Raw genomic sequence first — 72,089 nt, 5'->3', positions numbered from 1 at the left:
AATTGTATGTTCAGAGACTCCACTGAGTTTTATGCTACTTCACTGTAGATGCACCTATGTACTGTCACAGTACTTGGAGGACCCATTACCAAGTCTTTCTCAGCAACATCACTAGCTCCTTGTCTACTGTATCATAGCAGGAGTGATTCATTTCCGCAGCCTGCTTTTCACTGAACCTGGCATACAGCTCTAGAGATATGAGCTGATTCCAAGTGAGCCTTGTGTAGCCCATAACTCTGAATCAAGTGTTACCCTAAACGACTACGGCCTAATTTACAGTCGTCTTGTAAAGTCACATGTTCCTGACTTATAGCTTGGAACTAACATGCTGTAACTCAACAAGACGTATCCAATGCAGAACTTCACCTTTCACTAGTGTAAAAATAGAGTTTAAAATGCTGAAAGTGTATTTTTTGGTGCTTGCAACTAGAAGATTTCATGCTCCACATCATCCAAATAAGTGAGTCCACTTCCCAGTTCTAAAATAGAGTTATGCCTGAGGGATCAAGACGAGTTTTAACATTTTTATTTCTACATGTCTCACCTGCTTTCTGAAACACACAATTTCAGTATAGACTTTATTACAAAATTGTAAAGTTTTAGAAAAATATACTTTCTCATCCAGTCAATACCTTATCTGTCCAGTACATCTATTGAGAATAATCTAATCTAGTGTTTCCCCAACCCAGTCCTCGGGGTCCCACAGACGATCCATGTTTTTGCTCCCTCCCACCTCCATCCATCCATCCATCCATCCATACTTAAGAAGCAGCTGTGTACATTTGTACAAGTACTGGCCAGAAAGGAATGCTCAGTTCTCAACTTTGCATTTGGGAGAGATGCAGCTGTCATCTCTGTTATGACACTGCTGAAAAGATCTTTATTGTCCATTATGGATGACAGTTTGGACATCACCCTTCTCTCCACAACTGCCTGGGCCTAACTGCAGAGGTGTCCCTCTTAATCTGCCTGTTTAGCACTGCAGAGGTGGCCCTCTTAATGTGCCTGTTTAGCACTGCAGAGGTGGCCCTCTTAATCTGCCTGTTTAGCACTGCAGAGGTGGCCCTCTTAATCTGCCTGTTTAGCACTGCAGAGGTGGCCCTCTTAATCTGCCTGTTTAGCACTGCAGAGGTTGCCCTCTTAATCTGCCTGTTTAGCACTGCAGAGGTGGCCCTCTTAATCTGCCTGTTTAGCACTGCAGAGGTGGCCCTCTTAATCTGCCTGTTTAGCACTGCAGAGGTGGCCCTCTTAATCTGCCTGTTTAGCACTGCAGAGGTGGCCCTCTTAATCTGCCTGTTTAGCACTGCAGAGGTGGCCCTCTTAATCTGCCTGTTTAGCACTGCAGAGGTGGCCCTCTTAATCTGCCTGTTTAGCACTGCAGCCGCCTTTTTCTTAGTGTTACACTGCCAACAGACAGCGGCTAAGAGCAAGATACTGTCAATAGTTGACTGGTAAATTATATTTAACTGTTTGCTGCACACACCAAGGAACTTCCCATGAAAAAATATCTGCTTTGTCTTTTCCTGTGGAGTGTGTTGTCACTCCAGTCCAGTCTGTTGTTGACGCCGGACCTAATCTTTTCACTTCAGTACTCTAGACTTGGGCATTTGTTCATTGAAGACTGCTGCTGTTGGCTACCATGTGGAAAGGATCAATCTGTAAAATGCTGTGATTGTGATTGTGATTGTAAAGGGGTGGAACATTTCTGGTAAATTTCCAAGATTTGTAATGTACTGCCAGCTGTTTTTTTTTTTCTCATGGCGCTCATGGCGTTTTTTGTGTGTTTTTTTTTATTCTTTTTGTACTGGACAAGTGTTGTGCACTGCTAGCTTATAGCAGACAGGCACTACTGGACATCGGCAACTCACACAATCTTTTGGACTTTACTTTATACCACCGGAGCTTCAAGTCATTGTTCGCCCCAGCAGCCACAGCCACAGCCACCGCCACCACTCCCAGGTAGGCCCCGAAGCACCGAGCCCGAGTGAGCCAGCTGACCCCTGGAGAGCGCTCCGGAGACGGCGACACAAGCGAGGCAAGAGGGGGGGACTCCATGCTAGGCTAAAGGCTCTAGCTAGCTGACCACTGCTACCCAGTCTCTTACTAGCCAACGTGCGGTCCCTGGAAAACAAACTGGACGAACTATGAGCCAGGATCAGAACACAGCAACCTGGCTTTCGGACAAAGTTCTGGAATGCACCGTTCAGCTACAGACTCTCTCCGTACACCGTGGAGACCGGAACGCAGCCTCTGGTAAGGCTAACAGGGGAGGTGTGTGTGCAATTATCAACATCTTGTGGTGCGGAGATGTACAGACTGTCTATAAGTACTGTTCAGCAGATGTGGATTTTTTACTGCTGAAATGCCGCCCCTACTATCTGCCGAGGGAATTCTCTGCTGTGTTTTTGGCCGCTGCTTACATCCTGCCGCAAGCTAAGTCCACAGCAGCGCTCGGCAAACTGCACGACGTCATCAGCGCATTAGAGATGACTCATCCCGATGCTGTTTTCATCGTCACTGGTGACTTCATCCAGTGCAACTTACAGACTGTACTTCCAAAATATTACCAACACGTGGACATTCCCACCCGTGACAAGAACATCTTGGACCATGTTTACAGTAACATACACGGCGCATAAAGGGCTGCACCCCGCCCCCACTTTGGACAGTCAGACCACATTTCTCTGTTCATGTATCCGGCTTACAGACAGAGACTGAAACAATCAAACCTTGTCAACCAAACTTGTGAAACTACGGACCCCAGAGACTGAGCATCCTGCAGGACTGTTTTGCTCAGACAGACTGGGATGTGTTCACAGCTGCAGCCACTATGGAGGACTATTCTGTCAGCATACAGGACTATGCTGAGTACGTGACTGGCTACATTAGCACTTGTGTTGACAATATCGTGCCCACCACACAATTCAGGAAGTTCCCACACCAGAAGCCCTGGATTAACAGTCAGGTACGATACATGCTGCGTTCTGGCTCTCTTGCATTTAGATCAGGCAATGAGATGGAGTACAAGGCTGCAAAGCACGGACTGAGGAAAGTCATCACAGCGGCCAAGAGGCAGTACAGAGAGAAGCTGGATGGCTTCTATTCTTCTGCCGACCTTGGACGGATGTGGCAAGGCCTGCAGCACATCACAGAGTACAGGGCCACCACCGGCACCATCAGCTTTGCAGGCAGCCTGCTGGATGATCTCAACACCTTCTACACCTGCTTTGAGACCCCCAGCCACAGCACAGAGAGGAGGCATGCATACACCCAGCTCTCCCAGACCACCCGACCCCCTCCCCCCCACCAACAGTCCCAACAGACCAGGTACAAAAGGCAATGAGGAAGATCAATCCCCGCAAGGCAGCAGGACCAGACAACATACCTGGGCGGGTCCTCAAAGCATGTGCTAACGAGCTGGCTGATGTTCTCACCTCAACCTTCAACTTTTCCCGCAGCCAGAGCACCGTTCCCACCTGCTTCAAGAGCACAACCCTTTTCCCTCTCCCCAAGAAAAGCACAGCCACCTGCATGAACGACTACAGACCAGTAGCACTCACTCCAATCATCGCAAAGTGTTTTGAGCGAGTGGTGCTGGCCCACATCCAGAGCGACATCCCAGACACTCTGGACCCCCTGCAGTATGTCTACCGGCCCAACAGGTCCACATCAGACGCCATTCCTGCTGCCCTTCACTATTCCCTCTCCCACCTGGAAAACAAAGGCTCATACATCAGGATGCTCTTTGTTGATTAAAGCTCCACCTTCAACACGGTCATCCCCCACAAACTGACCACATCCACAAACTGACCTGCACCCTACCCTCTGTGACTGGCTCCTGGACTTCTTGACTGCCAGACCTCAGTCTGTCAGGATCAGTAACAGGACTTCAGCCAGCATCACCACAAACACTGGCATCCCACAGGGTTGTGTCCTCAGCCCCATCCTCTACATCCTGTTCACCCACGACAGTGTCGCCTCCCACAAAGACAGCATCATCCTGAAGTTCGCGGATGACACCGCAGTGATTGGTCACATCACTGGAGGGGACGGAGCGGCCTACAGGAGAGAGATGGCCGGTCTGGTGTCATGGTGTGAGGACAACAACCTCACTGAAAAGGAGGCAGGATTGGGTATGCTGGCCTCTGCTAACTGAACCTAACTTCTGTTGCTGGAATGGGAAAGATTAGCCCATCACAGGTGATCTGTCAGAATCACGGGGTCCCAGGGTCTGATTTAAACTCTTTATTGAAGAATGGGCATTTCCATACAATCTTCCAGTTACTGGGTTAATACTCCTATGTACAGGCTTGACTATGGGTGTGTGGTTTTCTACATGCAATAAACAACAGAAACATAAATAAATCAAAGTAATTGCGCACTTATATTCAACATATTATAATATGACTTACAAACAGAGGCATGTCATTTCTCAACATTCACTTAACATATTTTTTAGGCAAAACAAACCCCTGCACATTAGGCATCTGTACCCTTATAACTAACCATGTGGTGACCCTAACTGCTAACTACTTCACATGTCCATAATCCAGTAAATAATAATATACCAAATTAAACAACTAAGTTATATGGAGGGTTTAGATAACTTAGGTGTAAACAGACTAGCATTCTTATATACATGTGCCTCTTGTTTGCAATAAACGTAGGTAGAAAGCTTACAGTACTTATTTTAATGGTGCTGAATGATTGAAGTTATCTGACTAGTGCGACTACCTTGCTTAAGAACTTCATTAATTATCTCCTTTTGGACCACTATCATCCTGACCGTTAAGATAGCGGAATTAGCAGGGTAACCACCAGGAAGTATAGATTCTCTAAAATTAACTTAACTAACCTTTGCAAGGCAAATAACCTATTCAAAAATTAAAGGGAGTGATATCCATAATAGCTCATAGGCTACATTATGAAGTACTTACATTATATGTACGCACACCAAAGGTGAGGGACAGACTATGATCTTGGAAGCACCAGCTCCAGGCACAATGCAACAGGGAAGTTTGCCCAAGTTATGTTGTACGTACGCTGCTCAAATGGACTTTACTTTGTAGCACTTTGAGATAAAAAATAAAGTGCAATACAAATAAAATTCATTATTATTATTATTAAACCATTGCATAAATGAAAAAGGGGATAGCCTTTTGAACACTCACCCTCAACACAGACAAGACAAAGGAGATGATAGTGTACATGATGAAGAGGAGGAGGCCTCATCAGCCGCTGTTCATCCAGGGGCTTGAAGTGGAGAGGATGAGAAGCTTTAAGTACCTGGGCGTCCACATCAGTGAGGACCTCACCTGGACACTGAGCACCACACAGCTGGTCAAGAAGGCTCAACAGCGGCTGTACTTCCTGAGGAGGCTGAGGAAGTTTGGTATGTCAACCAAGATCCTCAGGAACTTCTACAGCTGCATTGTGGAGAGCACATTGACCAGCTTCATCACCGCGTGATATGGCAGCACTACAGCTACGGACTGCAAACGCCTGCAGAGAGTGGTGAAGACTGTGGAGAAGATCATCAGGACTCCACTGCCCTCTTTGCAGAGCATCTACCACCGCAGAGTCCAAAGGAGAGCTGCCTCCATTTTCAAAGACCCCACACTCCCCCAACACGGACTGTTCACACTTCTGCCCCGAGGACGGGGGTCCAGAAGGGTGAAATCTAGAACCTCCCAACTTAACAACTCCTTCCCCACTGCCACCAGACTCCTTAACAGCCAACAGGAGTATGATTAATGGACATCATCACCTACCTCATACTGTAATTTTTGCACATTAGACTGTTTTGCACATCTCCTTCATTTGCACAAATACACAGTTAATATTTCACGACATTCTGCCTCGTACTGTAATTTTTGCACATCAAGCTCTTTTGCACATCTTCAATTTGCACAAATGCATTTCTCGACATCTGCACATTACATTTCAAAGTATTTATTTACTATTTTTTATATTATATTGTACCTCGGCATTTTGTGTGGACAGCAAAGAAAGAATTTCATTGTACAGAGAAATGCAAATGTACAGGTGGAGAAACTGATGGCAAATAGGGGCAAACCAGGGGCTTGTTGAGCCAGACCCCCTCCCATCCAACACCTCAGCTGAAGCAAACAGTGACTACAACTGGGCATATTCTAACTCTGTTTGCCTGAGTATTTGTAACTGAGCAGATTATCCAGATTCTGACTTTCATCATTAAGCTTCACGCCACACGCGATGAGTGTGTGTTCAGTAATATTAGGAAGGGGTACTTGTGTTAAAGTATCACTTTACTTAAGGCTATAATATCAGTAATTTATAAACACATTCATAATGCATTATAATGCATTCATAAAGTTTCATAAACATGGCTATAAATATTTATCAAAAGACATAACACATCATAGACATATTTATTATGCATTATGACTTCCTTATGAAGTTCTCATCTATAATACCTATATAATGCAGTACAGAGCATCCTTAATGTTTATACTGACCATTATAAATGTATCCATAGTGCATACTTAGTTACCAGATTCATAGGATCCATTGGAGCTCCTAAGATACTTTGCTTACACTCTAAGGCAGGGGTGGGCAATCTTATCCTGAAAGGGCCGGTGTTTATGCAGGTTTTTGGAATAACCTTTAGGTCATCTGTTCAATTAATTAATATGGGAGTTGCACACACTGTGGCCCTTACTGCATAAGACTGGCAACTCCTGCTCTAAAGACAGCTTTCCTTTGAGTGCATCATTTATGGCATTAAAAAGCATTATATTACTGATAATCATGCATGGGAGTACAGTATTGTTAGGTTTATTGTATTCCCAAATTTAGCAGGAGGATCTGGTTGTCGTTATCACTAGTGCCACAACCTAAAAAAAACATTTAATTTGCCTGGTCTATAATTCCTGAGGATTCAGGAATTGTGTTTTTGCACATGTGTGTGCAAACAGCGAGGTAAGAAGCAATAAATCAGAACAAACAACCTCGTACCTCACGTCTCTCAATCTCTGCTAGCTTGTTCACATGAGCTTAGATCCCTCCTAGGCATGTCTGACCATGATTTATGGCAGTGGTGGGACAGGGGAAGTAACCTGAGATGAAAACATAGAGTACAGTATGTGAGACCTTTCCACAAGAGGATCCAAAATGGCAGAGTGGAATTGTGGGTAATATCCGACACCATCGGTTCTAAGTGAAAGGCTCGCCCATCATTTTTTTCATCATCTTCATTGTCAGAAATCACCTAAAGTAAACCAGGAGTCCCATTTTCAAAACACTTTTCCTGGTTGGGGGTGATGGAGTGAGGCTGGGGTACACCCTGCATGGGATACCAGTACAACACGGGACACATGCACAATCATATTCTATGGGCTACTGAGAGACACCAGTTAGCCTAGCTGCATGTCACACAAACAGGGTGTCCATATCGATTACTTATTTATTGTTTACATATTCATATGTGTCACTGTGTCCTGCACTTTCTGTTTGCCCTTTCCCCGATGCACCTGTGGCATAAGCATTCCACGGCATTCCTCCAAACACACATGACAGTGTACCGTGAAAGTTGAATTTCAGCCCGCAGTTCTCGAGGTTTCTGCTGAGGCACCAAGCCACCCCACAACCAGGACAAGCCATGAAAAACAGTGGAGTGCCAGAACAAATAAGTTTCATGAAAAAATTAGAAAACAATGTTATAAGAGACCTGAATGAACTCATATGGCTCCTTTTGTAATTATCACAGCTGCTTAGTATTATTATTTTTTTCAAATGAAGCCATTACACTGCTTTTATACATGCAAATACAAGGCATTTCCAATTCAAGCACTTAAGACAAGAATGGTTTCAAAGTCATAGCCTAATGGATATTTAGCTCTTGAAGTGACAACCCATTTACAAGCCGATGGTCTCCCATAGTTAAAGTGGGCTTTTAAAACCACTCTTACATGATGACTGTGTTTTCTGTGGCCACTTGGATTAAACTTGCTTTCATGGACTTTCTGAATCAATGTAATACGCGCTCACTATCAGGCAGCCTCATTAATGGGGACGTTATTTGTAAGATGCCCCTAAGTAAATGCCTTCAATCTGGTTTTTGTTCAGTCAATGGCATAGAAATTAAATATAAGCAAGGTGTGGAAACTGACAAAAACAATGCATTGTAAACTTCAGTATCACATTGCTGCCTATTTTAGTAAGAAGAAAAATGTCTAAACCTGAGAGATTCTGTGAGATACTGGACTGACACAGGAGGCAGACCCTGAAGTGCAGTAGCCAAAGGGTTTATTGAAAGATCCGAGAACAGCCAAAACCAGAAGGGGAATCCAAGAGAATAGTCGAGGTACCGGCAGAAGTTGGGCACCGGGAAGGTCAATACTACACGTAGGGACGAGACGTGGGGACGACGAGGGAGAAGGAGCAGGATCGTCAGGGCAGGACGGAGCAGGAGGGCAGGTCAGGAGGGATCAGGCAGGTTGGAGAAGGGCGAGGACCAGGCAGTGTAGATGGAACAGCAGGGCAAGACACAGCAGGCAGGACAAGCAGGGGACAGACACAGGCAAAACGCTCAGTACGGCTCATTCGGAAACGGCAACAATACTTCGCACTGGCATCTGGAATATGCCGGTTTAAATAGAAGCGCTACTAGCTGCCGATTGTCTACCGGCGCTCGGGCCCGCCCTTGTGGGGGTGACCGCCTCCGGGCGCCCCCGCGAACGGGGACCTGGCTTTGATGGATTAGCGGCGTGGAAGTCTGTCACCAGCCTGGGATCCAGAATGTCAGTAGCCGGAACCCACGATCGTTCCTTGGGACCGAAGCCCTCCCAGTCCACCAAGTACTGGAGGCGCCTCGCCCGGCGTCAGGAGTCCAGGAGCGGCATCACCCGGAATACCGTGGAGCCGTCCTGTAGGGGACTCGGAGGAGGGGTTGCGACGTTTGCGGGAGGATGCATTGCAATATAGCGAACCGGTTTCAACAGGGAAGCATGAGACGTAGGGCAAATCCGATAAACGCTTGGCAACTGTAGCCGGAAAGACGCAGAACCTACCCGTTTAGCAATTTTAAAGGGGCCGATGTAGCGTGCCGCCAGCTTTCGGCAGGTAGGCAATTTGAGATTACAAGTCGAAAGCCAAACTCGCTGACCCACCACGCCTGCGTCTGTCAGCTTGTACCTTCACTCTGGAAGATTGTTTGGACAGGGCGAGCTGAGTCCGACGCCACACCTCCCGGGCCCCATGGAACCAGGTTTCCACCTGTGGTACATCGCCGGCGGTCGCATCTCAGGGAAATAGAGGTACCCCGGGTTTCGGTTACCGGGTTCACTCGGGAGTTGATGGCATACTCAGCCCACACCAAATGTGTGGCCCATTCGGTGTGTTTATCTTTACACAACAACCATTAGGCTTTGGCCACCTCCTGGTTAACACGTAGTGCTAGTCCGTTAGATTGAGGGTGGTAAGCTGAAGTGAGGCATAAAGAGATGTTTAATTTGGAACAAAAGGAGCGAAACACTTGAGAAGAAAACTGGGGACCACGATCAGAAACCACCTCGTCGGGAATACCGTAATACCTGAAGACCCAGGTAATGAGTAACTCCGCTAGCTCTCCAGATGTCTGGACTTTGGGCAGAGCAAGAAGACGACACATCCTTGAGAAGCGATCGACAATAGTTAATATTACGGTGTTCCCTTTGGACAGCGGTAAATCTGTTATAAAATCCATCGCGAGATGTGGCCATGGACGGGATGGAATAGGTAGGGGATGAAGCAGACCAGCCAGGGCTTGGTGTCGAAGCCCTGAGCTGAGCGCACTCGCGACAGGAGGCCACATATTGTTCTACCTCCGTTCTCCATCCAGGCCACCAATACCTTCGGGATACAAGTTGTAGTGTGGCAGCCGTCCCCGGATGTCCGGCGCAACGAGAGGAATGGACCCACCTTATAACAGCGGACCAGAGTGAGGCAGGCACATATAGTCGCCCTGGGAGGCATCCACGGGCCGGTGTTGAGCGGTCATTAGCCGCTCGTAGGGTTTCCTCCAAGGTCCAGGAGATGGTGGAAACGAAGCAGGAGTGATTCAGGACCAGAGCTGTCCGATCGGCAGCCGCAGGAGGGTCGAATTGACGGGAGAGTGCGTCTGCCTTAACATTCTTCGAACCCGGAAGGTAAGTCACTGTGAAATTAAAACGTGCAAAGAACATAGTCCAGCGGGCTTGTCTGGGATTAAGCTGTTTCGTGTCTTGCAGATACCTTAGATTCCGGTGATCAGTGAGGACTTGGAAGGGGTGTTGGGCCCCCTCTAACTAATGTCTCCATTCTTCCAGAGCCAACTTAATTGCCAGGAGCTCTCGATCCCCTACATCGTAATTCCGCTCGGCAGGGGTGAGTTTTCTAGAAAAGTAGGCGCACGGATGTCAGCGTCCGGTTACCGGATCTTGTTGAATGAGAATTCTGCCCTCTCTGGCCTCAGACGCGTCTACCTCCACCTTGAAGGGGTTCTCTGGGCATGGCTGGTGTAGAACAGGTGCTGAACAGAAAGCAGTCTTCAACTTCTGAAACGCATCGTCAGCCTCCGGGGTCCATTGGAGACAGCAACCTTTTCCTCGAACGAGAGAGGTAAGCGGAGCAGCGACTCGAATGAAATTTCTAATAAATCGGCTATAGAAATTAGAGGAACCAAGAAACCTCTGCAGCTCCTTCACGGTCTGGGGGCGTGGCCAGTCCTGAATGGCGGCCACCTTCCGTTCATCCATCGCTACAGCCCCTGGGCGGATTACATACCCCAGGAACTGCGCTTGCGTTTGGTGGAACTCACACTTCTCTCCTTTTGCAAACAGTTGATACTCACATAGTCTCTGGAGGACTTGCCGCACATGTACGATGTGTTATGAAAGAGAGGGAAAGTAGATCAGTGTATCATCAATGTATACAATAACGAATTGATTGATCATGTCCCAAAACACAGAATACATGAAGGACTGGAAAATAGACGGGCTGTTAGCAAGACCATAAGGCACCACGAGGTATTCGTATTGACTGGTGTGTGTGATGAAGGAGGTCTTCCACTCATCCACATTACGAATGCATATAAGGTTGTAAACACTGCGAATATCGAGCTTGGTACATACCTTTGCCTCCCGAAGCTGTTCCAAAGCGGAGGGTATCAAAGGTAACGGTTCCCGGCGCTTTATAGTGATGGCATTGAGTGCACAGTAGTCAATACACAGCCGTAAACCCCGTCTTTCTTTTTAACGAAAAAGAAACCTGCAGTAATGGGAGAGGTAGATGGACGGATTATTCCTAGCTTTCCCGTATGTAATCTTCCATGGCTGCCTCCTCGGTGGTAGAGAGGGGGTAGAGTCTTCCCTTGGGAAGAGGTACCCCCTCGAGGAGGTCGATCGAGCAGTCGCACTCTCGATGAGGTGGGAGCTGACTAGCTAGTGACTTACTGATCACATCTCAAAATCCTGCATACTCTACGGGGATGATGGAGAGGTCCTCCGGTTCTGGGCTTTCGATTTGTGAGGCGCAACAGGGTAGAGCTAAACAGTTGGAAAAACATCGAGGAGACTAGGCCACGATCTCCCCGGAGGACCAGAGAATCTGTGGATCATGTTCCTGTAGCCACGGAAGGCCCAGGGTCACGATATCTTTAGTGCTGGGGAGAATTAAGAAGGTTAGTTTTTCAACATGCAAAGCCCCGACTCGGAGGGTTATCAAGTCTGTCCGGTGGGTGATTTTCACCCCTTGTACGGATTCCCCACTAACACCCAGAATCAAAATGGGAGTCGTGAGGGTACGCAACAGGATGTGCAGACACCGAGCGAGGGCTAACTCCATAAAATTGCCTGCTGCTCCAGAATCTATTAGAGCTCAAGCACAGATGGGCTCTCCCACATTACCTATTTTACCCCTTCTGGGGTGTGCTCCCTGGAGCACAATGTCATTGAAGAATTTATGCCTCTGCTGCCTGCAAGACAACTACCTCCACCTCCGGCAACTACCCTCCAACCTGCCTGCCCTTGGCTCAACACGATGCCTCGCCATCCTTCCCTGCGGCTGTGCCTCTATTAATCCTGCCATCGTGCATCAAGCACCCCGTGCCTGCACCGGTCGGCCGCTGCATTGGGACATATATTTCAACCCCTGTATTAGCTAAGTCATATCATCTTCTTTGTTTGACTCATCTGCCGGCCCCTGGAGGATGGGCTCCCCCTTTGGGTCTGGTTCCTCCCAAGGTTTCTTCCTCTTAGGGAGTTTTTCCTTGCCACCGTTGCCTTTGGCTTACTCAATAGGGGGTCCTTACGAGGCAGAAATGTAAAGCGCATTGAGACAATGTAATGTTGTGATAATGCGCTATATAAATAAAATTGAATTGAACCTATTGCAATAGGAACCATTAATTGAGCCTGAGAAACCCCCAGAAAAATTGAGTGGTCTACCTTAAGAGAGGGTTCTGAGCGAGGGGGACGAATTGGGCAGGAGCGGAGTGTGTGCCCGGCCTCTCCACAGAAAAGACACAGACCCTAGGCTGTTCGACGTCTTCTCTCAGCTGACGTCAGAGGGCTTCGTCCAAGTTGCATGGGCTCCAGGCGATCTTCAGGGACAGGAATAGGAGGGACTTGAGGACGGGCTTGTCGGCGGCGCCGCTCCCTAATGCTGTTATCCAGCGTAACCGAAAGTCCTATAAAGTCCTCAAATGACAGGGAGGAACCCCGTGACATCAGCTCATCTTGAAGTTCGGGGTTAAGAGCTCGCCGATAGAGGATGCGTAGACAGTCCTCCGGCCAATGAAGTCCTGCCGCGATGGTGCGGAATTCCAATGAGAATTCCGCCACGGTCCGGGATCCCTGGCGTAGATCCACGAGTCGCTCCCCTAGACTGCGTCCCACCGTGGGGTGATCAAAGATCTCCTTAAAGATGGCCTGGAAGTCACGAGCCGAATCCAGTAACGGCCTGTTATCAGTCCACAGAGCTGTCGCCCAGTTGCGGGCTCGCCCTGTCAGGAGCGAGATCACGAAGCGAACCCAGGCGGTATCCTCCACAAACCGCTCAGGGTGCTCCTCTATGTAAAGACCACACTGCATGAGAAAAGCATTGCAGTGATCTGGATTGCCGTCATACTTCTTGGGCATAGCAACGGGTACGGGAGCAGAAACCCGTGGTGGGGAGAAGCTTGTCTCTCAAGGAGTTGAGACACCACAGTGGTGAGCTGATCCACCTGCTGCTGGAGATGATGGCTCTCTGCAGGGTCCATGCTTCGGAGGCGAAGTATTCTGTGAGATACTGGACTGACACAGGAGGCAGACCCCGAAGTGCAGTAGCCAAAGGGTTTATTGAAAGATCCGACAACAGCCAAAACCTAGAAGGGGAATCCAAAAGAATAGTCGAGGTACGGGCAGAAGTCGGGAACCGGGAAGGTCAATGCTACACGTAGGGACGAGACGTGAGGATGACGAGGGAGAAGGAGCAGAATTGTCAGGGCAGCAGGGCAGGACGGAACAGGAGGGCAGGTCAGGTGGGATCAGGCAGGTCGGAGAAGGGCGAGGACCAGGCAGGGTAGATGGAACAGCAGGGCAGGACACAGCAGGCAGGACAAGCAGGGGAGACAAGACACAGGCAAAACGCTCAGTACGGCTCATTCGGAAACGGCAACAATACTTCGCACTGGCTTCTGGAATATGCCGGTTTAAAAAGAAGCACTGCTAGCTGCCGATTGTCTACCGGCGCTCGGCCCCGCCCTTGTGGGGGTGACAGATTCACAGACTAACATTTGAAGTTCAATTTGAATTTCTAATTCCTGGATGTGCAGAAATGTTTCATTTCCTATACTTTGTCACAAGAAGAAATCATTTTCTTTCACGGCAGACTAATCACCTCTGATCACTCACATAAGAGTCTATATAAAAACATATTTATATTTCAGGAAGAACTACTCCACATACTGCCTTCTTCAGCCTACTTGTCATGCCTCAACAAGTGTCCAGGAAGCATTTTTACAAAGAGCGGGAGGAACAAAGGAATTGTTTGCTTTTCCTTTTTTGCAAAGAGCTTTTTGTGGACCCATCAACAAACTCAGGTACCCACTCTCTTAATAAAATCATATGGTAGAGCTGCTGGAGAAAAATGCTTGTAAGTTCCTGTTTGTTAAATAACCTTCTGTCAAATATATAGACAGCCTCTGCTTATCCAATAGAAGGCTGCGGAGATTCTGTCTCGGGAATTACAGGGCACAAGGTGGGGGCGGGTGGGGGAGCGCCATGAAGAGACACACAAACATGTCATGTCACATTATGGTTTTACAGAAAGTATTTGAATGAACGCACAATTTTCCAGTTCTTATAAATCTGATAGCAGAATGTTCATGGTTCCATTGTCAACCCATCCTTCTTGTGTTGAAAGAAACATCCCAGTGTAACTATTGTAAAACAATATTTCACCTATTGACAAAGTCAAGTCTCAAGACTTTAACGCATACATAGGATTCTTTTCTTAGAATGGGGTCCAGGAAACACAACAACAGCGTAAAAGAATAGCACCCGATAATGAGCATCTCTGTTGTTATGTTTTGTCAAATCCTAAACTGGATCTCCATAGAGAGCATACCCATTAGAGAAGACAAGCTATTAAGAAATTCCTTCTATCTTTTGTTACTAACTAAATGGAAAATACAGTTCAGCCAGTGTTCAAAAACAACTCATGTCCTATGTCCTCAAGCTATAATTTATATTGTACCATTAGAGCATTACAGGATTTGTGTGATAGAAGGTAGGTGGTACATTGAAACCCAAAGATTCTTCCAAAATATAGGACAACAGTGATTCTGGCTTGTAAACAGACATTGAACATGCCCACTGAAATTATGGCTCATTATTTACACACCAAACCACACAATGATACAAATCGTGTGAGTGTGGGAAACTAAAATATCATGGGTATATTTTCTATTAGTCACTGAAGAGGAGAGCATGGATATTTCAAAGTATTCAGGCTCTATATCTATTTAAAACTTTTGATATTTTTCAATCTGACAGGAATATAGACCATAATAAGTTCTGACAGATTTGATGGCACTTGTTCATTTACAGTTTTCTGTGTGAGGAATATGATTTTGCAGCATCTAATATGAAGCCAAAGGAGATAAGCAAAGAATGAACAAATTGACTGAGAGGAACGGACTTGAGACAAGTGTTGCTGTTGTTTGTTCTTTAGAATCTTGGGGTTGTGTGGGTTTATGGGTGGCTTTGTATTACTGTAATTCAGCCTTTGGGGCAGATAAACATAAAGAAGTTTTCTGCACTGAAGCATAAAAGGCAAAGAGGAGTGCAGGAGTGATCTGTGATTGGCCTGCCAGGATTCCTATAGGTGTTATTTAAAATATGAAAGACAAACAGTCAAAATCTCATAAAGTTTATATGATGTTTCATGTGGTTTATGTAAGAAAAACACATTAGATTAGCAAGTAAAAATTGTATATTATATAACTTTTACATAAAAAGTTTTAAGAGTAATATTAATTGCATTTTTAACATGTATTGTCATTGTTCCCTAGTATATCAAATAAGGTGCGGGTGGTAGTTTGAATAATGGATATGCTTACGCCGTATCTACGTGTCAGGAACGTGTTAGGAATGCTTCAAAGCTCAGGTTTACCTTACAAAGCACAGGCTCAAAGTTGCAAGGGAGAGAGGTGTGCCCAGGTCAGTCTGAGCTGCCCAGTGAAAGTGAGGCCCTTTCCTTCAGCCTCGGGGTATAAAGGTCATGTGACTCAAAAGCTGGTCTGCAGCTTCCTCTGGTTAGTTCTTGCCTACTGGGGAAGTAGCTGCCCAGATCAGTAAGTAAGTAAGTAAAATGTATTTATAAAGCACTTTTCACAGACACAAGTCACAAAGTGCTGTACAAAAAATGTAACAATAAAAATAAATGTTGGCGGGCAAAGGTGGACACACAACCAACAAATACAATTTTGGGGTCTTTTTCTGATTGAATCCACAAAGGGATTTTTACATTTTATTTACATAAAAGAAAATTAACACAAAATATCCATAGCTAGTGCTCTCTGTTATACCCAAAATTGTGGAGGTATAAGGCTAACGGAAACATAAATTTTCCATCCAAATAAAATCAAATGTATGACCGTACAGACTACAGGTCAAACACACATACCCGGTCCAGTATTCACATTAACTGGAAATGGTAACCAAAACCCATAAAACCAACAAAAACAGTGGTGGTGGTACTGAAAAAATAGAAAACCAAAAAAACACATTACATCACCACCGTACACTTATGCATACATCCATACAATTTGTATACATTCTCAATTACCCATTTAAAACTTTTCCTCCACTTACCCACAAATCACATCTGTTACAGCTCTGGCACGAGTCCTCTGCACCAGGCCTCTACTCGTGGCCGAGGATTAAATCCGATTCCTGTAGACACCTGCCTCAGGTCGCCCGCAGTCTCACCGTTAGCCTCAATATGCCCAGAATGCAGTACGGTTTGCAACTACCGATCACCAAACAGTATCGCGGTAGTTCGCGGGCTCTTAAAGGAGACACCACCCGTTAATGCTACCACTTAACCATGCAGCATTACTATGACCCGGTTACATAAACATACCAACGCAATATGAAAAAACATGAGTAATAGAAACCCTTGAAAAATATATTAGAGAATAAAGCCCATGCAGCGTTAACTCAGCTCTATTCAAAGGCCTCCTTAAATAAGAAAGTCTTAAGATGTATTTTAAGAGTCAACTGACTCAGCAGAGCGCAAAGCTAGAGGCAGAGCGTCCCAGAGTCTAGGTGAAGCTGACTGAAAAGCACGATCCCCACGTGTCTTAAGTCGCGTGTGGGGGACGACTAGAAGGTCTTGTTGACTAGATCTAAGAGCCCGGCTGGCTGCGTAGTGTTGGAGTAGACTAGCAATATACTTAGGAGCTTGACCATGCAGTGCTCTATGAGTGAGAACCAGGATTTTAAAATAAACTCTAAAAAGAACTGGCAAACAATGCAGAGAATACATGACTGGAGTAATAGGTGCTCTCTGGTCAGACTTGATGAGAAGCCAAGCAGCAGCGTTTTGAACTAACTGTAGCTGAGGAAGGAGAAATTTGTTCAGACCTGAATACAGAACATTACAATAATCTAGACATGAAGAAATAAAAGCATGGACTAGTATCTAAATGTCACTAGCTGCCCAGATCAGCACTGGACAGTTCCCACATCTACATTTGTAGTAGGTCCAGAATGTACAAATCCAGACTAAGGTTTTATTTCAACCAACCGGTTGAGATTTCTGTGACTGTGACACTTTATGTGCAACTGGTTGGTTGAAACAAAACCTTGGTCTGGATATATACTTTCTGCACCTGAACTTTCCACCTCTGGTTTCTAGGGAAAGATCATTCTGCTCTGTTCCTTATTCACTGCTATGTCACAAGCACATTGCATTGTCATTAATGGGTTTCATATAATTTGAGGGACACATATCTAATTATCTATTAGGGCAGACATATGAGGGTGGCCAAATCAATTTGAGGTGTCCATATCCATATAGTTTAAAATGGTCATTAAAGAAGCAAGGCAGCCTGGCATTTCGCTCAGTCACAAATGTCACATGCAGCATTCCTCCCCAGTACCCATATCTCCTTAGGTGTTGCAAGACATCATGTTGAAACTTAATCAAATGGAAGATGGTGTTTAAATGAAGGCTTGTCAATAAAAGGTTTCATCCTGCTTTCATGTAAACAGAAGGATCCATTTTGTTTTGATGCAAAGATTTTCAAATCATCCCTGAAGCTGTAATTAGTTAATGGCACTAGTTAAATGCAAACATTTCCCCTCTCATTACTGATACAGACTAGTATTTATTTTTTTACAAAAATACACATTATATTATGTAATCTTGAGTTACATAATCAGGCGTAATTGATACAATTGTGTGATCCTAGTACAATTGCAAAATTCGCCTATCGTTGATGTCTGGTCCTGAATAAATTTCAGTGTTTGTGCATGAAAAACTGACAAAGTCCTTGGGAATTGTGTTTGAATGCTGCCATTTCCAGGCATTTTAAGCATGAAAATAAAGGAAAACCGAACATTTAATGTACCATCCTTGATGCAAACAAAATCAGAGCAGTAGAGCATCTTGGTAAACGAGGGTCACACCAGCACCTAGCCAAGCATCCATTCAACCCCACCCAGTCAGTTCCTGCTATGTCTCCACTAAATACTCAGGCAAACCAGTAACTTATCAACTAACTCAAATAGCACAGCATAAGCACCTGATTTCAGTGATTTTTTTGTGAAATACTTTGGGCCTTTTCCAAACAAACTCCTATAGCTGCTTCCTATCCACTTCCACTCCATTTGCATGTTCACATGGAGGGTCCACCTCATCAAGTGCCGTCCCAAACCAATGAGGGCAGAGTGAACGTGGGCCATAGAACCCTCCAACACTGATCAGCCTCGAAAGCTGACTTAATAACAACATAAAACGATGTTATGATTATTCAATAAATTATATGAGATATTCAACACTTTACTAGGAAATAGGCTTTGTGTTAATGATGTTGCCCGACCCTAGGCTAATGTACATATTCAATGCATGTTTAACCTTGCTATCGTGTTGGGGTCAGCACTGACCCCTTTGTAAGTTTAAAATGCATAAAAGCACCACATAAATTTGTGTACTGCATCAAGGCTTTTTGACTTTGTCAGGAACCTCTATTTAAAGGAAATAAAATTTCACTAAATTATAAATGCTCTGGTCAAGATTATATCAGCTCTGGTGTTGGGGTCAGCACCGACCCGTTTTTAAGTTTAAAATGCACAAGAGCACCACATAGATTTGTGTACTGCATCAACGCTTTTTCACTTTGTCAGGAATCTAAATAAATACTAATTAAAACAAAATCAAGGCAAGGCATGTCTATACATGTAAGGCAAGATAAGACCAATTCAGTTTATTTATATAATTCTCTTGAAGTTTATTTTACCATTATTTTTTTATTGATAATGAGAGTAATGCTGTCAAAAGAAAGGTCCAGGAAGCCACACCAAACATATTAAAACCAATCTTTTCATGGAAAAGGAAGCCTAACAAGGTAACCAGGAGGTAAGAAACAAATTAGATGATAAATAATTGTTTTGAGGGTTTTATGGCTGATTTAAGACACAGGTCGGCACCGACTATAAGAGATAGGAACAGAAAGCTAACATAGGACAAAGGTTAAGGTAGGCTAGGCTAGACTGTGGTATTTATTAGGTTACGTGTATTGTATTTAAATGCATTTTTGCCTTATGATAGGTTACCCAGAACATAACCCCATCGTAAGCCAGGCAGTGTCTGTGTACCTTTTCTAGTTTAGAAAACAATAGTCGTTTTCAGTTGATTATAGTGTTATATTTATAGGAACCGTGGGAAAAACAAAACAACTGATGAAACATGACCATATAAAAATCTAACGTCTGTGCCTTCTGTAGGATCAACTCCTCTCATTGTTCAGTAGCTTGTGGATCATAGCAACAGGTGCCGTTTCCAAAATGTTGATAGGAAGCCATGGTTGCAGCAGTTACGACGGTTCCTATTTCAGCCAAAGAGGAGGAAGTTCGACCCGAAGCTTGTCGGCATATTCATACCATACACCTTAAGGAAGGGGACTTAGTTCAGCTGTGGGTGTGACTACAAATGGAGTGTACTCTCTCGACCCAAGGACCGAGTTGAGAAACACTGATGTGCTTTATGTGGACAATTCCTGCTCCTTTCCTGCCCTCTGTTCCTCCGACTACCCTGTGCCCCCACTGGGACTGCGTCTTTGAATCACAATTTGGATTTATTTGCCTTAATTTGTTTCATGGATTGCAACCCATTTCCTGTCTAGGGATTATGACTCTGAAAGGTTGCATTTGGATCTGTTCCCTATCCAGTCATAACAAAAGGAAATAACAACTGAAGGACATCAACTTGAAAGTAAGGTGGATTTGTACCTTCTGCAACCAAAAAGGATGTTCCACATCTTATATAAAAATGTTGTTGCATGGTATAATTGCTGTACCAATACTCTACCGGTTTCATTCCATTTGAGGCATGGAATTAGTTACTCTTTTCTGAAAAGCCATGTACATACACTTTAAAACTGCACTGGTTATTTTATTTGTATGGATATATACTTCCTTAGAAAACCATAGCCAAACAACTCGCATTAGCATTAAAATTACTGTCTTTAATCAATGAAATAATAAAAAAATTAAAGGATATAATGAAAACTCATAGAACTGTTCATAGCTTAGCCCGCCTCAGTCTCCAGGACCACTCTACAGAGCTTTTAGAAAACACATTGTAATTAATGATCATTCTGCCATAGAACCATCACAATTGTAATACAAAAACCAGCAGTCTGAATCATAGTTCATTTGCATTAAAAAAGAATGGAACTGGACACCATATGATTTATCCATCCATCTTCCAACTATATAAACTGGACAGGGCCACAGGAGATCTGGATCCGGTCCCAGGCAGCACAGAGCACAAGGCAGAAGAACACCTGGGTGGATGCCAATCCATTGGGGAGCACACACACATTATGAGCAATTTGGAGATACCGATTACCCTGACTGCATGTCTGTCGACTACAGGACGAAACCAAAGAGACTGGAGGAGGGAGGGGCATGGAAACTCCGTCCATCCGTCCATCCATCCATTTGCTATTCCTGCTTCACATTCTGCCCTGGTTTCTTTGTCTAGTTCTGGTTTTTGCAATTCTGATTTTGTTTGGTTTTGGTTACTATTTGATAGGGGCGGGCTAACTTCTCTGGGGGCTGACCCGGGTAGGGGGGGCCCTAAGGTGACCATTTCAGCTAATGTTCTGAAGCATATAGAGAAAGAAAGGGGAATTAAAAATTATAGAACATCAATAATATGCTATTCAAAATGTGGGGTGCCAGCGCTACAACTTACCAACCAGGGTGGGGGCAGGAATGCTGCCGGTAAAATCCACTGATCAGGGATAGGGGGGTATCGCACCGGCGGATCGATCGGCCAGATTTAACTGTTCCCTCTTACTCCCTCCTGAGGCTAAGGTTAGTCTTTTTAACATATGTTCATTTAATTGTGTTGTCTATTCACAATGTCTCTACCGCTCTGGCAGGATAGTATCAAAGACAGAGGAGATGTGATGTTAGTCTTGTATCTTTGTGCCATTTTCTTCTTATTACGTTGAGCCAGTTCACTTGGGAGGTACCACTAGACTCCAGTGTGAAAAGAAATCTGGGTGGCATTAAATCTCAAAGTAGGAATAGTCCATTATAGCAGGGATAGGGGGAAACTTTGTCTGTCCTGAAAACTGTTGCTGCGATTGCAAAAAACAGACAAGTCTCTATAGTATAAATGATCATTTATTTTGCATAACTAAATGTAATATCTGGAAATCCTGTTTTGATGTGGCCCCTAGTTCTTGGGGGCCTCTGACAGCTGCATACTCTTGCCAAATGACTACTTCAATATTAGTTTAAGTGCTAGAACTCGTGGCCATAAGTGGAAATTAGCGGGAGAACATTTTAAAATGAATTTGAGGAAGCACTTCTTTACACAGCGTGTAGTTAGAGTAGTGCAAGCCAAAACCCTGGGTTCCTTTAAATCAGAGCTAGATAAGATTTTAACAACTCTGAGCTATTAGTTAAGTTCTCCCCAAACGAGCTTGATGGGCCGAATGGCCTCCTCTCGTTTGTAAATTTCTTATGTTTTTATGTTAAGTCCACCCCTGCTGATTGGACTGTTTTGGATTTTTTAGCCTGCCCCCTCTGTTTGTTCGCCTTGAGTTTCCGGAATCTATCTTAGCATGGACTTCAACAACAACCATGGTTTAGCCTCCCCTATGAATATTTATCAGCTTTTGCTTCCATTTGCCACTTTGTGACACTCTTCAGGGTCACAGGGATCTAGAGCCTATCCTGGAAACTACAGGCACGAGGCAGGAAATAGCCTAGGCTGGATCACCAACCCATTGCAGGACACACTCATACTATTCACACACACACATTCTACACTACCGATGGTAGCTCCGATTCACCTTGCCATGTATTTGGACTGTGAGGAGAAACCCAAGGACACCCCACAATGACACAGGGAGAACATGCAAACTCTACCTTCAGAGCTGGGGCAGAGACTCGAACCCTGGTCTACAGGCATCAGTGATGTTTACTGTAAAACCCACGCAAAGAAAACAATATAATGTAGCCTATGTATTTTTTCTTCAATTCCTTATTCAACTAGTAACTGCTTTACATAACCAATTAACAGTGGTAATGGAATCTGTAATCTTGGAGACTCCTGTGTCATTCTCCTCAGGCATTTCAAAGCAGAACACTTAAAGGCTGTCTTTGTAATAAGCTTGACAATGATGCCTGATTATCATGTCCGCTTTCTTTAAGTGCATGCACAGTAAAGTAAACAATTCTATAAATCATATAAGGATATAATGACTATCCTTGTAGTACGACACCTCCTGTGGGCAGGATGCCCATCCATGCTTCTGGGTGAGGAAATTACATGTTTTTCCCTCTCCAAGGTCTCCATGCCTCCCAGAGCATGAATAGATGAGCTCTTGTAATAGTTAATTTTTAAATATAGATACACCTATTGCATGACTGTTAAACCACTGAGTCTTTGACTTATATGGCAAGATACACGATGAACAACACATCAGCTGGTCAGGATTCTGTCAAAGACTGCTGAAGCTTGAAATTGCATGGTAATATTACATAGTTTTAAAATTAAAACTATTAATAGTATAAATACATACATCACAATGAAAAACAAGCTAATCAAACCAGTGCTAAAATGCTAAATAATGCTACATCTGTGAAAGTCCATAATATTCTTCCTAATCTTGTCCAAGGTCTCAAGAGGGCTAAAGCGTGTCCCCAAATGTCAAGGTACAAGGCTCCACAATATCTCTTCCAAACCCTACTAGGTATGATGCTTGAAATTTAAATATGATTATCTTAGTCCAGCATGTCTTGCACTCCTAAATTAAACTTAAAATGCAATGCAATCTTTACTGCTACCATTATACAAACGAAATGTATATAAAATAAGCACCACTTCTTACAAAATGTGCTTTTATCGAGCTCATATTGCTAGTATTTTCAAAGGAATTCTTAAAGTGTTCTGTTTTTGATCTTTTAACTACTTTGATCTCTTATTTTCTGACACTAACTGAAAAGATAGCGCTCATTCATTTGATATGCATGTAAACACTTTCCGTGTCATTGACTGAAATGATGATGCGTGCTAAGAAGTGAGCCTGCTTATGCTTACTGATTTACCATGTTACCAACTGAGGAGACACCAGAAATTACAAAATTGCAAATATATCTTTCTTTAATATAAATAGATTGTTTTTTCTCAAAATTAAAGGAGAATTGCATGATCCCATAACCAGACATTTATAGTGATACTCTTGTGATATTCAAACATTTGTCACGCATAAATGATCAAACCATTGTTGCCATTCAGCATATTTGCTGTTCCATTTCAATAAAGGTTATAATGAATTATTTTCTCCTAATTCTCTGTTGAAATCACATCTGTACATTAAAAGTTAAGAGCTGGATTACCCTCTTGCTAGATTTATATCTTTGCACAGTGTAAAAGTTACATTTTAAAGGTATATTGAATATTTTATAATAGAACAACACATGAAAACAGATGAGCCAGCAATAAATGTGATTGGCTACTTGGCCGCTAAATGTGAGCTGTGATGGGATCATCATATACTGAAAGGTTATAAATTTGTTTCCAGGTACAGTTCTGCTTATACCTATAGACTGGACGAGCCAATGGGAAACATGAGTGCACATGTGCCCTGTTTGACAGACAGGCCGTCGTTTGCCATCTGGATGCATGCAGTACACCACTGGTCTGTTAATGGGGACACTCCAAAGGCCATCTGGACAGGCTTCGCAGATCAACTGACTGCTCCCTGACTGGAGATCAATGCTCTTAAGCTGCTTTGCAAGCAAGGGCAGTAAAAACACACAGACAGAAAAACCAGTCCGGTAAATATTTGAATTATTTACCACTAACTTGTAACAAAATGATTATTGTAGAACTGAATCACCTGGTCCTTTCCTCCAAATCTGTTGTCATGTATAAGCCAAACTCCCTCTGCTGCAGAGCTGCAGGTGTCCTACCTATTAAAGGATAACATCAAAAACACCTTTGTTCCACCTGATCATTAAATCATGATTCAAAGAGCCTTCCGGCACTTCATTAAAACTGAACATCAAACCTAAATTGTTCTTAGTAACAGTTTGTAGGTTGTAGGTATCTGGTTCTCTATTTAGGACTTTCACAATCATCTCTACCCCCATTTTACTTATTTTAATACTTATTCTAACTTCCTTAGATACATACCTAATTACTGCCTATAACTAAAATATTTATGTGAAGTCAGGCTCTAGTCCTCCAGAGGAATGTATCTACATGCATCTCACCACTGTGGCCCACAGGTCAGCCTTGCACAGACCATTATAAGAACCTTTTAGGGTGAACATTATGGGGACGTGATCGTCTCCTGCACAGCCTCGGGGCATGACTATTTGCAAATTACAGATTTGCAAAAAAGAAGTCAAGATTTTAGCACAAAGAATGGGGTGTAAATCAAATATTTACTTTAAAAATTGCAAATGAAAGTGTTGGTGTCAGTAATAATGCAGCACTGACAATTTGTGTTATACAGTCAACTCTAGCATCACTGGCAACATTCATGTGTATAAGATGTGATCTACACATGCAGTGAGTGACATTTTCGACTTAAACAATAGTGCAAGTCTTATGTTTTGTTTTAACCTAACTTTAACATAAGGTTTTTGTTTTCTGCTTTTTTTTTTGGTAACACTTTTAAAGGACACTATTGAAAAAAAAAAAATGTCTCACAAATATTGGCAACCCAGTGCCTCATATTTAGTCAGGTCTCCCCCGGCAAGAAGAGCAGCACTGAACCTCTTTCTGTTACAGTGTTGGGGAGCAGCACTAAACCTCTTTCTGTTACAGTGTTGGGGAGCAGCACTGAACCTCTTTCTGTTACAGTGTTGGGGAGCAGCACTGAAACTCTTTCTGTTGCAGTGTTGGGGAGCAGCAATGAACCTCTTTCTGTTACAGTGTTGGGGAGCAGCACTGAAACTCTTTCTGTTACAGTGTTGGAGAGCAGCAATGAACCTCTTTCTGTTACAGCGTTGGGGAGCAGCACTGAAACTCTTTCTGTTACAGTGTTGGAGAGCACTTGCAAAGGGATCTTGGGCCTCTCCTCCATACAGTATAATTCCAGTTCCTTAATATTCTTGGGTTTACACTGGTGGACTGCCCTCTGCAACTCAGACCATGGGTTCTCAATTGAATTCAAATCTGGAGACTGAAATGGCCATTGCAAATACTTGATTTTGTATTCCCTCCACCAGGTCTGCTTGATTTATACCTCTTTTCACACTAGTGACATGCAGGGACCAGTGCTGACAGGGAGACAGTTCTCAGGTGGGGCTGGAGTGGCACAACCTGGGAATTTACCCGCATTTCCATCAGTTAAAAACAGCACATATAAGAGACGGCAAGTACACAAACAATGACAGGCATTTGACATTTTTGAGTTTGTTAATGTTTTTTTATGACGGAGAATGTTTAGGCTAACTGTAACTTAAGCTCTGGTTCTTAAGTTAGCATTAGGTGAAACATTAATTTTTATGAAGTGTTAGCTAGATATGAATGAATATTTAATCAATATTTATAAAAAATGATTACCTGCATTCTTGCTGTGTAGATTTTGCAGTTATACAGAAGACGGACATCAGCCCTTGTTTGGGCATATCCATGAACAAGCCATTAAAACGGCTGCAGTTAATCCAGATTTCAGTTGCACCAGAGTCATTTGATTACATATCACTGTCTCAAACACATACTTGGGAGAGCACAAGCACTTTTCGCTGTGTGTACCCATAAGGAAATATGCTGCTGTTACACTTTAGAGGCTGACTACCAACAACGAATACAGAACAGTGGGGCACTTTAAAACTTTTTCCATCCCATGCTGGTATGTGAGAGTTCTTTTTTGTAGTCTTGGTAGTGTTTTTGTAGTTAATGTCTTCATAATTTTCTCCGTACCACGAATGTGGCCTGCTTTCTTCAGCTGTACACTGCAGCTGTTGAGAAAAACTCTCCATAAACTATTTTCTAACTAATATTGACCTTCTGGTGATGAACAAATTTCCAATAAAGCATTTGTCTCATCAGTCGACCACTGCTTTCATTTTTCCCCACTAGCGTCAATGTTTGCCATCATCTTTTCAGCAAATGCGGCACTGCTGAAGTTTAAAGGTCCTCCCTGAACACTGATGTAACAGGTTCCTATTTTGGAGCGAACCACTCTTCCTTAAGGCATACCTCAGAGATATTCACCCTGACCTACAGCCCGAAATAGCACGTCAGTGTGAAGGTTTAGGGTTTGAGGTGTATATTCAGCCTGGATAACCAGCTCCGGGATCCTCGCCGGCCTCAACCCTCCAGGTACAGCCCACCTTGTTCTCCAGTGATTCCACTTCAGGCACTTATCTCCTCTCCACACCTGCAGTAAGAACTGCACCCATACAGCTGGGATGAGTTCCTCCCCTCAGTTCTACCACCTGCACGGCAGCCTCACCTTCTCTGCTAGTCGCTCTGCCTGGAATCTTATTCACCTAATGACCTATAGCTATAACCAGTTTAACCAGCGCAAGGAATTATACACAGTTCCCAAGTGCTAAGCTGTGTTTGAAATGTCCACTTGTTTCACTCACTGACTCACTAAATAGTGTTCACTACATAGAACACTCATTAGGGGATAAGGGCAGACAGTGGTTGAAACATTTCGGACATTAGGCGGTTCTTATGTTGCTACATAATTACGTGCTGGATATTCGTAATTGTTATCATTGCTGCATAATCAAACACCATTACATTTGCAACAGCGTTGCTGTCTTCGGATATGTGCATGTTGCAATTGACGTATGTCTTCACTACATTGAAATAAAAATAAAACAAATCTTTACAACACAAAGGTCACATGTCCACAATCTGTGGACATGTGACTTTATTTACAACATACCTGACTGCATAATATCCACTTGCGCAAACATGATGGGGTCTGCATACCCATGTAAATCAGTCAGATACATTAAAATAACTGTTCGTCTTTAAAGCAGTGGCACTGTTGTTATAGCTCACATGTAAATATTTCATAAGTGACCAACTCATAACGGTTACAATTCAGACTGAGCAAAGTTTCTGGAATATGTTTCTGACACTCGCATGACTACCTGCAATGCATGATAGTCTAAGTCGACTGATGTAGGGTGCGACTTCTGTACACTACATTTTGGTGTGCCGTGTGCTGGTTTTGTAGTGCACTGTGTAGTGAATGAATCTTACGGTTGAAATTTCGAACATCACTAAAAAAAGGGTCAACTCACTGAATAGTGGACTATATATAGGGCGAGCGGACAGTTAACTCACTGAATAGTGTAGTATATAGAGGGCGAGCGGACAGATAACTCACTGAAGAGTGGACTATATAGCGGGTGAGCGAACAGTTAACTCACTGAAGAGTGGACTATATAGAGGGCGAGCGGACAGATAACTCACTGAAGAGTGGACTATATAGAGGGCGAGCGGACAGATAACTCACTGAAGACTGGACTATATAGAGGGCGAGCGGACAGTTAACTCACTGAAGAGTGGACTATATAGAGGGCGAGCGGACAGATAACTCACTGAAGAGTGGACTATATAGAGGGCGAGCGGACAGTTAACTCACTGAAGAGTGGACTATATAGAGGGCGAGCGGACAGTTAAATCACTGAAGAGTGGACTATATAGAGCACGATCGGACAGTTAACTCACTGAATAGTGGACTATATAGAGGGCGAGCGGACAGTTAACTCACTGAATAGTGTAGTATATAGAGGGCGAGCGGACAGTTAACTCACTGAATAGTGGACTATATAGAGGGCGAGCGGACAGTTAACTCACTGAATAGTGTAGTATATAGAGGCCGAGCGGACAGATAACTCACTGAAGAGTGGACTATATAGAGGGCGAGCGGACAGTTAACACATTGAAGAGTGGACTATATAGCGGGCGAGCGGACAGTTAACTCACTGAATAGTGTAGTATATAGAGGGCGAGCGGACAGTTAACTCACTGAAGAGTGGACTATATAGAGGGCGAGTGGACAGTTAACTCACTGAATAGTAGACTATATAGAGGGCGAGCGGACAGTTAACTCACTGAATATTGGACTATATAGATGGCGAGTGGACAGTTAACTCACTGAATAGTGGACTATATAGAGGGCGAGTGGACAGTTAACTCACTGAATAGTAGACTATATAGAGGGCGAGCGGACAATTAACTCACTGAATATTGGACTATATAGATGGCGAGTGGAGAGTTCATGCATCCACTTCCAGGCAAATTTTCAACTGTTCCAGGCTTATTAATTAAAAAAAAGAAATTCCTTGATTGTGCTCAATGGTATTTTATTTGCTATAGCTGTTATTTAATTTGTAAAGGTTAACAACCTCATTTGAGAAGAACGTTTTACTCATGCTGATGAATAACAAAGAGATTTGGCCTGTATGCTACATCACGTATTTACCCCAGAGAAACAGGAAATGGATGTAAAAATGGGAGAAGTAAAAGACATTTTTTCACATAGGATGCACATTTCTTTGGTCTTATTTGAGATATGCTTCAGCAGAGCCATGATTTGTAGTCCATACATTTGTTTTTGGTAGCACTATAGTGCATTATCTATAGTGCACTGTAGAGACCAATGCATTATAACGGTTGATATAAGAGTTAATAAAGGCATCTTCTGTTGACAGTCATAGGGCATTATAGTGTTGATTGTAATACTTCATAAGCTCAAATGCAGGTCACGCAAATAATTCACTATAGAAACCTTCATAAAGCATTATAATGGTCAGTATAACAATTAAGGATGCTACTGCATTTGTACTGCATTTTGAAGGTACTGTAACTGTAGTGCATCATAGCAGAGAGCTGCGTAGAGCATTTATAATACATAACACACATGACTATAATGTGTTATGCCTTTTTATAAATATTTATTGGCATGTTTACAATTCTTTATGAATGCATTATAATGTGTTATGAGTGTGTTCAAAGATTCTTATAGACATGGCATTCAAAGAAAGTGTTTCAGATCTTTTACTTCGCAATATAATGAAATATTCTTGAAGGAAAGACTTTTATTAGATAAATGGTAAATTTTTCCACACATTTTGAGGGAAATTTTGATTCTTATATGCATTGTTTATTTTATGTTTTATGTCCCCTTTCTTTAGGGTTGCCAGTAATTATGGAATTTACTGTAAAAGTACATTCTGTCTGTGAGTCTCTACTCGTCATAATTAGCTGTACCCTACTGGTGATATACTAACTGTTGAAAATAAGCATTTTATTGTGCAATGTTAATCACTGAAAGATTTGGCAGTGAGTTCTTTTCCTAACCCCATTTCCTGACCATTGGCCTGCTTCAGTCGTGCTGTTTCTAAGGACTGAGGCCTCTCTCTGGTGTCCTGTGAGGTTCTTTGTTGACAGAACAGTCCTGACAGCATCGATTCTCAGGGACCCAGCTACTGCTGTAAAGATTTTGGTTTTGTGTTCAAAGAAAAGTATAAAAAATAATTAGTAAGTTTCCTCTGATTAATGGAGGCAGGGGTATAACCAGAAATTCTGAGTCCCCTGACAAAATGTCACCTTGCTACTTTCAGTCTGAAGAAATATATATTATTTACGGAACGGTGGGGTCTCCCATGGTAAAATTTGCAAACAAATGTTTTTTTTTATTATTTACAAAGTGCCGGGCCCCCTGAACCTACCATGGTACCCATGCCCCTATGGCGCCCCTCACCGGAAGTATATTAGGTTTATGCAGATGTGACTTGTGTCAGACTTGTATGCAAAGTCAGTAACAGCACTTTATCAGACACATAAAGAATACAAATTCAACTGAGCACACAAATTATTCTGGTTCTTATACCAAATTGTTACTTCAATTCCTTCACCTGTTTTATATTCATGAAAGTCCTTCGGTGCTATAGGTATAAGCTGTCACTTCACACTCTCTTGACCCATGGAACTAGGTTTATTCTCTAATAAAAGGACAGCTTGACATAACACGCAGTTTGAGGGACATCTAGGCTGTCTGGAACTGGGTAGGTCAGCAGCCCGAATCCTTATAGTAACTTGTGATAACATCATGAATAAGGTAGCGCCCGAGAATCTAGCCTGGCCATCAAAGGCAACGGGGAGTGAGTGACCTTATCCTGTCATATGAGACAGCAGGATGAGAAATTCTAGCACACAAAAGAATTCATGGTGGACTTTTTAAAAGAAGCTTGGTACTTCTATGCTACATAAAATAAAAACCCTATAGTTTGGTGGGCAGCACATAGCCCCCCACCTGGATAACTAACCATGTTCTGTGTGTCTATAGGATCTTCTCATGTATCTATGTGGATGGACTCACTCAGCCAAAAAGCAAGTGTTTTGGATGAATCGATGCCCTAACATTGCCTATAGTGTGTCATTGTGTGACAGAATGGCATCCTATCCAAGGTGTCCTGTGCCCTGTAGTGCTTGGGTAGGAGTCACTCCAGAGTCACTGTTACCCTACACCAGAGATTCTCAGTGCAGCTCTTGGGGACCCCTAGGCAGTTCATGTTTCTACTCCCTCCCTGGGTGTGGACTGTGTGGCTAGGAGGGGGCAAAAACATGGACTGTTTAGAGGTCCCGGAGGGCTGCATTGGGAAACTCTGCCATACACCGAATAAGTAACTCAAACAACTGCTTAACATAAGTTCACAATGACCAATTTAAGAAAAGACTTAAATGTTGAGATAAATCAGCTCTGTGAGAAAGAACAAGCCATGTTCCCTGAAGAGAGACCGATGCAGTAAATGTTTAATTCAACCTACTATCATTAATGGTGATGAAAGTTGCAGATATTTTTTGACAAAAAGGCGTTGAATTTTATCTGATTTAAAAAAATAATAATTAAAAGATAGCTTTTGTGTGATCTGTGAGATCTGGTTAGTTTTATCTACTTTTAGTAAGTAAGGAGTATAATATTAAAAATGCCTAAAACCATTAAGCCTGCTCTCTTTTTAAACACAGTATGTTTTGCATATTCTATTACTTATACTTATGCAAAACATGAACGTGATGTTCGTAAAATGCCGCTAAAATAGACTATTTTGCTTTTGATTATTCATAGGGTGGCTTATATGGGCAGTGATTTGTTTCCCATATCCAAAGCAGAAAGCCTGGGGTTAGCGTTTAACACATTTTAATGAGACCATTTCCAGTGTAAAAATAACTCTGGTCTTGAGTGAGTCACAGTGGATGAGTAGTGGCCAGGTGTGGTGGCCATGTAGTGATTTTTGGGAGCGGAAATGAAGAGAAACGAGGGCCGTGTGACGCTCAGCTGCCGGCGATTAGGCGTCATGGAGTGGAGTCAGGAGAAGAGGCCATGTTTCTGACAGAAGAGAACCAGGGTGCAAAGATGTCAGCTCTCGTCATGACGGTGAGCAGCGCTGGGCTCTTTGCTGTCTCTCCGCTAATGCAGTCAGACAGCATGACAGCCCGACGGAGAGAAACACAACAGTTACATCATCTCACTCTGTCCAATGACACCACCCATGAAAAGGGAACAGATCCTTTTCTATCTAAATAGGCTTTCGAGGGAAATTTTCATTATGGTGGTGCATCCTTAAGGCGTCGTAGAAAACATTTGTTGAATTCTAGTCGGTTGCATTTGCTCAGCGAGGCAGTTTCACTTGTGAATATCTTAGTTTGTTTAAGACAGATTTTAGGGAAACGTGTTTGAATGTGCAGTGCAGCACTGTGACTGTGACTGAGCAGGTAAGCGTTTAGATAACGGATGCAGATTGTGCGTGTGTGTGAGTGAATGCAGTGCATCGCTGTGTGAGCTAGGCGCCAGTGAATGTTTGTGTGTGAATGGTAACAGTAGCCACTGATGATAGCCAGCTTGGCTCTTTGACAATCCATAGTTGTCTTTCATTATCTGTACTCACAGTCCATTTCCCTTGCTGAACGATGGCTGATGTAAACCCTATCAACACAGAGTACCAGGTCATAAATAAACACATCATCAGCTAACACTAGGCATGCATTAAAATCAGAGAGCATAGCTGCTTTGCAGTATCTTTGCTTTCTCTGATTTGTATATTTTGCTGACAGAGATACTGCCAAGTTTGCATTAAGTTAGACAGTCACTGAAGTCAGTATGTATTTTTCCATTCTATCTAACACACCCCAGGTCAAATTGGCCTTAATTGGACAGTCACTATCTTCTGATATAATTTTTCATTACCAGTCTTCCATTATTTTCACCCTTAACTTGCATGATTACTGCCCTCGCTCACATTAGTTGGATGTGGGTATGAATGAATTGGTCAAGTTGTCTGACCTGTGTTAAAGACAGCTTTAAAACCAAGCATCAGCCAATCAGTATTCACTGTTTGGAGACAGCAACAATTATTATACTGTATAACATTCTGAAATTTTTCCTGACTGCAGCTTCTGTCACAAATATAAAGTTTATTTTGCGTGAATCAGCTTTCAATCTATAAATCGTGTTCCATCAGAAAACCAAAGCCCTCACATCCCTGAGATTTGCACAGGTGGAGGAGCCGGACAGTGAATTCACTTTCAGTTTATATAACTAATTCAATAGCTTCACTCCCCTGTCCTGCGGTCTCACATTTTGCTGGATGCCAACTCAATACACGCACTTAACTATTGTGCCGAGTGAATCACTCAGCCGACTCCACTTGTTCTCTGAAGAGATGCTTAGAAAGAACAATTTATTTCACCCGCACACCTCTGCGTGATCCTTTTCCCTTTCTGCCTCACGTCTGTCAAACTTAACACATCGGGAATTTTCTTAAAGTAGTAACAGATGCTGGAGCATAAAATGAGGGTTGGCCATTTACTGTAAATACCATTAATACTGTATACACAGGCCTGTTGGTCACATAGCACATGGTCATGGGGGGCAGGATGTGGCTCAGGGGGCTAAACCACTGTGTCTGTGATTGGGGGGTTGCTGATCCAAGCCCGGCCTCGGCAGAACAGTCACATCTGTGGGCCCTTGGGCGAGGCCCTTAACCCCCAGCTGCATGGGCCCCGCTGCAGGTGGCTGCCCTTCGCTGCCAAACTCACTCTCACCTACATGTGTGTCATGGAGAGCGAGACAGGGGTAGGTGAAATGAGACTTTTCCCACATGGATCAAAATAGTGTCATTTTTATTATATTATAGTCAAATCTCTAGGAGACATTCTTGTGACTTGTGTGCACCGAAACAATGCTAAGAGAACCATTAAAGATTCAGTCCAGCCCAAAAATGCCATTTTCTCTCTGCTGCAGTCAGGAAGGTGCTACTGCAGCCTGAACGCCAAACTCGAGAGGCTAAGAAGAAGCTTCTAGCCTCCGGCTGTCTGCGGACTCCCAAAAACATGCCACTTTATATCATTCCTCACTTTTCATAGATCACTGCCCCTCATGTAAATACAATTATGGATATCACTGCTTATTTTTCCAGTTTATTTTATTTTACTGTAATTTTACTGTAATCCTATTTTTTATACGTTTGTTATACGTTTTGTACTTTTTCTATGTTTATTTGTCTTATTATACGATTTTTCTTTATGTTTTTTCCAGGAAGCAGGTGGAAAAAGCATTTCACTAGACACGTGTGCAGTATATGTTTGTGTATGTGACAAGTAAAACTTGAGACTTAATAATTGCCCCTTTCTATTGATAGCCACGGCTGTTTTCTAGTACTGCCCACACTGGTATCAGACTTACTAGACTGAAACAAGGCCTTGGCGTTCTCTGAAGGTCCATGCAGACGCAGACCCCAAACAGACAGGCAGCTGCCCTGTCTGCTAGCCCCTCGCAGATGTTGCAGTGCGTCTACACTTCTGAGGTACCTTCTGTCCCTCTGACAGCTAATCACCAGCTTCACCGGCCCACTTTGCTTTCATGGTCCCTTTTTACTTAGACGTACACAGCAGAACCGCAGCATTTAATGTTATGTATGACAACGAGGTGATGAAAATGATGAAAGACAGCACTGCAGCATGCTACTGGCCTTCCTGGTGTCAACAGGCCGCCGCGGCAGGATGCAAATCCGTGTCGTGAATCACCACTCTAAATCAGAACTGTCTATTCACACCTTGTTGCATGCCTTGAAGGATGCTGTACAGGGAGGCCATTCTGCGATAGTAGTTCTTCCTCTGCAGGAAAAGCTAAACTGCCCGGTGCAGCACTACCCTTGGGGCCTCTCCCTGGTGAGCCGGGCTTGAAATTCAGCAACAGCCAATGTCTCCTGCACCTCCCATAATGGTTCTGAGAAAGAATCCAGAATCCTCACCAAATAACACTTTCAGGCTATACATCTATGTTTGTATTTTAAATGGTTGTAATTAATTCAGCGTAGTTTAAAGCTTTTATCATTTTGAAATCAAAATGCTAACAATAAAGAGCTTTTAAAGCACTTGAATGGTTTGGATGGATGGATGGATGGATGTAGGAGGTTTTGTCAGTATATTGGTCAGTATGGTGTAACCAGTGAGGACTGTTCATGTTTGAGCTGAAAGGAATTGCAATCAGTCAATATTAAACAATGACCACCGAGTGAGACCTCTATCAGAGATGGATGGAGATGGAGGCAGATTATATACAATCACATTCAGTTTGGCTCCGCAGAGAGTGCAATCTCACAGTATACAAATATATCAGAAATCTGTAGAAATATTTACAAATGAACTAGCTAGACAGTTTTTCATCTAGACTTCCAGAAAATTAGTCTAACAGGGCCATGGGTAGGGACTGCGACAAACTGTCTAGACCCTCGCAAAAACAAAAAGATCCAGAAAAATGTCTTCGTCTTCCAGTGGAAAAAAATCTGACTATGTGACGTTCACCGACATGCAGGAAGAGCAGGGAGCAGAGGGCGAGTTTGACAGCAAACTTTGGTGCAGGTTTGGAAGGAGAAGAGGCTGGGGTTATGTCTTGAATGCAGAGACATAAATTTCAGGACCTATTGTCTGGATATTATTACTGTTGAACAGGGGCATTTAACTTCAGTGGTTACATAAAATGCTGAATTGGGCCTTTTTACCTGACTGGCAGAATAGTATCAACATTCTAGGGATGAGAAGAGAAATTAATTAAATATTTTAATGGATGGTGATGATTACTGCTGGTGCTCTTTAAATATAATGAAGTTACAGCAGAATTGCTCCTCTTTTTGGTGAGTAGAAGCACTGTACCCCTCATGATTGTCATTCTTTGATAAGCATAATAGGGGTTACATGCCAATTGTTTAGAGGGGGAGCTAATGAATACCTGCTGGAGAGTGCTGTTAATTACTATGCATCTAAATCAAATAGCTATCCATCTATCTTCCAACCACTGTAGTACACAGTGAGCCTGGAGCCTCTCTCAGGTAGTATAGGCAAGCCAGTCCAATGCAGGAGACACACACACACACACGTAGGGTAAACATATCCTTATGGGGACCGCTCATTCATTTCAATGGGAAAAATGCTAACGCTAACTATGACAACCTTAACCCCTACCCTGCCCTAACCATAACCATAAGTAACCAAACAAAATACAGTTTTTGCATTTTTATTTTTTTCATAGCAGTCACCGATTTTTATAAAATAGAGTTCTCCCTTATAGGGACCAGGAAACCGGTCCCCATAAGGGAAAAAAACCGGATATTTACCACGTTATGGGGACATTGTGTCCCCATAAGGATAGGTAAACCCGCTCACACACACACACACACACACACACACAACCGTACCCCCTACCCAGCCCTAACCTTAATTAATCAAAAGTAACCGAACTAAATACAAGACTTTTTCCATTTTTAGTTATTTGATTTCAGTCGCATATTTTTTATTGGAGATTTTTCATAAAATTAAGATTATCCAAATGGGGACCTGAAAAATGTCCGTAAAACAAAAGAATGTGATCTATGTAAACCCCCTCCACACTCACAAGCACACATACACATGCAACAGCCAACTTAGGATTTAAGGAAGCCAGTCAGCCTGACTGCATGTCTTTGGACTGTGGCAGGAAACAGGAGGACCCAGAGACGTCCCACACAACCTGGGGAGAACATCCAGACTCCGCAGAAGTACATGGGACTACAGAGGAGCTCAACCTCAATGAAGTATGAGGCAATAGTGCTACCCAGTGAGCCACCACACTGGCCTGTAATAATATTTTTAGTTGTATTAATTGAATTGTTCAACTTAGCGGAACACTTCACCCTAAATGGAAGAAAAGTATGAAAGCAGTTATTGGGAAGAGATGATGGGAAGGGAGGGCATTTGGTATATTAGTGTGAAAGGTTTAAGTATAGCTCTGTATTCATGACTATTGGAATGAATGAATGAGTGAATGAGTGAATGAATGAAAAAACAAACTAAAAAAATGATCAGAAATAGGCAAAAGTAATTCAAATTCCACACATTATTTTACACAAGAAATCCATCCACTCATTTTCTGAAAACATTTACCCTGTTCAGGGTCATGGGGGGGGGTGGGTTCAGAGCCTAGCCCAGGGGCTATGGGCACATGGCAGGGAGCAGCCGAAGATGGGGCACCAACCCAGGACACACCACTCACTTACGCTCACACACACGGGCAATCTGGTAACTCCAGTTACCCTCAGCATGTTTTTGGACAGAGGAGGGAAACCAGAAAACGCAGAGGAAACCCCACAATGACACAGAGAAAACAAGCAAACTCCACACACATAGAACCCAGGTGGAAACTTTAACCCAGATCTCAGAGGTGCAAGGCGACAGTGCAAAGCACTGCAGCACTTTGCCACCCCTGGGATGGAATGGCTCAGGTGAGGTGCAGAGAGCACTGTGCTAACAGCGTTAGCGGGGAAGGAATGGCTCAGGTGAGGTGCAGAGAGCACTGTGCTAACAGCGTTAGCGGGGAAGGAATGGCACAGGTGAGGTGCAGAGAGCACTGTGATAACAGCGTTAGCGGGGAAGGAATGGCCCAGGTGAGGTGCAGAGAGCACTGTGATAACAGCGTTAGCGGGGAAGGAATGGCCCAGGTGAGGTGCAGAGAGCACTGTGCTAACAGCGTTAGCGGGGAAGGAATGGCCCAGGTGAGGTGCAGAGAGCACTGTGCTAACAGCGTTAGCGGGGAAGGAATGGCCCAGGTGAGGTGCAGAGAGCACTGTGCTAACAGCGTTAGCGGGGAAGGAATGGCCCAGGTGAGGTGCAGAGAGCACTGTGCTAACAGCGTTAGCGGGGAAGGAATGGCCCAGGTGAGGTGCAGAGAGCACTGTGCTAACAGCGTTAGCGGGGAAGGAATGGCCCAGGTGAGGTGCAGAGAGCACTGTGCTAACAGCGTTAGCGGGGAAGGAATGGCCCAGGTGAGGTGCAGAGAGCACTGTGATAACAGCGTTAGCGGGGAAGGAATGGCCCAGGTGAGGTGCAGAGAGCACTGTGCTAACAGCGTTAGCGGGGAAGGAATGGCTCAGGTGAGGTGCAGAGAGCATTGTGATAACAGCGTTAGCGGGGAAGGAATGACCCAGGTGAGGTGCAGAGAACACTGTGCTAACAGCGTTAGCTGGGAAGGAATGGCTCAGGTGAGGTGCAGAGAACACTGTGCTAACAGCGTTAGCGGGGAAGGAATGGCTCAGGTGAGGTGCAGAGAGCACTGTGCTAACAGCGTTAGCGGGGAAGGAATGGCTCAGGTGAGGTGCAGAGAGCATTGTGATAACAGCGTTAGCGGGGAAGGAATGGCCCAGGTGAGGTGCAGAGAGCACTGTGCTAACAGCGTTAGCGGGGAAGGAATGGCTCAGGTGAGGTGCAGAGAGCACTGTGCTAACAGCGTTAGCGGGGAAGGAATGGCCCAGGTGAGGTGCAGAGAGCACTGTGCTAACAGCGTTAGCGGGGAAGGAATGGCTCAGGTGAGGTGCAGAGAGCACTGTGATAACAGCGTTAGCGGGGAAGGAATGGCCCAGGTGAGGTGCAGAGAGCACTGTGCTAACAGCGTTAGCGGGGAAGGAATGGCTCAGGTGAGGTGCAGAGAGCACTGTGCTAACAGCGTTAGCGGGGAAGGAATAGCCCAGGTGAGGTGCAGAGAGCACTGTGCTAACAGCGTTAGCGGGGAAGGAATGGCCCAGGTGATGTGCAGAGAGCACTGTGCTAACAGCGTTAGCGGGGAAGGAATGGCTCAGGTGAGGTGCAGAGAGCACTGTGCTAACAGCGTTAGCGGGGAAGGAATGGCCCAGGTGATGTGCAGAGAGCACTGTGCTAACAGCGTTAGCGGGGAAGGAATGGCTCAGGTGAGGTGCAGAGAGCACTGTGCTAACAGCGTTAGCGGGGAAGGAATGGCCCAGGTGAGGTGCAGAGAGCACTGTGATAACAGCGTTAGCGGGGAAGGAATGGCCCAGGTGAGGTGCAGAGAGCACTGTGCTAACAGCGTTAGCGGGGAAGGAATGGCTCAGGTGAGGTGCAGAGAGCATTGTGATAACAGCGTTAGCGGGGAAGGAATGACCCAGGTGAGGTGCAGAGAACACTGTGCTAACAGCGTTAGCTGGGAAGGAATGGCTCAGGTGAGGTGCAGAGAACACTGTGCTAACAGCGTTAGCGGGGAAGGAATGGCTCAGGTGAGGTGCAGAGAGCACTGTGCTAACAGCGTTAGCGGGGAAGGAATGGCTCAGGTGAGGTGCAGAGAGCATTGTGATAACAGCGTTAGCGGGGAAGGAATGGCCCAGGTGAGGTGCAGAGAGCACTGTGCTAACAGCGTTAGCGGGGAAGGAATGGCTCAGGTGAGGTGCAGAGAGCACTGTGCTAACAGCGTTAGCGGGGAAGGAATGGCCCAGGTGAGGTGCAGAGAGCACTGTGCTAACAGCGTTAGCGGGGAAGGAATGGCTCAGGTGAGGTGCAGAGAGCACTGTGATAACAGCGTTAGCGGGGAAGGAATGGCCCAGGTGAGGTGCAGAGAGCACTGTGCTAACAGCGTTAGCGGGGAAGGAATGGCTCAGGTGAGGTGCAGAGAGCACTGTGCTAACAGCGTTAGCGGGGAAGGAATAGCCCAGGTGAGGTGCAGAGAGCACTGTGCTAACAGCGTTAGCGGGGAAGGAATGGCCCAGGTGATGTGCAGAGAGCACTGTGCTAACAGCGTTAGCGGGGAAGGAATGGCTCAGGTGAGGTGCAGAGAGCACTGTGCTAACAGCGTTAGCGGGGAAGGAATGGCCCAGGTGATGTGCAGAGAGCACTGTGCTAACAGCGTTAGCGGGGAAGGAATGGCTCAGGTGAGGTGCAGAGAGCACTGTGCTAACAGCGTTAGCGGGGTAGCTGACGTAACGTCATGTGAGCAGCCTGACAACAGAGACCCTTTCGTCCTGCTAGTTCTCTGAGCGCGGTTTCCTGCCCACGTGAATCTCATGTATTGTTGGTCCTGCAGACAAAAGTCTTGAATACAAATGAAACCACAAAATTTCCATCTTGGGTTGCGTACATTTTTTGTTACTTTTGTCGGCTTCCCAAAAAGACTCCAGCATAAGGACTTCATGAATATGACCTTTTATTTAACACACATGCCCTACAGAAGCTTGTCCATAGTGTCAAAGGAGCTTTTGAGAGGGAAAAAATGCTTATCTCCTATTTCCTCATCTGCTCCTTACAAATACGCTTCCAGGCTGGTCCAGCGTGTCAACCTCAAACATGGCTGAAGCATAATGAAGATCTGTTCAGCCTTTTTCTAAAGGTCAAAAACACCAAATACTTCATCTGTATGAGACTGAACTTATGGAATGTGCCTTTGTATGGGACAAAGAACAGAGATGTGATGCTAGATAAAACTAAAGTCCTTTTTTCTTTTTCTTTCCAAATGTTCCTCTTCATTTAGAGCGTGGGGGTTGACTTTCCACTGGCCCTGTAATGTTGTTAGTGAGCTTATTTTCCTTCGTATCAGTTCAGACATGTTGATTTTGCTTTTCATTTGCAGTGTCACCTATGTAGCAACTTTCCAGTTTGTGCGGCACTGCCCAAGAAGTGACCAAGGCTTTTTTGTAACACACTTAACAGTTCTTTGAACTTATTTAAAGAATTAAAACGCATTCTGGGGGTGATATGGTCTTGCAGTACTTCAGTGTTGCCTCACCCCTCTGGGACCTGGGTTCGAGTTCCTGTCCATGTTTGTGGAGTTTGGTTGTTCTCCTCTTGTCATTGTGGGGTTTCCCACAATGTCATTGTGGTCCCCCCCCCACAGTCCAAAAACATGATGTGGCTAATTGGAGTTACCCTAATGCCCACAGGGGTTCATGAGTGTGACCTATGATGGGTTGGTACCCCATCTTGGGTTATTTCCCTGCCCTACACTCAAAGGTCCAGACCCCCCACACCCCTGAATAGGACAAGTGGTTACAGAAAATGAATGAAAAAACATATACTGCTCAATTGATAATAGTAATGGAATTAGGAAGCGTGGAAAATCTGAAATCTTCCTGCCACTTATTCTGGTTGAGGTTGCAGGGGCTGGGAGGTACTTCTAGTGTGTCCTGCACCCTGGGTAGGATGCCAGTGCCCTTTGGTCAAAGCACAGTCATTAGACTCTGGATCACTTGAGAAGATGTCAAATTTACTACCATTATTACCATAAAACAATTATTTTGTGTGTCCTTAACTGCCCCATCTTTAACGAGGAATTTGTCATATGAAAGTTCCCCAAGGTCTTGGAAACAAGATTACAGCACATAGTAACATGGCAAACAGTTAGAGTGAAGCCTTCGGATATCTTTGGAAGAAAATCTGCTCAAAAAATTACCAAGAAATTCCTGGCCTGCACTGGTACCTCACCTCTAAATATTTCTTAAGTTTCCTAAAGACTAAATTGAATAAAATGAATAACACTGATAAGTAAATAATGTCAAACAATTATGTAAACATGAATATTTCCCATTACTTTTAAAATTTCCTCCTATTTATCTTTTTTTAGTTCAGCTAATTGACTAATCTGTTTACTTATAGTTTAATTACATTTCAATTAAATATCAAATCAATGTATAATTGCTATAATAATACTTTCTTGGTGTTAAATTGCTATTTAAGATATGGCTTTGATCATACGACTCATGTGAAGCCAGTGAGTGCAATTTCAGGAGATGTAGGGAGGAGCGTCTGGTGAGAGGCGTGTTTAATTACCTGTAAGCAGAGTCAACAGAAGTGTAATGGAATGCACTAAGTACAAGAAAAGAAACATTCACTTATTGTATTGAGATAAAATGAGATTAAAGCAATAATATGAGAACAAAAAATTAAGCTCCTTAGTCTAACAGTATGTTTGGCACAAATTCATGTTCTAGTGCCAGTCAATCATCACTGCACTCAATCACGCAGGTAAAATGATAGACGTTGGGAGCCAAAGATCATAGTTTCATTTCAATGGTTCTTGAATAAGAAAGTGAAATTCCCTGACCCTATGAAAGTCAAGATGAATGTGCCAAAGTTGCCCAAACCTGGTGTGAAAAGTGTGACATAATTATGCCCAAAGACTCGTAGGTGTAATTGCCAAAGGGGCCACTTCATTAAATATCATTAAGTACAGAGTTCATGGTCCAAATGATTGAACCTTTTTTTTCCCCCCATTTAGCTTATTTTCTGAAATATTTCCTTATATGTAGTTTTGCAAAAATGCTCCACTGTCATAGCTTTAAATAAATATATACTTATTGAACTTCATACACACCATTGGGGGGGGGGGGGATGCGTGAAAAATATACAGTGAAATATTGTGCAGGCCGTCTGTTTTCAGTACCATCACTTCATTCTTACAGCCTCGTCGGAATAAATCTGTAGATACAGACACATAGAAATATTTTGTGGATGAATTTTAACCTCATGCATAGGATCTTATTATAAAACAAAACTTTAACATCAGTGGGCACATTAACTCTCAGACTCTGAACATAGCATAACCAAAAGACAATTATATATTTCAGTTAATAAATATAATGCTTTTTTCCACATACTGTAAATGTAATATATGTCGTTTCAAATGAGTGAAACACAGAATACAGCATTCAGAGTGGTATTTCCAAAATGCATCCGTCTTCTGCATTGCAGGGGGCATTGTGGACGTATGTCATTCTATCACAGGGCTCATACTCAGACACACAGTCATACACTGCGAGCAATTTAAAAACACTGGCAAACCTATTTGCTTGTTCTTGGTCTGTAGGATGTAATCCACACGGACAGAGAGGAAACATTCAAACTCCACATACAGACACACGCACACACACACACACACACACACACAAACACACGCACACACACACACACACACACGCACAGCTCATCGTTGCATGAGACTACACTGCTACTGACTAGAGTGCCTCCCAAGAGACCAGACATGTGCAGGGGGGATGGGGGGGGGGCAGTGGCTGGAGGTGCCTGAACATTTGTTCCTTTTGAAATGAAAGTGCCCCCCCCCTTTGATGTGCCAAGTGCCCTTTATTGATAACCAAGATAGCCAAGTGCCTTTTTTTACCAATCACACAAAATCTCTCACCCCCCCCCCTCCCCAATAGTTAAAATGTACCCAGGGGACCATCTGCCCCCTCGAAAAGTCATGGCAGATGACATTTATTTGTATATAAAGGACAGAGATATTAAAAGTTACAGCAAGTATGGTATCTTATAAAAGCTTGGGACTCATATTATTAAATAAGAGCATTTGGTCATTTGCACAGGTTATTTAAACTAATGGACCTCAGGAACTAGTCAGCTGAAGCCTTTCCCATTAATATACTTAATTAATTAACCCAAGTACCCAATCCAAACAGATTAGTTTTTCCAGGCTAGGGGCAAAAAACAGACTCAGGCTTGAAAGGAACAGAACCAGACAAAGACACAGAACGGGATAATGAAAATGAGAGCGATTCATCGTCAGACAGAGATACATAGACTGAGCAGCAGATACCTCCATGGATACCGATTCATATGTAGACACTGTTGGGAAACCTGTGCAACCATGGAAACCTGGCTACGTGATACGGAGATTTCTGAAGTGACCAGAGCTGTACTTAGCCATTCTCTTTCCAGGAACAGATGGGAGCTGCGAGTGAGTAAGACAACAAGAGTGATCAGCATAAACAGACGAAAATTGCCACAGTTACTATCAAGACACATGATACCATATCTGGATACTAGAATAAGGAATATCTGGAACAAATAAATGCACACAAACAGAGTCATCTTGTCCTCGCTCTACCTTTTGTCAATCTATTCCAGCAGCGGCTATACTGTAAGTCACCTCAAGTGTTCTCTTAGCAGTGGAAGCCCAAACCATAGCCTTTGAACTACCCAGAGGCAAAATGACTACAAAGATGCATGGAGTGTTTCTGGTTCAAACAGAGCGCAGAGCAGCACCACAGGAGTTAATGGGGAGTGTGAGGACTGTGCTAGTCCGAGGGAATCCTTGTCTATAGCATTTTACTCTGGCTTCTGGTCTTCCATTCTATACTTCTGCTAAAGTACTGGACATTACAGTATTTCTAAATGTTTTATATTGCCATTTCCTGTATAATGTTTGGCAGCACAACAAGTGAGTCCCCAGAATTTTCTGCCTTAATAGACAATCATAATAAGTAATGATGTCGTCCTTGTACGGATGCAGATGTTTCCTTGGACTCCGGGGATAAGAGAACCTGAAAGTGGCCTTTAGTTAAATACGGCGTCACATAAAAACCAGGCTGAATTGATCCAGGTGTCAGATTTAGACACCTAATTTACCTTTATATAAGCCACACAAAAGCACACTGAGCCATACTGGGTTTCTAAACCAGTGTTGTGGGCCTGATCCAGCTTCTGTGTGACTGCCTGCGTCTAACGTTTTATTGAATTATCTGTGAACAGCTTGATCCGTGTAAGAGGATAACGGACATGGCTAGGATCTAACAATTGATTCCAGTGGGGAGTCTGATCCATATGAGATCCATACGACAAGGATGAAGACCAACATAAAATTCAACTGGATGGAATTGACTTGCTGTATCTTTTGTAGAAAGCTTGTCGCAATAGGTGGCTGAAATGTAATTAGTTGTGGTTACTCTTTGTTTATGATGTACCACTGAAGCTAATACCACACACTTAAGACCAATATACTTTCATAATTTTGAGGTGATAAATTTGGAGAGTATTCTCCCTGTGTTCTCAATAGGCCCAGAACCTGCACACTGAATGTGCTGCGTGACCTCAAATAACATTTTCTAATAATTTAGATGTAATCATAGGCTGTGACTTTCTAGGTTTATTTATTATGCATTTCTGTTGTCATTTTGGAGCCCAAAGCAAATGCTCAGTGAAAGAGGATTTGCTTTTAGGTCCAAGATGCACTGAATTTTTAGATGACCTAGAACTCTCATCCCTAATGTGATCCAAGATGCCCCCAGAGCCAAGGTAAGTAGAACATTTCAAACTGGGAAAAAATGTACAGAGGCCAGAAGAACCTCTTATTATTAAACAAATCATAAGGAATCAATCGATCTGTTCTGATCTGTTCATATTAGCTCAAACAAAATGGGTTTTATTGAACTTTTTGAACAACCCAGGTGGAATATGATAGTGTATGCTCATTTAATCTGCAGTTCCTTCCATGTCTATGCCTTCATATATCACAATCTCCTTTATGATTCAAGTTCTGAAAAAAATATGAAAATGGCCACAGCAATCCTGCTTCTGTGCATTGTGTTGTAGGATCTAAAGATGCTAACAAAGACTGATTGCCTAATTTGGCCTAATGGCCCAATGAGTTTGGTCTAATGGCCAATGAGTCCATCACAAATGGTCATAGTTATAACTTTCAAGTTATGATGAGCTGTACAGAAAAAAACCATTCGAGATGACTCTAATAATACTGAGGTTTCATTCGCTGTAACAATGTCCAGACTCACTAGATATGATCTATCATTAAGTCAAAAATGTCATTGCACAGCCTAGAATTAAAGGGCACCTAAATGTTTTAATTGCATGATCCGAAATTAAATGGACTGCAGCCTGGTGAATGTTCCCTCCTTTTCCCTCTTGATGGTCCTAGTATTATTTCAAAGGAAACAAAGGAGATCTATTCTCTATAGTGCAGTATTGATCATGATTGCCAAATATGACCCTTCATTAGTGTCTAATTCACATCAGTTTTCAGGAAACAAAACAGAAATCCCATGTGTGTCTTCATGCGGGGACAGCGCTCTTGTGGGCATGATGGAAGCCAATCAAGTAAGCCATCTACAGTAAGTACAGAGACACGTTAAACGACACGTTAAACATGCAAAATGTTTGTTTAAACGGAAACAGTGGTGGGTTTGAACACCCTGTTATGTTATGAACACTCAAATGGAGCTTTGATTTTTTTTTCCACTAATAGACCAGTTTTCTTAAATCTGACAAGAAACGTGATATTCTAACTTGCTAAGAATGCTAATGTTTAAATACTGTGCTTCCTGGGATAGACTCTGGACTCACTGTGACCTCGCGTTATACATGACAGATTGACTGATGAATGAATAGTAGCCTATCAAGTCTATTGTAAAAGCAAATGTGCTTTTTACATAAAAATGTAGGTCGTGTGGCATTGTGGGTAAAACACTGGGAAAGTACAGCTTTACTTCACCCACATTCGCTTTGGGATCCAGCCAAAACACATCTGCCTTCCTTGTCTGCCATCACTAAGCCATCTAAGACAAGGCAATTCAGCTCCAAACAGCATGGAAGAAAATCCACAGGAGAAAAAGCGGGAGCAGTTCTGGGCCACAATCAGACAGCGGTACTCTCAGCTAAGAACAATCAGCCGTCAGGACGAGTGTGGCATCAGGGAGGGTTTCTGAGTAAAATAAATTAATGGAATGTTCTCAGATCAGACGTTTAAGAGTAGGATCTCTCTGTACGTCTCTTTTTCTCCCCTAAACATGAAGAACAAAGCATGCACAACATCACTTGTCATTAAACCACACAGTGGTCTCATACCTTCACACAGACGTGCAGGAGGTCACCTGCCCCTTTCACCCGAATGACTGAAAGCCCCCCCCACTTAGATTTTCCTAGTGTCCTTTTTGATAACTGACGAGCACGCTACAGTACATCTGCAAAAGTTTACCAAAATCCTTACAGAAACTTTATAGTAGTTTAATTTGCAGATACTTCTTTCCACTACAGTGACATTCAGCCGCAGAGGTATTCATTTTTGTTCTGTTTTTCTGCATTTTCACACGCGCAGTATCACTCAAAAACCTTGATTTTCAACTTAATAAAGTGTAATAACAGCCTTTCTAATGAGGAAATATTTGCTGGAGGGGGTTGATTAACTATGTAAATTTATACCGGCGTGTGAAACAGCTTAATGAAGAAAGTGCAGAGTGGAGACACGTGCTGCCATTATTATTTCATTTCCCCTGCAGACCTTGGGAGCTCGTTCATAAATGCCAAAGCTTTGGAGTTCCGGATTCTGCTTATGTGTCATCCGACGCTCTTGCTCTGATAGGCCCGATGCTGGGCTTTGAAGACAATCAACTTTGATGTAGACACTCTTTGAATGTAATTTTATTTCACCTGCAAAGGCACAAGGCGCTGTAAAATTTCACAGGACAAATGATCTCACTTCAAGATAAAACATTTGAAATCTGCGGAGCCAGGAACCTTTCTGCCGAAATTCAAAGGTAACAGCACTAGTTTATTATTATTATTATTAATAATAATAATAATAATAATAATAATAATAATAATAATAATAGTAATGCACAAAGTATAGTTGTGTTATGTTGTGTAATCAGACATTTATGAAAAATACATGCAGTCAAAATAATGAAGATCAGAGCCTCAACCATGGATTTGCCGCAAATGATTTTGTACTAGGCTTTCATCAGTGATGACAAGAAAATGAGAAACTTCGGTGAATTGTCAATAAGGAACATTGTTTGATAGCACACATCAGCCTATCACATCACAGAAATGAACACAATTCCAACCAATCGTACTGTAGTCTTTTAGGATTGGACAATTTGTGCCCAACAATGCAACGTTGGTTGAATTAGCGGAGCCACATGTCACTGTTTTGCTAATATCATGGAAGAGAGAAGCTCTCCCTCACAGGAAACTTCAGGTGTTGCTGATGAAAGCGAGAGCTCAGCTGCCACAACATCCTTTAAAAAAGGAGATAAACAAAGTAAAAAGACATCAGTGTTTTAGAGGCAGTCAGAGAAAAGACCCAGAAACAAATTGAACTGTCTGCGTTTTCTAGTATTACGCCCTACAACCAAAAAAGGTTATTGATATATGATTTATTTATTAAAATTAGATTTCAATTTGCAGTACACTCAATATGTCATCATTTTCATGTTCTAATGTACTGTCTTGGGGCAATTCTAAGGGAATTTGAAACATAAATGGAGCCTTAAAGTTAAGATAAAATTATTTGAGTTTTATTATGATAATTATTGAGGTCGACTGAAAGGAAAACTTAAAAAAAAAATTAAAAAAAAAAAGTTTAGCAGAAGATGCTGTATGTACGATGAGCAATGCTGTAAGTGTGAACAGATCTGGGTGGTCTGTGCTGAATTTGTTAACAGATTTGAGTTTCAGAATGCGCTGTGGAAACTAAGTTCTGACACTTCTGAAGCTAAATACTAAATTAGTGTTCATATGGAGGTTCCCAGGGGGGGGGAACACTAATTTAGTATTTAGCTTCAGAAGTGTCAGAACTTAGTTTCCACAGCGCATTCTGAAACTCAAATCTGTTAACAAATTCAGCACAGACCACCCAGATCTGTTCACACTTACAGCATTGCTCATCGTACATACAGCATCTTCTGCTAAACTTGCATGTCGCTTTTTACAGAGAATTTCAGAGAGAGGTAGTCACATGTGACCCAGATGGAGCATATTCATTGGACTTCACGTTCTGCACACATTCCACACAGGCCTCGGGCATTCACCGGCTCAATGTGTCCTCAGCATGATTGGAGGGTCATTGGAGTATCAACATTTTATGGAGAATATAGCCTTGAAATAACATAGGCTGACAAGTTCAGCATAAATTTACCATGCATTCATAAGTATTTTTGGGTTCTGCATGGTGATTAGGTTGAGGATTGAAATGGCATGTAAAGAACATTATCTGATGCCCTGACGTGCCTCATGGCACCTTTGGGGGGCGCTGTGTGGATCTGCAGGTTAGAACAATGAGACTGTGATTGAATATCAGCAGCCCATTCTCAGTGTTGTCAGAGTGATGTCACCACTGGGACCCTCAGCAAGGCTCTTAGATCCCCCTGCTGCTGCAGGGACTGGCTGACCCTGCAAGCTCAGAAATATATGTCGTTAATTAAGTAAATAAGAATTTACTTGTACTTCGGGGTAGTCAGTCATCTCTGCCACACAGAGATACTTTAAATGGATGGCAATATTCCAGCCCACATCAGTAAAATGGAAAAGTAAGAAACCCCAGCAAATAAGTGAGCAGAAGAGGGTTCATATGATGTGAAGAGACCTCGACGTAAAAATGACTACAGTGGAGGCAATATTGTAAGTCATGGTATCGGAAGCAGTGATAATATGAAACACTGCTAATCACTGAGAAACTCATTATAAGTGTGGAGAGTAAAGATATCAGATACAGACAGGATGGGATGATTCATACCGTGACATGATTGTAAATCATAATCCATATTATGATTATCTACAATAAAGAATAGAGGTCGACTGACTGATCAGCCAGCAAAAAAAAAAAACGACGATTTTTAAGCATTTTATAATCATCAGAATAATCTGATTAATCAGACTACATATTGGTTTCTCCTGTAATAAACAATGAAGAAAATCAAAATTTAAGTCCCACAATCAACTGATCATGTTGTATATTCACCCCTTTTGATTTGAGACTCACCGATACCTCATGAACTCAAGCATTGACTCGGAAAAATCGCCCCAAGGCAATGAAAGCTGAAATCTCACCAATCTACCCTGCTCTCACCTTTGTAGGTCAGTTTATAGTTCATAACCTGTTGCTAAATTTGCTAATAAAACGGTGACCCAGAGCACTGGATTAGAGCACATGCAGCATTATCCAGTAAGGCTACAGTGTTAAGGCTGAGACCTACTCGTACTGGGGTGAGCCTCATGAATGAAGTCAGGCTTTAAAACCAGTCAGCAGTCATTGGGATGAGTGAAGCATTTTCAGCTTCAGGTTTATCTGTTCTGGCTTCACGAGTTTAAAGCGAAACTGTTGAAAGGGTCGGGAGCAAAGTTAACATATTTCTCTACAGATAATAAAACATAATGGTGTCTCAGCATCGTACATAACCTGAAAGCGGGGGATCCTGAAGGTGATGTAAATGCTCATGCTCGGAATAATATATACTACGTGTGTCTTTTCACTGAAAACCTATTGCTTGCATTTCAATATATTTGGTTTTAAACGCACTCGCTCAAAGAGGTGTCTTTGGAGGGGGAGAGGGGGCGATGATGATTTTTTTCATTACCACCACGCTGGCTTTTATTTATACTCTGATCTGTGCTGTTTGGGCTCAGATTACAGGTTTGCTTGTCTGGTGTCCCACATCTGCACCCTGCTGTGGCCAAACTTGGCCCGCAGTGTCTACTCAGCACCAGCGGCCATGTCCTTTTTGGATACGCCTTCCAAGAATCCTGTTCTCTCCCTTCTTGCCAGGAGATTTCGCAATCAGCCCCAATGCACCAGAACAGAATGGGAATTGCTGAATCTTTAGCGCTTTAGCAGTTCAATTCCAATATATATATATACAAACTGTGCGGGGGGATAAAACATAATGCTAATGCTACCAAGCAAATAGAGATAAAAGCAGAGGAGCAGACATTCATTACTATGGCTGTGATCAAGTAGCACAAGAACTTCTGTACAGCACGATGGAGGTATTTCTCTGTGCACAGCAGAATTTATGAAGGACATTTTGTTTTGTTTTTCTGACTGAACTTCAAGTTTTCGGCATTTCTGTGAGGCAGGATTGATGCCTGTGGTGGTTGGGGGGACTGCCCAAAGCTTGAATTGACACAGATATGCTGGTAACTTTTTGGATCTTCACCTTGCTATGCAACCTAACATCATTTCAACTCATACACTGATGACTTGACATTCTGTCAAACTATCAGGTACAGAGCAGAATCCACAATTCCTATATTGGTGTCATGAAGGTCTGGATAGACTGATCCTTAAATTCGGACAATATCGTTGCTGCTCGAAGTTCTTTCTATTGATACATGTTTTAGCCTCAATCAGTCAACATGTTCCACTACTGGGATCATCTCTCCTTAGGGCACACAACAGTCATGGAGATGCTTTTTGACAAAACCGAGTTGAGCTTTCATGCTCTATTCAGGGAGCATCATTTTCCTTCCTGAGAGCCTTCGATGTCTCCATGTGAACTTTAATGCAAATCATGACTACAAATCCCAGCATGGCAGCAGATGCCTGCATGTCACCACCTGTATTTCAGAGGGTTTCCTTCTCACCTCCTGGCCAATTCCGTGCCCTGCCATCTGAGAGATTTTGGCAGGATGGCTCCTTTGAGAAAATTCGCTACCACCCCAAATTTTCTCTACTAGGAAAATATAGCTTTTACTGGTTTGGTAGAAGCCCCCGAACTCAAACATTAGTGTCCCCCCCCCCCCCAACTTTTCAGAAATTCTCTTTATCATGCCACTAGATGGCTTTAGAACCTGTCTGCTGAAAAGTGCCCAACTAAACTGGATATATACTGGTGTGTCAGACCTGATCATTTGGAAATACTCCACACAGCTGATCATCTCCCTGTTTGTGTGACGTTAACTAGGAAGGTTTTTTTTTCTATTCCATACATTTCCTGTTTGATTACCTTGCATGCCTAAGAAAATATATCCAGAATTCTGCATTATTTTGTTCATTTTAGACTCCGCCCCCACACCAAATATACAATACTATTGCAGTTATCAAAGATTGCCTATGCACTGTGAGTTAGCAGTGCTATGATATCCTCTGCTTTTCAATCAGGCCATGTTTGTTTTAATTAGGTCTCCATGACATGTCATTTTCAGTATGAAAAATCATCGCTTATCGGCAGGGGAGCACACACCCACTGTGTAAACACTTCCTGGCATGTGCAGGGGACGTCCTAGTTTGTCAAACACTGGACAGAACTGGCAGTGAATAAATTCAAGAGAAAGCGGGTTAGTGTAATATTCATCTCTGTTAATTGGATATGAATCATTTAGTGGCTCACTCAATAGCTCTGGGTTTCTGCACAATTATGTTCACTCGTGAAGAGAAGCCAGAGCCTCATAATCATTCCTTAGGTTTTTTTTCTTAAATTGCCCAAATACTAAACTATTTTGAATTGTTCCACTGAGTCGGAAAAGACAACTGAATTTGAAGTATATGCAGAGCTCCTAAAGACAGTGCTGTAACAGATGTTAGTGCTTCAATAGGCAGCATGAGCACAGACACGATCCTATACGGCGCTTTGGAGTTCCAGCTGGATAAGTCTCAGTTACAAACAGTGGGCCAAACTCTGTAAATATCATCTCATTAAGCAACACCTGCTTTCCATGCCTGGGAACAGCCACTGATTCACTTCTCGCTTTCATGTTGACTTTGCATGAGTCAACTGGACTTGAGCACCGTGATTATGAATATTTCTATGAATTTAATCGCCATTTGATATATCCATATACCCACTTACAGCAAATTATTTAATATCGAACAATGACTGTGGTAAGCCTGGGTTTATCCTAGGAAGTCGGAAAGGTAGGTGCAAGATTTGCATCAGGTGAGGAGGACAAAGAACCATGTGACACAGCGATGGAAGGAAGGAACAAGGACTTTATTTGGGGAGCTTTAAAGAAAAAGAATAAAACACACAAAAAAGCAGCAGTCGAGCCGTTTTAGCTGCAGCACAAGGGAAAGCAAACACAGGCACACAGCTGGTATCATGGTCTGCGTGCATTTACTGATCAAAGAGAAGCTAAATTCATTGTCTTACCTAGACTGGGACTGCAGCAGAGGTGAACCAATTCACTTGCCACTCAACCCCGCATGCCTTGGGACGGCCACTAAACCCATATTCCGACCATTACCCTGACAAACAATAATGGTTAAAAATGGTTATGCCAAGTCACTGTTAAGTCCAAATCCGCCACCGTCAAGTATTGCTTGGCACCTGGGACTCGGCGATTGTGCCTCAACTCACCCACGTTAAAATCTACTGCTGAATTCTCTAAACCCCCCCCCCCCCACCTCGACATTTATCCATTAGTAGCCTGCATGATAAATGTCAGCATGTAGCTAATTGCCTCTAAATGTAAGGTCAACTTGCTATTGGAAACTTTAAAAAAAAAATATTGCATTATTATGAATCTTAGCAGGTAAATTCATTTAAAAAATAGCTTCTAGATAAGTACATGTATTTAGTACTTCCTAGAGGGTCTTATGTATAATTTTTGCAGAATTCCATGCATGTTAAAATTTATTACAGCTAACCACTTAATAATTTATCAGCGACCTGCCTGATTAAAGGACATTTGAGCACTTTATTTGTTTTTGTTCAAACTTCTCAAAGTTTTTGCTGATCAAAAAGAAAATTGTTGCCAGTACAGTTATGTAATAAAATATTTATTCACTCATTTGTGACAGTTTGTGAAATTAGTGCTGGACTGGCACAAAAAGCATTACAGCTTTACAATGAACTTGCAAAGACAGACGCTGAGAACTTCCTCCTTGAATACTGATGTTTTCAAACTTATTTTTATTGTTTCTTAGCATATATTAGCAAAGCATTTTACCAGTTTATGTATCCAGATACTTGAGTATTAACTTTCCCAGGAAAAACAAAATAGACCTAGGACTTACATCAGTAAAGCTGAATCCTTGTCCAATGTGTCAAGAGCATAATCACACATGTGTCGCCATAGCAACATGCCTCTAACTGCTGCTCTAACCGCTGTTTGTTTTATCAAGATGCAGTGAATGGTACCTGGTTTGGAAGAACAAATATTAGATTAACGATAGTCCTGAGTATTGAAAGACAACAACATAAGGTGGCATCCAAATTTGCACAATAATGGTGACTAACACTTAATGAAGGAATATTGTTCTTTGCATCTACTCTTACATCAATTTTTCATATCGGCTTATTCAGTATAGTTTATGTGGAAAGCAGAGGACATGAGACACTTTACCATTTACTGGCTGAATGGTACGGTATGCCCCTTTTTCTATATCTAGAGTAATATTGAGAGTCATTTGAATCCTGCCAAAAAAAAAACTACTTTCTACACACCAAGGGGAAATTTAGCATAGGGTGAGGCTTTTCAGAGTTTTCTGAGCTTCAGGGCACAGTAAAAATTTCCCCACTGATCTGCTACATCCTGCCAAACTTACTCCCATTAAAGAGTTCTGCTCAGACAAAACCACAGCAGTAATAAAATTGGTCGATGATGTAATCGAGGTTCATTGGACGCATTTGGATGCTACATTTAAATTGTTCTAAATTTCCCTTACAGTGGGGGAAATAATTATCTGATCCCCTGCTGAATTCAGAAGTTTGTCAACTTACAAAGAAATGAATGGTTTGTAATTTTTTGGAGAGAGACAGAATATCAACTCAAAATCCAGAAAAATACATTGTATAAGTTAGAAATTGATTAGCATTTGATTGAGTGAAACAAGGATTTGATCCCCTACAAACCAGACAGAATTCTGGCTCCCTCCGATTGGTTATGTACCCATGTGGCACACAGATCACAATTAATCAATCAATCCATCAATCACGATGCTCCTGATCTCTAGTTGTTATGTGTGTAAAGTACACCTGTCCACAGAGTAAATTTCTTCCATTCCAACCTCTCCACCATTATGGGCAAGACCAAAGAGCTGTCAATGGACATCAGGGACAAGACAGACCTGCACAAGGTTGGAATGGGCTACAAACCATCAGCAAGAAGCTTGGTGAGAAAGTGACAACTGTTGGTGCGATTACTCAGAAATGGAAGAAGTGACAATCAACCGGCCTCGGTCTGGAGCTCTATGCAAGATCATGCCTTATGGGGTGAGGATTATCATGAGAAAGGTGAGAGATCAGACCACAACTACATGGGAGAGGCTTGTTAATGATCTGAAGGCAGTTCAGACCACAGTCACCAAGAACACCATTGTTAACACTCTACGCCGTAATGGATTGAAATCTTGCAGCGCCTGCAAGGTCACCCTGCTCATGAAGACACATGTGCAAGCCCATCTCAAGTTTGCCAGTTAATATCTAAAGCAGGGGTCACCAACCCTTTTGAAACTGAGAGCTACTTCACGGGTACTGAGCCATACGATGAGCTACCAGTTTGATACATTCTTCTTAAATAACAAATTTGCTTACAAATTTCATGTATAATAAACATGTTTTAAATGCTTTTTTTAGATATTATCATTTTCAAATCTATATAAATGCAAATATGATTAAAGAAGAATAGCAACAGGATAAAATTACACTTTAGCCGCTGCTCACTGGTGAGTTGTGCTGATTTTAGAACAGGTCCGCGGGCGACTCATGTGGTCCTTGAGGGCACCATGTTGGTGATCCCTGATCTAAAGGATTCAGAGATGGCTTGGGAGAAATTGCTGTCATCAGATGAGACCAAAATTGAGCTTTTTGGCTTCAACTCGACTCATTGTGTTTGGAGGAAGAGAAATGCAGAGTTTGACTTGAAGAGCACCATCCCCACAGTCAAGCACAGAGGTGGAAACATTATGCTTTGGGCCTGTTTTTCTGCTAAGGGTATACGATGACTTCACCGCATTGAGGGGCCAATGGATGGGGTACCATAAAATCTTGGATGTGAACCTTCTTACCTCAGCCAAAACACTGAAGATGGGTCATGGATGAAGGCCTCAAGATGAAGCTTCAAGTTGCCAAGCAGCAGTCAAGAAACCTAAAGGATTTAGAGAGTTTCTGTAAAGAGGAGTGGGCCAAAATCCCTCCTGAGATGTGTGCAAACCTGGTGACCAGCTACAAGAAACATCTTACCACTGTGCTTGCCAACAAGGGTTTGCCACCAAGTACGAAGTCATGCTTATTTCACTCAATGATATGCTTATCAATTTATAACTTTTATGTAATGTGTTTTTTTTCTGGAGTTTCGGTTGATATTCTGTCTCTCTACAATAAAATAAACCCACCAAAAAAGTTACAAACCGTTCATTTCTTTATAAGTGGGCAAACTTACAAATAGAGCAGGGGATCAAATAATTATTTTCCCAAGTGCATATCTTGATGATATCGAATGTGTCCCCTATAATGGACCAATATTTCATCTAGGGTAAACATGCATCTTTTTCCACAAATCATTGTAACTGAAATTACTCCAGTTTGGTAGATTTTTTTTTATGAGTGGGTAGATGTAGCATAAGGTAACATAAGGCTCTGATCTTCCTAAAAAAGCAAAACAAAGAAAAATTAATTATCTCTTTCATTTTGTAGTCAAAAATAACTATGTGTAGGATTTTAGCCACTTACACCAAATGGTTTATTGTTTAATGAAACTGAACTACAGGCCCAAGTTTGTTCCAAATTATAAATTCTAGCAAAAATGTCCCCAGGCCCCCTGTCACTGGAGGTGTGACTTTTATTCCGGTGTCTCCTTGTAAAGTACAGAAGAGCCAGACCCAGGAGAATCACAGCTGTGTGATTCAGGTGCTGCTGGAACCAGCACAGTAACAGGACACTGTCAGCTGGATCCTGCTCAGGACCTGTATGATTGTGACCCACTGGGCTCTTTGCCCTGGGAAAGTTACAAATTCAGCCATGTGACCATTTTGGTTGAGGCAGAACAGTGCATTTTACAAGCCAACACTCTGTTCACTCTCCAGACATATCATACCATTGAACTCATAGAATTTCTTCTTCCTATTCCAATCAAAACCAAGAGATAGCGTAGCTTCATGGTCTGGATATGGAAATGTCCTTTTTATATACATTTATGGTGTGATGAACTACTTTGGAGAGTGTCACTTTTAACCAAAACAAGAGAAAAAAAAGTGTTCAAAATGAAAAAAAAACATGATTTATGGTCAAATTTGACATTTACACCTGAAATATATAATCAATAGAAGACATAACACTGGTTACATATGGTGTGTGTCATGCTCAATTTGGGAAGTTTTTTGAAGAGCTTTTCAGATAGGACTAGATATGCTGAAGAACATTTTCAATAAAGTAATGTCTGCTGTTTATATCTGGGGGTAGCTCCCGCAATCTGCATTTTTTTTAAATGATTTTTTCTTGTTTCTAGTAGAGGTTTCTATAGCAAGATTATCTGTTGTGTTACCAAGTGTTAGAAAAAAAAAATCATTGCAAAATGTTATCTACATTGAAGCGAAATATATGTGTCCGAGAAGATAAGTCTGAAAGTCTAAAACATTTATTTTCAGCCATGTAGAGAAATATATAATGCACTAGCTTGGGTTACGTCCTGTTTGTTTGCTTTTTTGTTTGGTTCAGTGTTGCTGGATTTTTTAGATGATCTTTGTGTGGCCAGGAAATGCAGAGTATTAGAGAAAGTTTACTAAAGAAAAACATTATACATACGTTAATTACTTATTCAGTACTGCATAACTCATCCAAGATACCTTCAAAGTGCAGAATGATTCATCACTTAGTTTTATTCATTCAAGTATTTTCGTCTCATTTTATAGTAATTTACAGCGATTACACAAATTAGTTGAAGTGAATCTTTTCACTTCAACTAAAAAATGATTTTAAGACTATATTATTTTTCTTTCATGGGGACAAAGATGTCTGCTGTTTAGGTGATTTTCCATTTAAAATGAGTTTATGGTATTTCCAATAAAATATTATTTATAAACTTTAAAATAAGACCAAGGCCCAAATATACGTCTATCATTTCAGATAAAAATGTAACAGCCGAATAAAATAGTCTCAGAAACATTGCAATATGTTAGAAATAAAAAAAATTAGCTTTGCCAAATACAAAATCAAACATAACATAAAAAGTGCCCTGTAGACACAGCGTTATCACACAGTGTTATAGATGTGACACTTTAATGGATGGATGAAATGAAACTGCTTGAATTGAAATTATCCAATCCTCTGTCTGGCTAAATCCGATACATTTCTGAATCCAAAACAACCATGCTTAATTCTTCATACAAATTATATTCAAGGAACATAAAACAGAGTACGTAATATACAGTACAATACTGTATTAATACAATTTCTGGAACTCTCAGATTTTGCAAGGAAACCCTTGTATTACTTTGGTTTGGGTTACGGTCGTAATTTCGTTGTGTGTAACACAATGACAAAAAAAAAAAACCTTTCAGTCTTGAAGGTTACCACTTGACTTCAAAGGATGTCAGAAGTGTCAAAAAACTCATCATTTTGAAGCATTGCAAAATGTCTTTAATGGAATTCATCAGTCCTGAAAAATTCTACAAAATCAAGTAATATTTCAATTCAACTGGTAACACTTTCTATGAATGCCATGTCTATAAGAATCCACACACACATTCGTAATGCATTTATAAAGCATCATAAACAAGGCTATGAATATTTGTAAAAAGGCATAATGCCGTACAATGCATCCTTAATTCTTATACTGACTATTATAATGCATTATGAAAGTATCTATAGTGCATTATATATTAGCGCTTCATTGGAGCTTATGAAGTATTATAGTCAAAACTATAGTCAAAAATAGCTTCACTGTAGCTCATGAAATATTACAATTAACACTGTAATGCCATATGACTATCAATAGAAGATGCTGTAATGCTTTATTAACCTTTGTCATATGTTAGTCTTCTGTTCCTATCTCTTATAAGTTGGTCGGTGACGACCCGTGTCTTAAATTAGCCATAAAATACCCTCAAAACAATTATTTATCATCCAATATGTTTCTTACCTCTTTGTTACCTTGTTAGGCTTCCTTATCCATGAAAAAGTTTTAATATTTTTGGTGTGGCTTTCTGGACCTTTCTTTTGACAGTATACCACTCGTTATCAATAAAAAAAAATGATGGTAAAATAAACCTCAAGAGAATTATATAAATAAACTGAATTGATCTTATCTTGCCTTGCATGTCTGGGCATGCCTTGCCTAGTGAAAAAAGAAGTATTGTTTTTTTATTTGTTTAAATAGAGGTTCCTGACAAAGTGAAAAAGTCTTGATGCAGTACACAAATTTATGTGGTGCTTTTATGCATTTTAAAGTTAAAAACGGGTCGGTGCTGACCCCAACACCAGAGCTGATATAATCTTCACCAGAGTATTTATAATTGAGTGAAAAAATTTCTTTATTTCTTTATTTATTTATTTTGTTTAAATAGAGGTTCCTGACAAAGTCAAAAAGCCTTGATGCAGTACACAAATTTATGTGGTGCTTTTATGCATTTTAAACTTACAAACGATACTAACACGATAACAAGGTTAAGTTTGGAAAACACCAATTGGATAATACTGTAGACAAGGAATCTATGACTCTGTGCAATGACAATATACTTTTTGAAAAATGTTATAATGGAATAATTATTCAAACAACTGCTAAATAATCACTGTGAACTGGTCTGTGATTTGAACAAGCTCCCTTGTTCACCATCCAGCCTCTTTATTCATTTCAAATGCTATCGTACAAGTGCCCTCCTGGGGCAATAGAGATCTAAAAACGTAACTAAAACCGAAAACACGCTACGTTAATGAACACAGTCACATACAATGTTCCTAATGAGGTACTGTCCAGTAAAATGGTTATGCATGTGGAAATATTGTACAGTAATTTGTACATTTTAGTTATTTATTTGCATGTTCATGCTCATATATAACTTCCACAGCAATATAGTCACTATGTCTGTTCAACTTAATTTGGGAAATACTGCTGCCTACTACTAAAATAAACTGACTCCACTATCAAGCATTTTTTTACATAATTGTTATTTTTATGGGACAGTTTTTCTCCCTACAGATGATTCACCGTCATTGACAGACTTGGAAATTCAGAGTCTTGCCGTAATACAGAAAAGGATAATATAACACCTTAGTCAATAATGCTGTGCTTAGCATTGGTGCTAAAGAATGAACTGCCCTCCATTATCCTTCGGCAGAAAATCTAAAAAAATAATAGAGGATTTCTTTTTTTGAGACTGCCAAAGTCCACTATTCAACTCAAAATACATGTTTTGACACAATCTGAAATGGGTGGTTTGGGCAAGACTAGAGAAAGAAATTCCATGAATGAACAAAAGGTACTAATTGCTAAATATAGGAGATCATAGTTTGTATAGGTTCCGTGCCACAGTCCTACAGAATGTAAGGTTGTGTTCTACGATGCCTGGCATCCAGTCCTGGGTATATTCACTGTTATCTGAGATATCGTCAGGACCATACATATTGGGACAGAGACAAAGTTTTTCAATTTTTAAGTTCTGTACATTACCACAATAAATTTTAAAAGAAACAAGTCAGATGCAGTTGAAGTGCAGACTTTCAGCTTTAATTCAGTGGGCAGAACAAAAACACTGCATAAAAATGTGGGGAACTAAAGTAATTTTTCTGCACTATTCTCCTTTCAGGGGCTCATAAGTAATTGGACAAATTAATATAACTGAAAATAAAATGTTCAGTTCTAATACTTAGTTGAAACCCCTTTGCAGGCAATGACTGCCTGAAGTCTTGAACTCATGGACATGACCAGACGCTGGGTTTCCTCCTTTTAATGCTCTGCCAGGTCTTTACTGCAGCAGCTTTCAGTTGCTGTTTGTTTGAGGGTCTTTCTGTCTGTAATTTAGTCTTTAGCAAATGAAATGCATGATCGATGGGGTTGAGATCATGTGACTGACTTGGCCATTCGAGAATATTCTACTTTCTTGCTTTAATTTATAAAGTCCTGGGTTGCTTTTGCTGTGTGTTTTGGGTCATTGTCCATCTGTATTATGAAACGCCGCCCAATCATTTTGGCTGCATTTGAGCAGATATGTCTCTGAACACCTCAGCATTCATTCGGCTGCTTCTATCCAGTGTCACATCATCAAGAAACACGAAAGACCCAGTGCCACTGGCAGCCATGCACGTCCAAGCCATCACACTGCATCTACCATGTTTTACAGTGTTCTTTGGATCATAAGCGGTTCCAGCCCTTCTCCATACTTTTTTCTTTTCATCATTCTGATACAGGTTGATCTTGGTTTGGATGCTGTACCATTCTGCTTTGGAGAAGAGGCCGCTGAGCCAAAAGGCAAAGCTTGCAATTTACCAGTCAATATATGTTCCTACCCTCACCTATGGTCACGAGCTCTGGGCAGTGACTGAAAGAACGAGATCGCAGATACAAGCGGCCAAAATGAGTTTCCTTCCCAGGGTGACTGAGCTCAGCCTTAGAGAGGAGCTCAGACATTCAGGAGGGGCTCAAAGTAGAACTGCTGCTCCTCTATATCGAAAAGAGCCAGTTGAGGTGGTTTAGATGCCTCCTTGATGGCTCCCTGGGGAGGTGCTTCTGGCATGTCCAAATAGGAGGAGGCCCTGAGGCAGACTCGGGACACTCTGGAGAGATTATATCTCTTGGCTGGCATGGAAACACCTTGAGAGGGGGGTCTGGGCATATCTCCTTAGACTCCTGCTTCTGTGACCCAACCCCGGATAAGCGGAAGAAAATGGATGGATGGATGGATGAAAGGTTATAATTAGTAGGAATGATGTGAATAATTTAATTGAAATCAACATGTTTTGTTGTGCTACAATCATAAACAATTTCATTGTGACTCAGCCTCGGTGCTGACTTGTACCCTGTGTGTGGAATTCCACATGGAGCAATAACTGTATGATTCATTCCATAAAGACTTTTCACTACGCATGCATGACCAAACACTGTTTCAGGTTTCATGGCAGGTTTTGCTGCAGTGCTTTCAGTGAATGTGTATGTAAAAAAGAACTGAGCAGTGATATTTATGCATAAGTATGTTGGGTTCAGTTGCTTATGGATCCGTCTGCAGAATCTCAGGGGCTGGCAGAGCAATCATTTTTCTGCTGTGCCCTTCAGCAAGGCCCTTAACACCAGGAGCATGGTTACCTGCTAGGAAACATATGCTGACATCCGTTTTTATGATGACCTGCCCTGTGATCTCAAGCTTTATTCACTTCTACGTTGCTACTGAATAAATAAATATCGATGTTAACATGAGTTTTAGGCTTCCATTGGACAAATGGCATCAGTGGAATGTGAAGAGCGGGAATACCCAGATTTACATGAAACAATAACTCAGATTCTCAGAAGAGAAGAGAAATTATGGCACTGGGAAGGTGATAATTTTATTGCAGTTCTTAGAGATAGATTATGCAGTTCGCTAAATAATTTAGCAATCACAGAATACCTCTGAACTATATTCGACATGATTTTGGAAGGCTTCAAGGGGGATATTTTTCTTCATCACAGTAAAAAGTACAATGAAATGAAAAGCACACCCACACAAATAGCACGTCATGTAGGATAAACTGTTTTGATTCTTTATTGACACCTTTGACTGACTCCTAAATGTTCTGACCATTTTGGCAGTTTTTTTGCACTTAGTACTCGTCTTGCTCTGGGTCGGTTTTGAACATGGCCTAAGTTTTGAAGCTGATTCTTGGATGATGTCTTGTTGCTTGTCATTAAACCTGCTTGCTCTTCACTTGGATCTCCAAATTCTTTTATAACAATCTGTTAGACCTGACAGTCAAATTATAGCCTCATTCTGGAAAAGATGAGAAATCAGTTGCTTAAGCAATACTTTTTGGATGTAAGGAGCATAAGTACACAGGACCGTTGATAAAACTGATTAAATGTTATGGACCTGCAAGCATTCCCAGCAATTTTCAGATAAATATGATTTTTTTTTTTATCAAATATATGGTGATTAATCTTCAAGTATAGTGTCTTTGTACTTTGTTAGTAAAATCCTAAAACTTACATTTCTAGCTGGATTATTATTTACATTTTTTTGTCATATTTGAGTTGCAAGCAAAGTCGAATTTTTCATATCATGCTGTTTTTGACTTTCCGGTGTATTTTTGGCACAAGCCGTCCTCCCCTGACTGCCTGAGGTGGCACTTGTGGTCTTCAGTGATGCCCTCAGGGCTAGATGTTGGCCAAAGTGTGAAGTGGCAATTTTGGATCCCACACCTTGCTATCCTCAGGGAGCACCACTTTACTAGGGACAGGCTAATACTCTACCTACTTTTCATTGTAGCTATAAAATGGTTTGTCCTGTAAGTCTCAATGAACATAAACATACTGTAAACATGCTAGGAAACATGTGCATTCATCATTGCTTTTCACAAAAAGGGTTTCACAGGCAAGGATATTACAGCTAGTAAGATTGTACCTAAATCAACCATTTATCGGTTCATCAAGAACTTCAAGGAGAGAGGTTCAATTGTTGTGAAGAAGGCTTCAGGGCGCCCAAGGAAGTCCAGCAAGCGCCAGGACCATCTCCTAAAGATGGTTCAGCTGTGGGATCGGGGCACCACCAGTGCAGAGCTTGCTCAGGAATGGCAGCAGACAGGTGTGAGTGCATCTCCACACACAGTGAGGAGAAGACTTTTGGATGATGGCCGGGTGTCAAGAAGGGCAGCAAAGAAGCCACTTCTCTCCAAGAAAAACATCAGGGACAGACTGATATTCTACAAAAGGTACAGCACTACCATCAGCCCTGTGTCATGCCAACACTAAAGCATCCTGAGACCATTCATGTGTGGGGCTGCTTCTCAGCCATGGGAGTGGGCTCACTCACAATTTCACCTAAGAACACAGCCATGAATAAAGAATGATACCAAAACAGCCTCTGAGAGCAACTTCTCCCAACCATCCAAGGACAGTTTGGTGATGCACGATGCCTTTTCCAGCATGATGGGCACCATAAGGCAAAAGTGATAACTCAGCAAAACATCGACATTTTGGGTCCATGGCCAGGAAACTCCCCAGACCTTAATTCCATTGAGACCTTGTAGTCAATCCTCAAGAGGTGGGTGGACAAACAAAAACCCACAAATTCTGACAAACTCCAAGCATTGATTATGCAAGAATGGGCTGCCATCAGTCAGGATTTGGCCCAGAAGTTGATTCACAGCATGTCCGGGCAAATTGCAGAGGTCTTGCAGGGGCAACACTGCAAATATTGACTTTTTGCATAAACTTAATGTAACTGTCAATAAAAGCCTTTGACATATATGAAATATAGCATAGAAACATTTGACAAAAAGATCTACAAACAGTGAAGCAGTACAACCAATAGGCCTACTTCGTCGTTCTCAAAACTTTTGCCCACGGTTGTACAGTACAAACTCTGTTAAGCAGGCAGATTTAGCATGAATGCTATAATCAAAGAAAGCATTAACTTTCTTTTTAATTAGATGTGATATTAAGTGTTTCTGAGACATGCATATTTGCATATGCATCCGTTACTTAATCATAGACAGACACTGTCACTATAAATCTCATCTTCAGGGCACATAGACGGCATAATACCTTTATAATGAATACCATCTGACAATTCAGAATCCTCAGCCTGGCCTGCTTAGTCATAAAACAGAATTCTTTATTGCAACACTGAGCCTTGACCCTAAAGAGATTTAAACATGAATTGCATTATTTGTGTGTCTGATGTGCATGTATGTGATGTGCAGAGTCCATTAATTATTAAGTTTCTAGAAGCACAAGTCATATAAAACTATACTTTTATCAGTAGCCCAGGTGAATTCAATTTACTGTCATTGTGTCAATATAACATTCTCCAGATTGTCACAGTCTCATGGTCAAACCGCCAAATCTTCACATATTTTATTAGTTGTTTGCTCCAAATCCCCACTGAGCGAAGACTATTGCTAGTCTTTATCACCTTTGAAGCAGTGGGAGACGGGAGATAACTGCATGATCTGTATGTCTCTCAGAAATTCTCATATGGACCATAAACATGCTGATAGATACTGGAGCATTGCCTTGTTAAAGGTGTGCTTGTAAGATATGACTCCATTTCTGCTCTTCAGGAAAATGGGAATGTTATATTTCCTGGGGGGTGTGTGGCTCAGTGTGTTAAGATCTGAGTTGAAAAGTTCTGAATTGTATGGTGTTTTGGATAAAATTGCATGGGAAATACACTATATGGACAAAAGTATTGGGACACACATCTTAATCATTGAATTCAGGTGTTTCATTCAGACCCAAGGCCAGAGGTATATAAAACAAAGCACATTGAAATGCTGCCAGGTTTACAAACATCTGTGAAAGAATGGGGGAGATCAGTGAATTCAAGCATGGTGCTGTCATAGGATGCCACCTTTGCAATAAGTCAGCCTGTGAAATGTCTTTCCTGCTAGATATTCCAGGATCATCTGTAAGTGGTATTATTTCAAAGTGTAAGTGGTTAGGATCAACAGATACTCAGCCAAGAAGTGACAGACCACATAAAGTAACAGAGCAGGGTTGTCAATTGCTGAAATTGCCAAAAACTGTGCACCGAGAGCTTCATGGAATGGACTTTCTTGGCCAAGCAACTGCATGCAAGCCTTGCATCCCTAAGCACAATGGCAAGCGTCAAATGAAGTGTTGTAAAGCACAACCCCACTGCACTCTGGAGCACTGGAGCAATGGAAACAAGTTCTGTGGCGTGACATACTGTATCACACTTCTCTGCCTGGCAGTCTGATGGATGAATCTGGTTTTGGTAGATGCCAGGAGAACGTTACCTGCCTGACTGCATTGTGCCAACAGTAAAGTTTAATGGAGGAGGGATAATGGAATGGGCTGTTTTTCAGGAGTTGGGCTAGACCCCTTAGTTCCAGCAAACCAGGACATTTCTGATTATTCCATGCTTCCAACTTTGTGGGAACAGTTACGGGGGGCTCTTTTTCTGTTCCAGCATGATTGTGCCCCAGTACGCAAAGCAAGGTTCATAAAGACATGAGTCTGATGTGGAAGAACTCACACAGAGCCCTGACCTCCACCCCATCAAACACTTTTGGGATGAACTAGAATGGAGATTGTGAGTCAGGTCTTCATGTCCATCATTAGTGCCTGGCCTCACAAATGCTCTTCTGGATGAAGGGCAAAAACTCACACACACACTCCAAAATCTTGTGGACAGCCTTCCCAGAAGAGTGGCAGCTGTTATAGCTGCAAAGGGGGGACCAACCCCATATGGTTATGAATTTAGAATGGGATGTCATAGAAGTTCCTGTAGGTGTAATAGTCAAGTGTCCCAATACTTTTGTCCGTATAATGTCAATTTCAAGGGGTGCCAATAATTGTGGTGCATGTGTTTTTGTTGAAAATAATTATTAGATGATGGATTTATTTTTCTCTGACTAAGTTCATTTCAATGAAAGGTTGGATTTTTTTCTAATTTTTTTCAGTATGAAATGAAGTTACTTCATTGAAAGGTGGTATGTAAAATGCAAGTTTTTTTCTTGCTACATTTCAGAAATACCAAAATATTGCTGGCAGGGATCAATTTGAACATTATAATACATAGTAAAAATATATAATATGAGAAAAGCTCAAATGCTGAACCTGCTTAGCTAATTGTGTCACCAAGATTTCAAAATAGCATTGGTGTACCCAAAATACACTGTACACCATATAGTGGTACCTTGACCCATGAACAATCCTGTTCACGAACAAATCAGGTTACAGACCAGGTGTTCGGAAATTTTTTGTACTGGTTCACGAACTGTGTTTCAGGCTGCTAACACAAACAACCCCCAAAAGGGTCCCAAAGAACCACGCGAAACACGAAGAAGTGTACATTATGCCCAAGAACGGTTGTGGAAGGAATAAAAAACTTGTTGTAGATGTATGTCTTTACTATATCTCTTCAGAAGTCGAATATCTGAAAAAAGAAAAAAATAGAGAGAACGTTCTGTTATAGCGGTACCTTCCAGTGATTGATAAACATGTTTGTGATGGTTTTTAATATCTATATATAGATAAAATTACAATACTCCATCCATCCATCATCTACCACTTTTCTGGGTCGGGTTGCGGGGGCAACAGTCTAAGCAGGGAAACCCAGACTTTCCTTTCCCCGGCCACTTTATGCAGCCCTCTGGGGGAATCCCGAAGCATTCCCAGCCCAGCCGGGAGACATAGTCTCTCCAGCATGTCCTGGGTCCCCCCCGGGGCCTCCTCCCAGTGGGACATGCCCGGAACACCTCACCAGGGAGGCGTCTAGGAGGCATCCTGACCAGATGCATGAGCCACCTCATCTGGCTCCTCTCGATGTGGAGGATAAGCAGCTCTACTCTGAGTCCCTCCCAAATGACTAAGCTTCTCACCCTGTCTCTAAGGGAGAGCCCAGCCACCATGCGGAGGGAACCCATTTCGGATGCTTGTATTCATGACCTTGTTCTTTCGGTCACTACCCAAAGCTCATGATCATAGGTGAGGGTAGGAACGTAGAACGACTGGTGAATCAAGAGCTTTGCCTTTTGGCTCAGCTCCTTCTTCATCATGACAGACCGATGCAGCACCTGCATCACTGCTGACACTGCACCTATCCGCCTGTCAATCATGGATTGGACTTGTTTGTCCAGCACATCTGACATATGGTTGGAAGTTGGATGCCAAGTCAACACCTTGAACTTTTCTTCATGTTCTTCATTTGCCTCTCTCAGCCACAATTGCACTCACTCTGGACTCTTTTGTCCATTGGTGTTCCTTTCTACGTTAAATACAGATTTTTTGCTTTAACAAGTAAAAAGTAATATATATTTGGGGATGCAAATATATTAATACAAACCTGTGGTGCTACTCTGGTTTTGCACAATTTTCCACTGCTATTTTTCCTTCACATCTAACTGAATTTTTGTCTCAACACAAAATACGAGCGACAGAGAATGGGGGGATGGGATTCCACAAAGCAGTATTTTATCATTAGCCAGATAACTTAAGCCAATGAGGACAGTCCATTGGGCAAGTCGCCTTGGTTGGGCCTTAACCATTCAGAAAAGTTTTCGCTTTTTGCCCACTCTGCCTTCTACGTTGTAAGTCGACTTTTCTTTGACGGTGGTTTTGTTATCCTCCTCGCCTACTATTCCACCTATTTTACAAAAGCGACAAAATAAAGTTTTTTTTTGACAAATGTCAGTTCATAAAGCTATTAAATGTAATTAAATAAACCGGTCCAACTTATTAAAATAAGCTAACAAAATTCAACTAAAATATTTTATTCCTTAAATTTTATTGGTTTAAAAATTTATACTAATGTGTCATACATCTTTTTAAGTTATAGTGCATTATTCCATTTGATTAAGCAAATGTAGATAAATTTAGCTAAACAAACCGGGCTGCGGTGTTAGAAATCGATTTTTATTTAAATTAGAAATAGATTATTTTATACTATTTACAAATAAGGCAGATTAACAAATAGAGTTAGTTTTCGCCAGGAAGGGCTGCTGGCTGCATGGTTCCCATACAAGCGGCACAGTGGATGACGATCACATTACATGGGGTCCCTGGATTCAACGTGATGGCCGATCGGTGTATAATCTGTCCTTTGTGAAGTGGATCATTCCAAATCATTATAAAAAGTGTAATCAGGTGTCTTATCATAATGCATTATCATTTTCCACCCTATGAAAAAAAAAGGTGGGCACTAATTATTCAGCTTCAGATACAGTAAATGACAATTAGGGTAGTGAAAATCAGTAAACGGAGGGTTGGATGCCAATGAGCTGTGAGCAATACAGGACTGTTAGTGTCTGTTCAACCATCAAAATGATCTGTGTCTGTATGGGGAGTGGGCGGGGCTTAACAACGGCAGTAGGCGTGGTTTTCTTCTTTTTTTCAACGTGAAATGAAGCTACTTCACCAAGAGGTGGATTTTTTCTAACCATTTTTACAAATCTTTACAAGGGGTGCCGATAATTGTGGAAGGCACTGTATATACACAGGATTGTAATTATATCTTTGTGGGGACTCTCCATTTATTTCATCTATTTATTTTACATTTTTGATTGCATTCACAGATCTTTGTTGTTACCTGAAAAATTGTCCCTGCAACATCAAAAATGTTTTTTATTACATTGTGGGGAACATTTGGTCCCCACAATGTAATAAAAAACCTAATCCATACGCGCGCGCACACACACACACATAATCCTTGGGCTCGATTCTCCAGTCAAAAAAAGTACTTAAAAAGTTATATCTTTTCAGAAAGTGTGGTGGTAACCTACTATGCCAATGTTTTGTCATTTTTACGGACTGTACAATCCTTTGACAAAACCGAAATATTACAATTAAATGAGCAGATGGTCATTTTGTTAAGTGGGATTCTCCCAAAATGTTGGGCAGGTATGATATGAACTATATTTACTTGGTGTGGTTTCTTGTAACTTAACAAAAGTATTATTAAGGTGTAGTGGTGTGTGTGATTGTGTGTGACTATGTGGAGGCCTTTCCAAATGCCAAATAAGAAGCTTGTAGAAAATGATACATGCCTTATTTTAATCTAGCCAGCAAAACTAAGTGTATTACTGTAGATAGAAAACAACAAAGAAAACTTTTTCACTGCACACAGGGGAGAACGAGCAAATGAAGTCTGAACTATGCAAAGTAAATGTGCATTTAGTTTTGGGCAGTAATGAAACATAGTATGGGGCACATTTCTTAAAACAGAACATTAAAATAACATGACTGGCGATATTTTACAGTGGTAAATGACATAATTATAGCATCCGCATAAGACAGGTTAATTTGACCCCTTTACTATAATATAATAGGTGGAGATCCTTTGCCTTTTAACATTTTTATATTCCAGAGTTAGATGCTATTTTAATAAAAGTAACATGCAGTAATAGTTCTCATCTTTAGAACCCACTGGATATTCCTGTGCTAAGCATCCAATTTTTTGGGCTTGATTGATTAATTCTGCATTCTGTATTGTGAATGGCCTGTCATTCTGCACACCTGGACATTGGCTGCAATGGAGGCTTTACCCTATTTAGCAGGGTTCCCCAATTCTGGTCCTGGAGGATCAGAATCCAACACAGTTTGCAGATTTCCCTGCTCAGACACTCTTACTAAACTTGGTAATTAGCTGATTTTGATGTCTAGGCATGAAATTGGGCAGCCCTGCTATATAAAAAAAAAGTTTCACTTTTTTTTTTTAAATAAACATTTTAGCTAGCTTATCAAGCATAATTATTTTGGACAAAGTAATTGCTGTTGTCAGGAAATGGTTCCTAGCAAGGTCAATACCTCAATTAATTTCTTGTTCTCATGCTTTTGATACTTTTTCATATTTCTTGAAAGAATGGAAAATAAAAATGTATTCAAATACACATGTATAAAATGTACAGTAATTTTATTATTATTAAGGATGTTCTGTGATGTATTTTTCCCACACAAAGTTGTATAAATAATAATGATAAACACCAGCAATTGTACCATGTAAGCCACTGGAATGGGGTTTAATAAAAACTTGGAAGACAAGTTCCAGCAAGATCTGCGACTGCTACCCATATCCTAGGGAATTAATGAGTAAAACCTAAGTAAGTCAATGGATTACAACTGAGTTTTGCCTGGAGAGTGTAAGTCAACCAAATTTAAGGGAGCTGCTTGAATTAATCGCTAATTTCTTTTCCAATAAAATAAAAAAAATCTTTAACTTTTAATTTGTGACATTTTACTAGATGTAATATCTACATTACATAAAAAGATGTTTATGCAAATGGAAGCCCATTTAAAAGTTGTTTCCAAGGACTTAATCTTGGATTAAAAAATTGAAAAGCTGTTTACAGTATTATAACTCATGTGTGTTTTAGCAGTATTTTGATGGCCTTATCGATCTTATTCTGCTAGTATTAGATTTCATTATTATCAAAAATGAACGTCATGGCAAGCATGTTTCTATAGTGATGCTGTCGATCCTTAATGTCAACTATACACTGAAGAAGAGAACAGACACTAAACACATTGACATTGTGGTATGTGAGACAGCCTTTGGTTTGAGGTCTTTGGGAACACAGGGTTTGGTTTGGGAGAAATGGCAGGATGGACAGTACAGTACACAGCATGTCAAGTTGAAAGGAAAGCTATTGTTTGTCAGGTATGGGAAAGATTGCTGAGGTATGTGGGCCAGACTTGTAGAGATGTGTACGTTGGGACTTCCTCCGAATGACTAGTGGGACACATCTATTCACATTGTGGGAGCAAAGGACAGGTAGAAGTTATCAGGATGACTAACCCAGGTCACATGACACTGCCCCCCCCCCTGCCACAGAAGGTTCTCACACAGTATTATTTTGGTCTCCTGCATTGAAAACTGAAATTCTGCTTATTCAAAAACATTTATACAGAAAACATTGCGGCTGAAAATCAACCTAATTTTAGCTATTTTGGTAATTGTGTTGATTTATAGATTAAAAGCTGACACAGGGGAATGGTGAGGGATGGTGCAGGGGTTAGTACTGTCGCCTCACACCCCTGGGACCTGCATTCAGGTTTTTGCCATGGCTCCATGAGCGTGTGCAGTTTAGATTAGATTAGATTAGATTAGATTGACTTTATTAATCCCACAATGGGGAAATTCTTTTAGAAATGTTTGCATGTTCTTCCTGTGTTGTCGTGGGGTTTTCTCTAGGAACTCTGCTCTCCCCCCGCAGTCCAAAAACAGGTGAACTGGAGTGTCCCAGTTTGCCTGTAGTTGTGCATGTGTAACAGTAACTGGGATGTAGTAGTAGTCAAAAGTTTGAGCATATGTGCCTGAAATCATCTATTATCTCTGTTAACAGGAACAGAAACTGGCCTTTTGGACGTATGAGTCAAACTTTGGGTCCAATCACCATGATTCGTGTAAGATGCAGAAAGGTGAGCACATGAGTCAAGAATGGAATAGGCAGTGTCATGCTCTGCTTTGCTGGAGACCAAGCTGGTGATCTTTGAAAAATACATGGCAATTTCAGACGGCAGACAATCATCACAGACTCCCAAGGTACAACATTCCATCAGGATTGCGACTGATTGACCAGTTCTTCATTCTTCAGCAAGATAATGACCCAGCTGAACATTGTATACAGTAAGAACTTTCTGGCAAAGAATGAAAGCAAAGGATAAAACACTGATGACCAGGCCTGCCTAGTCTCCAGACAGCAGGCCCACAGAGCGTCTATGGGAGAACAGGTGTCCATCACTGCATGGAACTGCATGAGTTTTGAAGATACATTGAATGAATCTCCTCATTAATCTGTTTAACTTAAATGCTTGTTTGTGAAGCTTTAATCAAGGCAATCTAAAGACCTAGTTATAAGTTAATTCAACCAAGAAAACAGAAAAAAATGCTTTTAACATGAAAAAGAGCTATTTTATTTATAATTAAATGGTATGACTCAGAAGAAATAGATTTAATGTCATTTATAAATGCATTGAAAAAACTGTAATTCAATGAAACTGACATTTAGAATCAAAGATGATCTCTAGGGAAGTTAAAATATTGTTTTAAAGCTCATTTCATTGTCCTTAGTAGACAAAGCTTTACCTTTGGGGGGCTCTTATGTGCCTTTCCAGTTAGTAACCTGCTAACTGTCATAATTATCATGCTATCGTGATTCTGGCTGCACTGAACAGTCAGGAATGAGCCTCCCATTTATATGTGATGTAAATGTCAGCAGAGGGTTAGTAGGTGGGAGGGAGAATTAATGAGGGTGGGCCAAGCCATGCTAAGCTGATTCTGCATTCTGATTCACCTGTTGTCAGCTGAAGGTGGCGCGCGATTCCTGTGGGGGGGGGGGGGGCGGCATTTCTCTTCAGCGATGGCGAAGTGCCACACTCTGTCTTGCCCCCAAAAACACTCACCGCACGGCGAATCCTGCCTCGTCATCCGCAGGGAGCCGTTTGCTTAAATGCGCCGC

This window comes from Paramormyrops kingsleyae, chromosome 12, assembly GCF_048594095.1.
Source record: "Paramormyrops kingsleyae isolate MSU_618 chromosome 12, PKINGS_0.4, whole genome shotgun sequence".
Taxonomy (NCBI): domain Eukaryota; kingdom Metazoa; phylum Chordata; class Actinopteri; order Osteoglossiformes; family Mormyridae; genus Paramormyrops; species Paramormyrops kingsleyae.
The sequence above is the reverse complement of the archived record's forward strand: the minus strand, read 5'-3'. Positions refer to the sequence as shown.